This window comes from Coregonus lavaretus, assembly GCF_964263955.1.
Source record: "Coregonus lavaretus genome assembly, chromosome: 6".
Classification (NCBI taxonomy): Eukaryota; Metazoa; Chordata; class Actinopteri; order Salmoniformes; family Salmonidae; genus Coregonus; species Coregonus lavaretus.
In genome coordinates, this window is record NC_139993.1 from 47188206 (window position 1) to 47259341 (window position 71136).

Consider the following 71136-nt stretch of genomic DNA (forward strand, 5'->3'; position numbering starts at 1 on the left):
CCACTAGGAGCGCTGCATCTGGATGAGAGTTTTCCTGTTGATTTATGGCCTTATACAGCTCATTCAGTGCAATCTTAATGCCAGCATTGGTTTGTGGTGGTAAATAGACAGCTATGAAAAATATAGATGAAAACTCTCTTGGTAAATAGTGTGGTCTACAGCTTATCATAAGATACTCTACCTCAGGCGAGCAAAACCTCGAGACTTCCTTAGTATTTGATTTTGTGCACCAGCTGTTGTTTACAAATATACACAGACCGCCACCCCTTGTCTTACCGGAGTCAGCCGCTCTATCCTGCCGATGTAGCGTATAGCCCGCTAGCTGTATGTTATCCATGTCGTCGTTCAGCCACGACTCGGTGACACATAAGATATTACAGTTTTTAATGTCCCGTTGGTAGGATAACCGTAATCTTAGGTCATCCAATTTGTTCTCCAATGATTGAAGATTGGCTAATAGGATTGATGGGAGCGGCAGTTTACTCGCTCGCCGTCGGATCCTTACAAGGCACCCCGACCTACGTCCACGATATCTCCGTCTCTTCCTCATGCGAATGACGGGGATTTGGGCATTGTCGGGTGTCTGTAGGATATCCTTCGCGGCCACCTCGTTGAAGAAAAAATATTCGTCCAATACGAGGTGAGTAATCGCTGTCCTGATATCCAGAAGCTCTTTTTGGTTATAAGAGACGATGGCAGAAACCTTATGTACAAAATAAATTACAAATAACGCGGAAAAACACACATAATAGTACAATTGGTTAGAGGGCTGTAAAACGGCAGCCATCTTCTCCAGCGCCGTGGGTCAAATCTCAAGTCTGAATCGGGCCCAATGTACTCAGTGTAACAAGGGTGGTTCAGCAAAAGTGGACTAAGACAGTGTTTTGACAAGCAGGAGACCTGGGTTCACATCCACCTTCTCACATACATACCAGTGATGAAGGCTCACTTTATACATGTTACCTCTGCTATAACTTACAGTGGGGAAAAAAAGTATTTAGTCAGCCACCAATTGTGCAAGTTCTCCCACTTAAAAAGATGAGAGAGGCCTGTAATTTTCATCATAGGTACACGTCAACTATGACAGACAAAATGAGAAAAAAAAATCCAGAAAATCACATTGTAGGATTTTTTATGAATTTATTTGCAAATTATGGTGGAAAATAAGTATTTGGTCAATAACAAAAGTTTCTCAATACTTTGTTATATACCCTTTGTTGGCAATGACACAGGTCAAACGTTTTCTGTAAGTCTTCACAAGGTTTTCACACACTGTTGCTGGTATTTTGGCCCATTCTTCCATGATCTCCTCTAGAGCAGTGATGTTTTGGGGCTGTCGCTGGGCAACACGGACTTTCAACTCCCTCCAAAGATTTTCTATGGGGTTGAGATCTGGAGACTGGCTAGGCCACTCCAGGACCTTGAAATGCTTCTTACGAAGCCACTCCTTCGTTGCCCGGGCGGTGTGTTTGGGATCATTGTCATGCTGAAAGACCCAGCCACGTTTCATCTTCAATGCCCTTGCTGATGGAAGGAGGTTTTCACTCAAAATCTCACGATACATGGCCCCATTCATTCTTTCCTTTACACGGATCAGTCGTCCTGGTCCCTTTGCAGAAAAACAGCCCCAAAGCATGATGTTTCCACCCCCATGCTTCACAGTAGGTATGGTGTTCTTTGGATGCAGCTCAGCATTCTTTGTCCTCCAAACACGACGAGTTGAGTTTTTACCAAAAAGTTCTATTTTGGTTTCATCTGACCATATGACATTCTCCCAATCCTCTTCTGGATCATCCAAATGCACTCTAGCAAACTTCAGACGGGCCTGGACATGTACTGTCTTAAGCAGGGGGACACGTCTGGCACTGCAGGATTTGAGTCCCTGGCGGCGTAGTGTGTTACTGATGGTAGGCTTTGTTACTTTGGTCCCAGCTCTCTGCAGGTCATTCACTAGGTCCCCCCGTGTGGTTCTGGGATTTTTGCTCACCGTTCTTGTGATCATTTTGACCCCACGGGGTGAGATCTTGCGTGGAGCCCCAGATCGAGGGAGATTATCAGTGGTCTTGTATGTCTTCCATTTCCTAATAATTGCTCCCACAGTTGATTTCTTCAAACCAAGCTGCTTACCTATTGTAGATTCAGTCTTCCCAGCCTGGTGCAGGTCTACAATTTTGTTTCTGGTGTCCTTTGACAGCTCTTTGGTCTTGGCCATAGTGGAGTTTGGAGTGTGACTGTTTGAGGTTGTGGACAGGTGTCTTTTATACTGATAACAAGTTCAAACAGGTGCCATTAATACAGGTAATGAGTGGAGGACAGAGGAGCCTCTTAAAGAAGAAGTTACAGGTCTGTGAGAGTCATAAATCTTGCTTGTTTGTAGGTGACCAAATACTTATTTTCCACCATAATTTGCAAATAAATTCATTAAAAATCCTACAATGTGATTTTCTGGAGAAAAAAAATCTAAATTTGTCTGTCATAGTTGACGTGTACCTATGATGAAAATTACAGGCCTCTCTCATCTTTTTAAATGGGAGAACTTGCACAATTGGTGGCTGACTAAATACTTTTTTTCCCCACTGTACATAGCCATAAACATTTTGATTTTAACATTATTTGTAATCTCACAACGTTGCCTGGCAACTGCAGGCTATAATTAGTGCCAAAGTCTACCCTAGGAAAAGTGTTCAATTCCCACTCTTCTTTAAAATGTTAATCAAAATATTGACTGAAAATTCTATGAATATTTCTAATCTATCAATATTTATGCTATAAACCATTTGCAATTTAAAAACATGTGATTATATCAGAGACACAGTCTGCCAGACTTTTACATGCACTGAAACACCAAAAAGTGTTTTCACAACCCTCTCTTAAAAACACAATTATTCAGATTGAAGAACCACTTTCGGTGTTTCAGAGTACTTCCATTCTGTTTTGAAATACATTCAGTGTATAATAACACTTACATTTGGTTTACGTTCAAACACCCTCCAAACACTAGATGTCCGTTTAGGTGCACTACTTTTCATGGTTTTACATTTACATTACATTTGACTTTTTAGTCATTTAGCAGACGCTCTTATCCAGAGCGACTTACAGTTAGTGAATACATGTTTTATTTTATTTTTATGCTGGCCCCCCGTGGGAATCAAACCCACAACATGCTCTACCAATTGCGCTACATCCCTGCCGGCCATTCCCTCCCCTACCCTGGACCAATTGTGCGCCGCCAATGATGGTGGTTTGAGTCTTTCTATTTTAACAGTGTACTAGCTACTGGAAAGTGACAGACCAGAGATTTTAATCTTCACTTTTGCATAGTGATTTAATCTTTAATTGGTGTCGGGTGCCTCAGTAGATCATTAGGGAAAAATGTGCCTCACCAAGCCTATTTTCATCAGAGGCATTACAGTAGTATGATCTCTTCTGGATGTTGGGGTCACAGTAGGCTAGAGAAACCTAATGCATATGCATGCCATATGTAAAGCTAAACCACAACTCATCAATGCTATCCACATTAGCTCTATTTCATAAACATCTCAGGTGACTAATACAAAAATGCGTTGGATGATACTCTAACCTTCGTGTGTGTGTGTTCACTGTTTCACTTCAGTTATATTGTAACTGACGCACTTGTGGGAACAATATCTGATACACACAATGTATTCAGCGCCATGGGGAAATACACCTCAAATATCAAATGAATGAATAAATATGAGAAGATCCCTTACAAGAGGGTTATTGCTAGAGCTGTAATTGGTCACATTGATGATATAGTTGTATAAAGGGAATACAGATTTGCATTTATAAGTGATGAGGAAGAGGATGGAGATATTGAGGAAGTAGAATAAAAGGTAGTTATAGAAAATTAAGGAAAAATATAATTAGGATTTATTTATTTATTTATTTTCAACCAATGACTCTTCAAGAAGATCTACCTTCCCCACTGGCATCTAGAAGCACTCAAAACAAAATATAATTCTGCAATCATTCAGCACTCAAGCGCAGAAGTCATAACTATAGAATGTGAATCAAAATGATAGCAATGGCCCACCTGAGTGTATTACACTGTAACACTTTGGATGTGTCTTTAGATTACTAGAAGATCCATCCAAAACATTTCTCCTCTTTTTGGGTCCAGCTGTTCCATTATCTTTTGCCATATTAACCTGAGACCGACCCTTAGCTCAGAGCCGTGGGAGAGGAGTGCAGTAATGAACCAGTACTATTTCCTGTCAGTGCTTACACTTGACTCATCCACACCCTTCTGCACTTCCTACGCTAATCTGTAACTGTCTCTCTCTAACTCACACTCCCTCCTCCTTGCTTGATTACTGTAAGATGGGTCCATCCATGGACGTCATTGTGATTTTCATTTTCCTGATTAGTATTACTACCAAATAGCAGCTCATGAAATGCGAAACACGATGGCTGTATCTGAAGACAGTACTAGCCGTCAAATCCTTGCTTCCTCTGTCCTTGTTTCCTCCAATTCCTCACCTCCTTTTCAAAGCTAATTGGAGAAGGGGTTCCGGGGGAGGAGCCTTTGATCCTCTTGTCCAATGCGCTTTGAGAGAAGGTGAGGAATTGGAAGATAATATAATAATAATAATAATATGCCATTTAGCAGACGCTTTTATCCAAAGCGACTTACAGTCATGCGTGCATACATTTGTGTGTATGGGTGGTCCCGGGGATCGAACCCACTACCTTGGCGTTACAAGCGCCGTGCTCTACCAGCTGAGCTACAGAGGACCACAAGATCAGCAATTATGGAGGAAGCAAGGATTTGACGACTAGATGCAGCTTTTGTGACTCATTAATACTCAGGGAGATCTCACTTCTCAAGAGTCTTAACTACATTCCCCAATAAACATACAGTACCACTCAGCGGCACAAATTGGGTACGATGAGCATAGCCTTCTTTACACTGTATGTGGTCGTGATATGAACAGTTTTTGTTTCCTTCCAAATCTGACTGCTAAAACTTCCTGTTCTTCCCTGAAACAGATTTTTCCATTCTCAAATCATTTCCCCTGCCCTATTGTTTACAAACTGCACAGAATAATATCCCACAGACAGGATAAAAGTGATTAACCTTATCAATATGGCAAGTCACTGACAATATTACATTTCTTGGGGAAATCAATGATTAGAAAACAGCTGTACACAGCTCATATACCAGCGTCCTGTGAGTATCTACAATTATCCTCTGTTTTTCCATCTTTAGTGAGCTGTGGAAAAGCCCCACCTTTGGAACCATAAATACTGATGTGCAACAATGATAATTTAGCGCTCATTGTCTCTCTGAGAGGAGAAGGCTGTTATTAAGATCCATTTGTCTGGTGAGGAATCTCAATAGAGCGAAGCGAAGACCGGTTGATACTATCATAGAGTATGACTGAATATTGTCACTATAATAACATATCCACACTAGTTCATGCAATATAAATAAAATCACTCATTCTAGTTCTGTGGTTCATCCTTTACCCACTGATCTCATTTGACTAGTTAATCCTACTAACAAGAGGGTATACTATACCCTAAATATTATTTATCATTTGTGACTCCATGATAGAGAAATCCATGGGCTTGAAATCATTGTTAATGGTCAGACTAATATCCTTTACCTTGGTCTCACATTACATAATGGGTAATTATAGAGTAATTACATTATTATAATAATAATGGTCAACAGAGCAGCAAAAGTAGCACACATGTTTTTCAACCCTCAGTCAGGTCAAAAACTGACCACACTAATGTGATTCTGAAGCTACAACATTGAACGGAGGGTTTTGGACCACAAACAAACCCTTACAGAACATTTTGGTTGAGAAGCAACAGTTTCTATATAAATGAGGAGAGGAGTTAAAAGTCCTCTATTATATCTGCCAGAGCACACTTCAGAGTGTGGAGTGGAGATGAATATAATTAACAAAATCTTAAATCACCCGCTAAGGCTACAGGCACCAATGGTAATTACACCTGCATTCATATTTTGTACATCTATTATTCCAGTTTTAATACTAAATATTAATTATTTAGCACTATGGCCTATTTATTGCCTTACCTCCATAACTTACTACATTTGCACACACTGTATATAGATTTTCTATTGTGTTATTGACTGTACGTTTTGTTTATCCGATATGTAACTCTGTGTTGTTGTTGTTTTTATCGCACTGCTTTGCTTTATCTTGGCCAGGTCGCAGTTGTAAATGAGAACTTGTTCTCAACTGGCTTACCTGGTTAAATAAAGGTGAAATAAAATAAATAAAAAATAAATAACTTCCTTGTGCAAGATGCCGAGTTACATGGTTAAATATAACACAATCTCACACACCACCTATTATCACAACCGTTGAACTCTACTCATCCAGGACCTCTATATCAGGCGGTGTGAAAGGAAGGCACGGAAAATCGTTAAAGACTCCAGCCACCCAAGCCATAGACTCAGCTTCCACACTGCAAGCAGTACCAATGCATCAAGTATGACACCAACAGGCTCCTGAACAGCTTCTATCCCCAAGCCATACAACTGCTAAATAGCTAACTAAATAGCTAACAAAATGGCTAGATGGACTATCTGAGTTGATCCATGTATTTTATTTAATTCTCTATGCACACTCACAGGTCCCTACACACTCACACTGACACTCCACAACACACACACACAAACTCATTCCATCATTTGCTCACACACACATAATATGCACATACATTTATACTGACTCTACACACACGCATGCACACCAACTCACATACAATCGTCATATACGCTGCTGCTACTCTGTTTATCATATATCCTAATGCCAAGTCACCTTACCCCTATACAGTACATACATATCTACCTCTATCACGCCAGTATCCCTGCACATTGTAAATATGGTACTAGAAATTACTGACCCTGTATATATACCGAACAAAAATATAAACACAACATGCAACAATTTCAACGATTTTACTGAGTTACAGTTCATATAAGGAAATCTGTCAATTGAAATAAATAAATTAGGCCCTAATCTTCGGATTTCACATGACTGGGCAGGGGCGCAGCCATGGGTGGGCCTGGGAGGGCATAGGCCCACCCACTAGGGAGCCAGGCTCACCAACTGGGGAGCCAGGCCCAGCCAATCAGAAGGAGTTTTTTCCCACAAAAGGGCTTTATTACAGACAGAAATACTCCTCAGTTTCATCAGCTGTCCGGGTGGCTGGTCTCAGACGATCCCGCAGGTGAAGAGGCCGGATGTGGAGGTCCTGGGATGGCGTGGTTACACGTGGTCTGCGGTTGTGAGTCCGATTGGACATACTGCCAAATTCTCTAAAACGACGTTGGAGGTGGCTTATGGTAGAGAAATTAACATTCAATTCTCTGGCACAGCTCTGGTGGACATTCCTGCAGTCAGCATGCCAATTGCACGATCCCTCAAAACATGAGACATCTGTGGCATTGTGTTGTGTGACAAAACTGTGCATTTTAGAGTTGCCTTTTATTGTCCCCAGCACAAGGTTCACCTGTGTAATGATCATGCTGTTTAATCAGCTTCTTGACACCTGTCAGGGGAATGGATTATCTTGGCAAAGAAAATCTCACTAACAGGATGTAAACACATTTGTGCACAAAATTTGAGATAAATAAGCTTTTAGTGCATATGGAACTTTTCTGGGATCTTTTATTTCAGCTCATTTTATATTTATGTTCAGAATAGTATGCTTACTTACTTTCTCGTGTTCTTCTTATTTCTTATTTTAATTTCTTGTTTGTTTTTGTTCTACCTTATGTTATTTTTTGTATTACATTGTTATTGATTACTGCATTGTTGGGTTTAGAGCTTGCAAGAAAGGCATTTCACTGTACTTGTGCATGTGACATTAAAACTTAACTTGAAACTTGAAAGAGACCACTGCTTAGTAAAACTGCCACAGCTTTTGAGCATACTGTACTTCAGTTGGGAAGAGCACCAGTATGTTTTTGTTTAAGTGCAATTTGCTAATGACGACGAGGATTATCCATATAAGATGAGGTTACGAAGTTGGGTATGCAGTCAACAATCCAGTTCCCTGTTGAGATTGTGTGAGCCCTGGTGAGCCATGTCCATGAGTGCTTGGACATAGGGCTCCGTATTACAGGGGGGGCAGATGACACCTCTCTGCCACACTGGTTTAGATGACATGTGGAGAGGAAGGTCACAACAACAACACAGCAGTAATACACACTTCAACGGTGCAGGGGATACCAACACAAGGTCAATAATATTGGAGGACCCTTGAAAGAAAATAGGGTGCAGGATACTGATACATTTCCTACACAGAAAGTGCATGTTTCAACAACTTTCACATACCAAATGAATATTTCGCTTTATTTGCTCTTCTTTTAGGTCTGCAGTATAGTAGCCAAGAGGACTCATATTATTCAGTATTATTAATTATAATCACTAAGATAATTTGGTTTACTACCCTCTATGTTATTCATGGCAATAGAACAAGACATGGATGAAACACAGATATGACTCTTTGAACATGCTTAAACAGAGCCACACAAAATGTTAACCTGATAGCAGCTCATCATAAAATGCTTATTTAGAGACCTTTCTGATTCTTAAACAAAGATAGAAAGGCTGTCAATGCTTTCATCAAAAGTGTGAATGTTAATGTAGACCCAGATGCAATCAGTCTCCCTCGACGCTGCAGTTCCGGTGTGAAAAGCCCTTTTGTTTGCAGGTCACATCTGCACGTTATTTGCTGTGCATGTCGTAAGGGTCTCCCTCAGCACCGTAGTAGGCTACACTCCTGACAGGTTAATTTACAAGAGACACCTCTTGCCCCCAGAGGCGTGGTGGTCGAGCCCACAAGATGGGAAAAGTGGAGTGACCGGGCAGGACACATGTCCTAAGTTGCATTCACACTTTGCCAAAGGGCTAGCTGGTCTTATGCAGTGATTGCAATCAAAGCCACCTGAGATTGTTTTTGTGTCAATACTTCTATCGACAGAATGTCTACGTGGGCACTGACATCTTCCTTTGACATTCTCAAAATATATAAATATGTGGACAGTGAGATCAAGCACAAAAATAGCAGGACCAGCGTGTGAATCATGACCACAGGCAAGCAGAGCTTGTGGCATAAAATAAATGTGTGTTTGTAAAAGCTAATGGCTGTGGATGTGTGTGGGCTGTCAGAACCACAGGATACACATTAAACATGTTGGGCTAAAACAGGCTCCTTTTCCTCCAATGCACTGAACCAAACACACGCGTCAGCATGTCACATTGAACTAGTCAGGACTATTGTGAGACGTTTTCAGGGAGAAGTCAATATACAGTGTCACCACCAAATGAAGAGTTTCATTCCAAAAAGCTATATATCAATTTTCTGAAATTTTGGTAAATTATAATTTTATTGTTTAAAGAACTTATGAAAGAGATTGGTGTGTTTTGTCACCATCTAAATCATGGAATGGGTTCAATGACTGTCACAATCGTTGAGAGACGGGTCAGACCAAGGTGCAGCGTGGTATGCGAACATATTTATTAAACTCAATAAACATAAACAAAACAAGAAACAACGTAACGTGAAGTCCTCAGGCTATACACATACAAGACTAAACACGGAACAAGATCCCACAACTAAGGTAGGCAAACAGGCTACTTAAGTATGATCCCCAATCAGAGACAACGAGCAACAGCTGTCTCTGATTGGGAATCACACCCGGCCAAACATAGAAATACAATACCTAGAACATAAACATAGAATTTCTAGCATAGATTCTCACGCCCTGACCAAACCAACTAAAGACGACCGGCCTCTCAAGGCCCCGACCCTGGAGAGGGGCTGACGTCTGGGTCTGGAATGGAGCCGCTGACCGGAGCTGAACTGGACCCCGGTGGAGCGGACTGCTCTGGCTCCGGAGTGGAACCGCTGAGCGGAGCTGGACTGGGCACCGGTGGAGCGGACTGCTCTGGCTCCGGAGTGGCGCCGCTGACCGGAGCTGGACTGGGCACCGGTGGAGCGGACTGCTCTGGCTCCGGAGTGGAACCGCTGACCGGAGCTGGACTGGGAACACGCACCACTGGTCTGGTGCGAGGATCAGGCACGGATCGTGCCGGACTGGAGACACGCACCACTTGTTTGGTGCGAGGAGCTGGCACGGGCCATACCGGACTGGATACGCGCACCACTGGTTTGGTGCGGGCAGCAGGTACGGGGCGTACCGGGCTGGCGACAGGCACCACTGGTTTGGTGCGAGGAGCTACGCACGGGCCGTACCGGACTGGATACGCGCACCGGAGGTCTGGAGCGTAGAGCTGGCACAACCCGTCCTGGCTGGATGCCCACTTCCGCACAGTACGTGTGTGGCGTTAGCACAGGACGCACTGGGCTGTGCACGCGCACTGGCGACACAGTGCGTAGCTCCGCATAACACGGAGCCTGCACGGTCACACGCTTCCTAGCGTGAGTACAGGGAGTTGGCTCTGCTCTGAACCCTGGCTCCGCCAACCACCCCATGTGCCCCCCCAAAAAAATATATTGGGGCTGCTTCTCGGGCTTTCTTCGTGACCGCGTCCTCTTGGGTCGGCGTTTCTCCTCTCCTGCCTGGGCTTCCTCCTTCGCCCAGGGTCCTCTATCGGCTACTCTCTCCTTCTCCACCCTCATCCCTTTCAGGGCCTCCATATGCTTGGCCAGATCCTCTCTTATCTCCCCCCAAGTCCATGATCTCTGCTCCACTACCTGTGTCCAGGGTGTCTGCTGCTCCTGGGCACGCTGCTTGGTCCGTGTTTGGTGGGATCTTCTGTCACGATCGTTGAGAGACGGGTCAGACCAAGGTGCAGCGTGGTATGCGAACATGTTTATTAAACTCAATAAACATAAACAAAACAAGACACACCGTAACGTGAAGTCCTCAGGCTATACACATACAAGACTAAACACGGAACAAGATCCCACAACTAAGGTAGGCAAACAGGCTACTTAAGTATGATCCCCAATCAGAGACAACGAGCGACAGCTGTCTCTGAACGGGAATCACACCCGGCCAAACATAGAAATACAATACCTAGAACATAAACATAGAATTTCTAGCATAGATTCTCACGCCCTGACCAAACCAACTAAAGACGACCGGCCTCTCAAGGCCAGGGCGTGACAATGACAGACATGTATTTGTTTGAAATCTATCAGTTGAGGGTTTCATTTCAGAGAGACAAATTGTCATGTTTTGTTACAAAACACTATATACAGTGAGGGAAAAAAGTATTTGAAAAACGCATGTCAAAAATGTTATAAATTGATTTGCATTTTAATGAGGGAAATACATATTTGACCCCTCTGCAAAACATGACTTAGTACTTGGTGGCAAAACCCTTGTTGGCAATCACAGAGGTCAGACGTTTCTTGTAGTTGGCCACCAGGTTTGCACACATCTCAGGAGGGATTTTGCCCCACTCCTCTTTGCAGATCTTCTCCAAGTCATTCAGGTTTCGAGGCTGACGTTTGGCAACTCGAACCTTCAGCTCCCTCCACAGATTTTCTATGGGATTAAGGTCTGCTTCTTCTTGAGCCACTCCTTTGTTGCCTTGGCCGTGTGTTTTGGGTCATTGTCATGCTGGAATACCCATCCACGACCCATTTTCAATGCCCTGGCTGAGGGAAGGAGGTTCTCACCCAAGATTTGATGGTGCATGGCCCCGTCCATCGTCCCTTTGATGCAGTGAAGTTGTCCTGTCCCCTTAGCAGAAAAACACCCCCAAAGCATAATGTTTCCACCTCCATGTTTGACGGTGGGGATGGTGTTCTTGGGGTCATAGGCAGCATTCCTCCTCCTCCAAACACGGCGAGTTGAGTTGATGCCAAAGAGCTCAATTTTGGTCTCATCTGACCACAACACTTTCACCCAGTTCTCCTCTGAATCATTCAGATGTTCATTGGCAAACTTCAGACGGGCCTGTATATGTGCTTTCTTGAGCAGGGGGACCTTGCGGGCGCTGCAGGATTTCAGTCCTTCACGGCATAGTGTGTTACCAATTGTTTTCTTGGTGACTATGGTCCCAGCTGCCTTGAGATCATTGACAAGATCCTCCCGTGTAGTTCTGGGCTGATTCCTCACCATTCTCATGATCATTGCAACTCCACGAGGTGAGATCTTGCATGGAGCCCCTGGCCAAGGGAGATTGACAGTTCTTTTGTGTTTCTTCCATTTGCGAATAATCGCACCAACTGTTGTCACCTTCTCACCAAGCTGCTTGGCGATGGTCTTGTAGCCCATTCCAGCCTTGTGTAGGTCTACAATCTTGTCCCTGACATCCTTGGAGAGCTCTTTGGTCTTGGCCATGGTGGAGAGTTTGGAATCTGATTGATTGCTTCTGTGGACAGGTGTCTTTTATACAGGTAACAAACTGAGATTAGGAGCACTCCCTTTAAGAGTGTGCTCCTAATCTCAGCTCGTTACCTGTATAAAAGACACCTGGGAGCCAGAAATCTTTCTGATTGAGAGGGGGTCAAATACTTATTTCCCTCATTAAAATGCAAACATTTTTTACATGCGTTTTTCTGGATTTTTTTGTTGTTATTCTGTCTCTCACTGTTCAAATAAACCGACCATTAAAATTATAGACTGATCATTTCTTTGTCAGTGGGCAAACGTACAAAATCAGCAGGGGATCAAATACTTTTTTCCCTCACTGTAGTATTTTCCAACAAAACCCATTCTAAATCTATGAATTAAAAATCTGAGAACACTAATATTTTACACACACATTAAGGTACACATAAGCAATAATTTCTGATGAAAAAACACAAATGTGAAAAATTGGTGGATACAGCGTTTTGGAACAAAACCCTATACATATTTTGGAACAAAACACTATACATATTCTAATGGTACACTCAGGCATACAGTTATTTAAGACGGGGGTTTCCAACTTTTCTTGCCCAGGGACCCCCGCCCAAGCAAACCAGCGACCCACGGACAACCATCATATGTTAGCAAAAATAATGATCATGTCATCATGTGAATGATAATGGCAAGTAGAAGTAATCAACATTTTAAAATGAATAGATTTGGCAGACAGTTATTATTTTGACCACCCCACAGTTCATTGTAAGAGGAAGTGTAAACTGTAACCTAGTCTATTTGCTAGAACGGTATCTTGGCCGCATAGAGAAAATGTTGCTGTTGTAAAGCTAATTTTCGCCAATTCTACAAATTTTTTCCATTGAGCTGGGAGAAAATGTTGCAGTTTTGAAGCTAATTTGCAGCAATTCTAGACCATTTGGCATTGAGCTGAGAGACAATTTAGCCATTTTAAAGCAGATTTCCTGCAATTCTATGCATTTTGCCATGGCTAATGCTGTGTTCCTCTGATCAAACATTATAACAAAATCAATGGGCATGTGCCCTGAATGCCTGTTTTTTGGAATTTTCGATTCTCCCTGAATAGCTTTAAATTGATTGTTAGTTCTCAAAGATGGTATTATTTACAAATATATATATAGTTCAATATCTTTCTGCATGCTTTCTATCTGGTTTTGGTTGTTTAAATTGACACTGAAAACCTTTTTCTATCCCAAAAATTACCACTTTCTATACAGAAGAAAACCTGTAATTACACTAAACAAAAATATAAACACAACATGTAAAGTGTTGGTCCCATGTTTCATGAGCTGAAATAAAAAAATCAAAGAAATGTTCTATACGCACAAAAAGCTTATTTCTCTCAAATGTTGTGCACAAATTTGTTTACATCCCTGTTAGTGAGCATTTCTTCTTTGCCAAGATAATCCAGCCACATGACAGGTGTGGCATATCAAGAAGCTGATTAAACAGCATGATCATTACACCTTGTGCTGGGGACAATAAAATGCCACTCTAAAATGTGCAGTTTTGGCACACAACACAATGCCACAGATGTCTCAAGTTTTGAGGGAGCGTGCAATTAGCATGCTGACTGCAGGAATGTCCACCAGAGCTGTTGCCAGATAATTGAATGTTAATTTCTCTACCATAAGCCGCCTCCAACATTGTTTTTGAGAATTTGGCAGTACGTCCAACCGACCTCACAATCACAGACCACGTGTATGGCGTCGTGTGGATGAGAGGTTTGCTGATGTCAACGTTGTAAACAGAGTGCCCCATGGTGGCGGTGGGGTTATGGTATGGGCAGGCATAAGCTACGGACAACGAACACAATTGCATTGTATCAATGGCAATTTGAATCCACAGAGATACCATGACAAGATCCTGAGGCCCATTGTGAGGCCAATTTTTTTTAAGGTATCTGTGACCAACAGCACAGGAGGTTGGTGACACCTTAATTGGGGAGAACGGGCTAGTGGTAATGGCTGGAGCGGAATAAGTGGAATGGTATCAAATATATGTGTTTGATGCCATTCCATTTGCTCCGTTCCAGCCATTATTATGAGCCGTCCTCCCCTCAGCAGCCTCCACTGATTCCCAGTAATGTGAAATCCATAGATTAGGGCCTAATTTATTTATTTCAATTGACTGATTTCCTTATATGAACTGTAATCTTTGAAATTGTTGCATGTTGCATTTCTATTTTTGTTTAGTATAGCACCAATGACTGTAATTTCCTCCATATTAAAGAGATAGTTGGAGATTTTGAAAATGAAGCCTTTTATCTACTTCCCCAGAGTCGGATGAACCGGAACAGCTAGCTTGCTAATTTTCAGATTATATATATTTTTATATCACAGACCCCTGCAGTACCTCTGAAAACCCCTGATTTAAGACACTCATATTGAGCTGCTCATTTTACGCATGCACAATTCCTTTATGCAATTACTGCCATTTCTTTGACTTTTATAGGGAGATTTATTTGGACAATAAATTATTGTGTACCAGTATTATATTTAATGAGTCACATGATAATGTACATAGGCTACTATATAAACACTGCTCTACTTCACTTCTCTAAAGACAAAATGTAATCTCACACTAAACGTTGTGGGATGTGAGAAGCTCAGTACATCTCAGTGCACTCCTATGATCAGATATCCAACGCTGCCAACTCCAACATCCAGTTATCTCAAACAGCCATGCTTGGCCCGTAGTTTCCCATAATGCCATCGGAAGAATCCCGGAACATATTCCAGTCTGTGCTAGCAAAACAGTCCTTTAGCTTAGCATCTGCTTCATCTGACCACTTTTTTATTGACCGAGTCACTGGTTCTTCCTGCTTTAGTTTTTGCTTGTAAGCAGGAATCAGGAGGATATAATTATGGTCAGATTTGCAAAAAGGAAGGCGAGGGAGAGCTTTGTACGGGTCTCTGTGTGTGGAGTCAAGGTGGTCTAGAGTTTTTTTTCCATCTGGTTGCACATTTAACATGCTGGTAGAAATGAGGTAAAACAGATTTAAGTTTCCCTGCATTAAAGTCCCCGGCCACTAGGAGCACCGCCTCTGGATGAGCGTTTTCCTGTTTGCTTATGGCCGTATACAGCTCATTGAGTGCGGTCTTAGTGCCAGCATCGGTTTGTGGTGGTAAATAGACAGCTACGAATAATATAGATGAAAACTCTCTTGGTAGATAGTGTGGTCTACAGCTTATCATGATATACTCTACCTCAGATGAGCAAAACCTCGAGACTTCCTTAGATATCATGTACCAGTTGTTGTTTACAAATATACATAGTCCGCCACCCCTCGTCTTACCAGAGGCTGCTGTTCTATCCTGCCGATACAGTGTATAACCCCCCAGCTGTATGTTATTCATGTCGTCGTTCAGCCACGACTCGGTGAAACATAAGATATTACAGTTTTTAATGTCCCGTTGGTAGGATTTACGTACTTGTAGTTCGTCCACTTTATTATCCAGCGATTGTACGTTGGCTAATAGTACCGATGGCAAAGGCAGATTAGCCACTCGTCGCCGGCTCCTTTCCAGGCACCCCGATCTCCTTCCGTGATTTCTCCGTCTCTTTCTCCTGCGAAAAAAGAGGGCCCTGTCGGGTGTCCGGAGCAAATCCCTCTCATCCGACTCATTAAAGAAAAATAATTCATCCAGAAGTGTTATGACGAGTTTCTCTGGTATCGAGCACTTCAGGATGTAAGAGAATATGGGACACAGATGGATAGTTGATTCAGTCATTATTAAATGGTTACTGTACTAGATTCGTGTGACAGGTGGTACGGACGTAGCCCCTTGTCATCCGAATGACTTCCATAGAAAATCTCTCAGTTTATATAATGCTCTCCGAGCTACTTCTGTCCATCATCTGCCAACCATCATTGAGTGTCACTTATCTCCTACAATAGCATCCCCATACATGGTATCGTGTGGCACCCTAGGCAGGCCATTCCATCACGTACACCTTCTAAGATTAGCCCAAGTGGCCCCCAATCTATCTTGGCACGCATACCTTCTGTCCCTCACCAGTGACCTCTATAACTCATGGCGTGTCCTTGTCCTCTCTCCCACATGCAGCTCAGGAGTTTACAAACATTCATAATCTTGTATCAAACAGTCGTCATATCAATCCACCCTTTTCATTATTTTGATGTTGTAAGTGAAATGCCACAGATATAACATTACTTGAACCAAACAAACCAAACATACAAATAAATTCCTAACCTCTTGACATCATTCCAGAAAATACATTGATTCATGACAATTTGTAAGTTACATGTCGACCACAATATCGACTGAGGTAGTCTTGTTTCCACATTTTCAATTCTGTCTTTCTCTACTATATTTTCCATAGTTTTAGTTAATTTCCCATAACCTTCCTATTCTGATGGCAAGTATGTACAACATGCATCTCCCCCTATAATAGCATACATTCCCCCTTTATCTACTGTAATAGCATCCAATGCTATGCGATTATCAATTGCATAGTGTCCCATGAGTGACATTTCACACCCAATTGCTTGAAAATCCAAGACTGTCAATAGGTACAATGTTCAACTCTGTTCAACCCTGACTCTGCTCTGATAATATGCCTGAGGAGAGATACACAGGATAACACTCTGGTTTCAGTCCCTGTTAAATCAGTACAGCCTTGGACTATTTAGGATTGAGGAATTCAACCAAAGGTCAGATCAGATGAAAATAGCATAAACATTCCCATGTCACAAATACCAAAACCCCATGATTGGAACCAATTAAGTTATTGCCTATCAACAGAGATATGTACCACTCCAAACATCCATATCAATACCTTTCAATACTTCAAATGTATATAGTGACTAATATGTGAATACGGTAACTTAATAATCAACATATTCATGATTTCAGTCACAATCCTCACATTAACTTACATGTTTCAAACAGTAAGATTCAAAAGTTTCTATTCGAAATACATCATATAAGTGTATCCTAAGACATTACAATAATGTGTCGCTGTTTTAACGACAATATCTATATAAGACAGTTATCTCGCAATTGTACAATCAATACCCTTCATACTGAAAATAGTTTAAACATCTTTAGTTACTAATATATACTAATGATTTACTATAATCACTCAGTCATCTTATAAATTATAACCAAAACCAAATAACTTTACTCAACCAAATTTAGAATGACAATTCTTAGTGATTCACATTGGTCCTATCACTCAAAGTTAAAACCCTCAACTTTAGCACCCATTACTGTCAGAATGTACACCCATATTAACATACAGTATAAATATCCATAATTCTATTATGACCTTCCTCATCCTAAGAATAACTACAGATCATCATCTCAATGCATTCCTAGTACTATTAATTTAGCAGTGTATATACCTTCTACCCAAATTAGCAAATTTTGATAAATCCAAATGTATTATTACCACAGCTAACCAACCCCTTCCTTCCCCGGCACTTAAATCTTCTGGCGTCTCTTCCTTATGTTCTTCAGACATCTTCATATTTCAAAATGACTTGCCCATGATAATGTCCCAACTTCAATGTCTCATCCGAGTCACCACCATCCCTTCAACCTCATTGTGTGTTGTCCATTTGCCAACCAGTATACCAACAACATGAGAAATGTTGTATTCGAACCGATCCTTCTCCATTCTCACTCAATGGTGGACTCCTGTCCCACTACCTCAATATAAAAACATGAGAGAAAATCAGTTGACAGCTTCGATTGGCTGTTGTACGCCGGTTGCAGGTAGAAGTGGTACTGTACAGGAACGTCTTCAATGCATCTGATGTTCATCTTCAGCCGGTTCAGAGGTTGTTTCTTTTTGTAGATTCACACCATTCTAGGCCAAATTATCCCTGCTATGCATCAAGACACCATCCGTACTTACCTCAATAGAAGACAGAACACAACATTTTAATTGAGTTCATTCCCAATCCAAGAAATCCATATAAGCATTGATTATACGACAAATTATTATGTTTTACCAATCATTCTGAATACCAATGTCTAATATACTCCCCAATTTATGTTAGGTAAACCCTCCAAATACAGAGAAGTGAATGGTGTGACAGTCAGGTGAGTCTTGAAATTCTGGAAGATCTTGAAGTTCTTGGAGGTCTGTCCCTCCGCCGAGGGAATCAGCCAGAACACGTAGCTCATCAGTAGCATTCCCCTTTCCATCGTCTCCCATCACCTGATCCTTGTGTGCTCCAGCATCCTCAGCTCCCTCATCTCTAGGTCGTTGGTTTCCTCGTAGTACTCAGTTGCAGTGGTTTACATGATACCAGGTCGATCTCCCCTCTATCTATACATCCGTTGGTGTAGACTGGGTGACGATGTATGGTCCTTTTAGATCTGACCCTTCTTCCTTCAGTAGGGTCTAGGATCATGCAGAGTCCTTCTCCACTTATCAACATCGCTCTGTGGAGTGTGTCCTTCTGGCAGCGTACCAATAGGGAAGTTGAGAGTCCCTGCTGCAAAGACACACAGACATAGACACAAAAGAAACAATGCTCCGCAGTGGCGGTGCCATCTTCCTCCTCTGGGTTGGAACACTCTTACAGTGGGACACATAGATGCAGGTATCTCTCTCTGCTACTTTCCCCTCCATCGAGGTAGCCAGCAACACCTAGTACTGACCTCCCCACCTGGATTTTGTCCATCTCTGACTTCTTTGATCCTTTACCGCCAGTCTCCAGGGCACAGACAATGCCCAGATTCTCCTGTTAGGTTTGGCATAGAAGCCTTCACTCTTGGGAAGAAAGTCTTAGCAACATTGTTAGGTGTGACACCGTATGCTACTATACCCTGTCTTCTTATCAGTCAGAAGAAGCCTTAATATTAGGAAGTGCAATTTTTTTGCATCTTACCATAGGTCACTAGTTTCATAGACAGGCCTCCTCTACATACTGCCTTATACCACAAATACACTTTCACCTAAAAAATTTAGTCTAACCCATAACACATCAATTACTACTGCTCATATTCTTAATATAATTTGCATATTTACCAAAAAACCTAATTCGAGCTGTACTTCCCCCCTTTGGACACATGACTCACATCGTGATTCATGTGTTCAAAAACAATTATTTGTTAACTCAAAATAATAAATGACATTAAAATGACAACATCTGATAATACCTTAACCTAATTGTATCCCATAAAGTAATTCAAGTAATATCAACATTGACTAGCACCAGGTGTTCCTCATTCCGGACTAGCTCTCTCACTCTTACCTTATTATGGTCCGAATCACATATATGACTATTGCCAAATTATAAACTTCTTCATAATTATCAGTATTATAAACTATCTCAACTCGGTATAACACATTACCTTAAATTACTCATCCCATGCCTCTTGGCTTTACAGTATGGGTGATCAATTCACACTAGAAAGTCAGGACAGAGTTCAGAGGTCATTCAAACCCTTCAAAGAAGTGTTCCATTCTATAGTATAAACTAATCATTAACAACAGTTCATCAATATTTTTATCCTTGTCCTCTCTCCCACATGCAGCTCAGGAGTTTACAAACATTCATAATCTTGTATCAAACAGTCGTCATATCAAGAAGTACACTTCTACCTCTGGGACTATAAGCTTGTTATCTCCTATTTCATACTAGTCTCTGTCTCTCTATTTAACCAAGCAAACAGACGTAAACATCTCCTTCTGGGTCAACATGTGAGAACTGCAAATAATTCGATCACAGTCGGGGGCTATAAGGATACACATCTATGTTTTGGTTAGGACATGTTCAATTAACCTTTAAACCAATTACTGTGGAAGAGCAAAAAGACAGGCTAATAGCAGCATTACAGCAAATTACAAAGTTATCCCAAATATATTTTTTTACTAAATGAATACATTAAACCACCTTGGTTATTGTGAATATTGATAATGGGAACCGATGATACAATGACAGAGACAACACACAAATGTGTATTTGTAGAAACCAGAACAAAACATAATTGTGGAGCAGCAACCTCTTTGGACTGCCTCGCTATATTACACAATCTCTATAATCTGACCAACCCACACAACTGATTGAATATGGAGATGTCTCTGAGGGACATGTACAGTATGTGGATGGGGTTTACAGATCCTCCCAAAACTAAAGATGATGTAGCGCACCCACTTGATTTGGTATAATGATGCTCATCTAGTGTATCCAGGGCACTGAGACAAAATCATGTGTTTTTGAGATATTTCAGTATTCTTATCCAGCTATTTGAAATTATATAGATAATTAATAAGTCAATTGTTATTATAAATAATTGGCTATAAGTGACATAAAGCTGTGAGTAGGGAAACAGATTAATGTTGCCACCTGGTGTTCTTTGATTGAAATTGGGACCTGGTGTGAGTCTCATCAGAGGTGTAGGCAGAGAGGAGAAAGTGTTGTGTTGTGTCACGTAGTCCCGTAGTAAGGTGTAGCTCAGTTGGTAGAGCATGGCGCTTGCAACGCCAGGGTTGTGGGTTCGATTCCCACGGGGGGCCAGTATGAAAATGTATGCACTCACTAACTGTAAGTCGCTCTGGATAAGAGTGTCTGCTAAATGATGTAAAATGTAAAATGTGTCATGTCCACAGGGACTATAATAATAATAATTGGTCATTTAGCAGACGCTCTTATCCAGAGCGACTTACAGGAGCAATTAGGGTTAAGTGCCTTGCTCAAGGGCACATCGACATATTTTTCACCTAGTCGGCTCGGGGATTAGAACCAGCGACCTTTCGCTTACTGGCACAACGCCCTTAACCACTAAGCTACCTGCCACCCGCTAGGCTGTAAAAGTGAGAAGTGGTGGCCATTTGGTCCTGAAAAGGTCATTCTAACATTTCAGCAGAAATCAAACAAGCTAGCACCTTGTCCATGCCAGTCAGCAATATAGAGTCAGGAACAGTCACACTAGCACACCAGTGCGAGTATATGTGCCGAATACCTTAAGATTTTACAGGTGTCAAACTTATGGGCATGTGGCAGCAGTGTGTAGGAGGAATATTCCAAGGTGTGAGAAGTGTGCAGAAGGGCATGAGACAAAGGAGTGGGGAAAGTGGTGGTGTGTGCTAATTGTAGGGGTAGCCATGGGGCTGGGGATCAAACATGTCCAGTGCGAGAGAAGCAGGTTGAGGTATCCAGGGTAAGAGTAGAGAAGAAGTTGTCATATGCAGAGGCAGTGAAGAAAGTAGAGGAAGATCGGTCAAGGGGGAGGGATCCTGAGAGAAATGGTATGAGTAGTAGAGATGTACCAGTACAGAGGGATAAACCAATAAGTGATATATGGTTCAGCAAGATTGGATTTTTAGCGTTTATAGCAATGGTTTTTAATTGTACTACAGGGATGGAATGCAAATCGAAGAAAATTGAGGTGTTTGTGGCAGCTGCAGAGAGATATTTGGGTGTGCGAAACTTGACAGTAGAAGAGTTACAGGGAGTGTTAAGTGGTGATGTCCCATCAACTCAGGTTGAGGGCATGAGGTAGGAGTGAGTGTATTTAAACAGTGGAGAAGGGTGGGGTTAATTATTAGTTGTAGTGTTGAAGGTGTGAGTGTAGTGTTAATGGTAGGATATTTCTTTGCTTTGGTTTATTTAATTTTTCAAGGAAAGATAAAGGAGTTGAACTCCAGTCTAGTAGGTGGCGGTAATGCAACAAATTAGATGCCAACCGCCGTTAAACCTCATTGAAGAAGAAGAAGAACACACTAGCACACAACCACAGTCAGTAAAGACACACACACATTTTGTGCTTTAATTGAGTGACATCAGGGATACAGGTTTGAAGTTGTGCCACTTTAATGTGATACCTCACTAATAACTTGGAAAAGTAGACAATTCCCACTTATTTACATAAATTAATTACAGTAGGCCTCAATTCTCAAAATTATTAGATATTCTGGGGATTGAGTCTCACCTTGATGTCTGTAAACTACATAGGCCTGTGTGTTTAACCTACAGAAAACGTACAGCCTACACACTAAAAATAAAAATAAATCTACACACTAAACATGTTGACATGTATTCAAAAACTAGCTACGTTTCTTCACGAAGGATGGAAGTCTTCACCAAGGACCAGACTGAAAGAGGCAGGCTGTGTTGTTGTTACTCGTCATCAGTAGTGCGTCACGTGACTGGTCCAGCCCATCCCGGAAAAAGGAAACAGCAGGGCAGTGGGCGAAAAATATTGTTTACCATTTTCCTTTAACAGCGATTGAAAAAATAACATATTTAAATGGAAATAAACAGTGATTAAGTGCAGAGTATCCTCTAGTGCATTAGATTCTCTATTCACATCCCATTTGAGGTAAGTGTGTTCTGTGTAAGACAAGACACCAAGCTAGCCAGCTAACGTTAGCCTAGCAGTTAGCCAGCCTTTGCAGCTGTTCATACATTTCTAGACAGCTAGCTATCTGTCTGAAGGGCACTGTCCTTACTTTACAGAACGACATGTATAGGTAACAACATTGCACTTGTGTACAAAAGCTGTCAGGTCTCGCATCGTGATGTGGTGCATGTTTAGTATGTGGTGACACGCCCAGAACCATGTTAGCTAGGATACTAGCTATAGTACAGTAAATGCTAGCTAACCTTTGTTGCTTTACTTGACTGCACAATTGATCAGCAATACTGTGATGTCAACAGTGTAGACGTTCTTGTTAATATATATTTTAGGAAGGTCGTACAATGTTATGGTACACATCTTGAATATGGTACTTAGCTAGTTGTACTTGTAAATGATAGTGGCGAAGTGGTCTAAGGCGTGAGTGTAGTGTTAGATCGTAGCCGGCCGCGACAGGGAGACCCATGGGGCGGCGCACAATTGGCCCAGCGTCGTCCAGGTTAGGGGAGGGAATGGCCAGCAGGGATGTATCTCATAAGGCCCAGCGTCTGCTAAATGACTAAAATTTAAAAAATGTAGTGTCATAGGCTGTGCCTGGGAGGAATACAATGGTGTGTGTTTTCCTGCAGTAAAAATGAATTATGTTTAGTTGCTTTCACATAAAGGTTATGATTGCAGTAATGGTGTGTTCAAGACAATTGGGAACTCAGGGGGAAAAAACAAGGTCAAATCATGACAGCTCTAGAAAGAGGCCCGAGTTCCCGACTTGAAATTCCATTTTTTTCCCCCAAGTTCCCAGTTGCCTTGAATGCACTGAAGTTGGAAGTCTGAGATTTCCCAGTTCCCGGCTGTTTTGAAAGCAGCGTAAGTCTGTCTGATATGTATTTTACAGTCACCACAATGACAGCCATCAAGCACGCCCTGCAGAGGGACATCTTTACGCCCAACGATGAGCGTCTCCTCAGCATTGTCAACGTCTGCAAGGCGGGGAAGAAGAAGAAGAACTGCTTCCTGTGTGCCACAGGTGGAGCATAAATGCCGTTAAAGTCTAACATAAATCAACTAATTTCACCATATCAGTGTGAAATAATGTACACATTCAAAACATGAAAACCACTGTCGGAGATTTATCATCAGAATCAGATGTCTCTGAACAGTGATTTCACTGAAAATACTAGTTATAAATGGATCCACAGATCACTCACACCCTTTTATTATAAATGTTTGTACCCCAGTCACCACAGAGAGGCCGGTGCAGGTGAGGGTGGTGAAGGTGAAGAAGTCAGACAAAGGGGATTTCTACAAGCGACAGATGGCCTGGGAACTGAGGGATCTGGCTGAAGTGGATGCAAAAGATGCCAGCAAGGTCAGGGAAAGACATTCATTTTTCTCATCTTCCTCTCACTGCCTGAATGTAATTTCTCATAACTTTGTCTTTCTCTCCTCCTCCTCTTCCACGCCCTGTGGCCATTCTTCTTTCCCTTCCTTTCTTCCTTTGCTTTGTCCTCCTCCTGCTAATTTGGTTGATATTCACATTTGACATCTCTACTGTTCTGGTCATTCAGGAGAACCCAGAGTTTGACCTCCATTTTGAGAAGGTGTATCGATGGGTGGCCAGCAGCACAGCTGAGAAGAATTCCTTCATCTCCTGCATCTGGAAGCTGAACCAGCGTTACCTGCGGAAGAAGGTGGAGTTTGTGAATGTCAGTTCCCAGCTGCTGGAAGGTATGACAGCTCTCTAACAATGGGAGAGGATCAAAAGCATGTGTGTTTTCAAGTGACCCTCACTGTCCCCTGTGCCTTGCATCTATGATACTCTTCTTTCTTGCCTGTTCCCAATCTCCTGAACTCAACCTGAAGTGTCTATGTAACCTGTGAGTTGACCTTAGTGTGGCTTAACACGTCTTTATTCTTACTCTTCTCAAACTCTCACTGGCCAGAGCTTCCTAAAACGGAAGGTTGGTAGCAGTTAACTTCTTTTCCCATTTCCTCGCCATTGTGATTTCACTGTGATGAATAACCATTCTCATAGTGGACTCACACATCTTTGAAAGCTGTTGGTATTGTTTGCCTTCTTTGGCTAATGAGTGAGTGGCTGTTGAATGGGTGCTACTGTATGAATAATAATAGTCTGTTCTGCTTTTTGTTTAGTTTGTTGTATCATATAGTGTTTTTATAATATAGTTGTACAAATAGAAGGGTGATGTTTGTTTGTTTGTGTTCATGTGTGTGTACTGTACTGTATGCGATGTGCACATTGTTAAACCATCCTCTGCGTCCCTGGTTTAGAGTCAGTCCCCAGTGGTGAGAGCCAGAGTGTCGCAGGGGGTGACGAGGATGCTCTGGATGACTACCAGGAGTTGAATGCCCGTGAGGAGCAAGACATCGAGGGCATGATGGAGGTGTGCGAGTACGCCATCTCTAACGCTGAGGCCTTCGCTGAGAAACTCTCCAGGGAGCTACAGGTTCTGGATGGGGTGAGTAGACAGAGCCATGGAGCCTTGGGTCTTCTTGATACAGGGCTACAACATAGACTTGAGTTGCCTGACATATACTGACTACACTGACCACTGTCCTATGGTTGATCTATGGTTGAGCACATTAGTGTGGTTTGCCATAGAGAATGATGGAGGCCTCTAGTGGCCAAAAGGCTGTCTTAGTATGGTCAGCGCCATTGAGGGCTTCCACTATGTGTCCGCCATTTTAAAGTAGTCATAGTAGTCAACTGGGTGGGGATTCCTATTGGTTGTAGCCACAATGGCGCTGCCCATGCTGTCACAGACGCTAAAATGGCACAGATATAAAGATGAGTCCTCTATTTATCTCTATGGGTTTGGTTCATTGTGATTGGTTGAATAGTGTGGTTACATTGACAACCTCCCATAATCCCCCCAATCCCAGGCCAACATCCAGTCCATCATGGCATCTGAGAAGCAGGTGAACATCCTGATGCAGCTGCTGGATGAGGCTCTGTCGGAGGTGGACACCATCGAGGGCAAGCTGAGCAGCTATGAGGAGATGCTGCAGAGCGTCAAGGAGCAGATGGACCAGATCTCCCAGAGCAACCGCCTCATCCAGATCAGCAACACCAACAACGGCAAGCTTCTGGACGAGATCCAGTTCCTGGTGGTGAGGATGGAGTTGAGGATGGGGTTCATGTTTCAGTTGGTTTGGTTTGGTTTAATAAGATGATGTTGAATGATGAATGCCTGTCCCTCAGAACTACATGGACCTGTCGAAGGGACACATCAGGGCCCTGCAGGAAGGAGACCTCTCCTCCTCCAAAGGCATTGAGGCCTGTATCAACGCCTCTGAGGCTCTACTGCAGTGCATGAACGTGGCACTCAGACCAGGTCATGAGAAACTGATGGCTGTGAAGCAGCAGCAGCACCTGTTCACTGAGCTCAGAGATACCTTCGCCCGGCGCCTCACCAACCACCTCAACAACGTGTTCGTCCACCAGGTAATCCACATACCACGGTAACACTTTGCTAGTCCACAAGGTAATCTGAACATGGTCTCAAGATTTTTATTCAGATTTAAATTCAAAACACAGAGACCTGAACAGCATTTATGACTAGATGCCAGGCATAACAGAGCACTGTATACAGTGGCTTGCGAAAGTATTCACCCCCCTTGGCATTTTTCCTATTTTGTTGCCTTACAACCTGGAATTAAAATGGATTTTTTGGGGGTTTGTATAATTTGATTTACACAACATGCCTACCACTTTGAAGATGAAAAAATATTTTTTATTGTGAAACAAACAAGAACTAAGACTAAAATACAGAAAAGTTGAGCGTGCATAACTATTCAACCCCCCCCCCCCCCCCCCCCCAAAGTCAGTACTTTGTAGAGCCACCTTTTGCAGCAATTACAGCTGCAGGTCTCTTGGGGTATGTCTCAATAAGCTTGGCACATCTAGCCACTGGGATTTTTGCCCATTCTTCAAGGCAAAACTGCTCCAGCTCCTTCAAGTTGGATGGGTTCCGCTGGTGTACAGCAATCTTTAAGTCATACCATAGATTCTCAATTGGATTGAGGTCTCGGCTTTGACTAGGCCATTCCAAGACATTTAAATGTTTCCCCTTAAACCACTCAAGTGTTGCTTTAGCAGTATGCTTAGGGTAATTGTCCTACTGGAAGGTGAACCTCTGTCCCAGTCTCAAATCTCTGGAAGGCTGAAACAGGTTTCCCTCAAGAATTTCCCTGTATTTAGTGCCATCCATCATTCCTTCAATTCTGACCAGTTTCCCAGTCCCTGCCGATGGAAAAACATCCCCACAGCATGATGCTGCCTCCATCATGCTTCACTGTGCGGATGGTGTTCTCGGGGTGATGAGAGGTGTTATGTTTGCGCCAGACATAGCGTTTTCCTTTCCAAAAAGCTCAATTTTAGTCTCATCTGACCAGAGAACCTTCTTCCATATGTTTGGGAAGTCTCCCACATGCCTTTTGGCGAACACCAAACGTGTTTGCTTCTTTTGTTCTTTAAGCAATGGCATTTTTCTGGCCACTCTTCCGTAAAGCCCAGCTCTGTGGAGTGTACGGCTTAAAGTGGTCCTATGGACAGATACTCCAATCTCCGCTGTGGAGCTTTGCAGCTCCTTCAGGGTTATCTTTGGTCTCTTTGTTGCCCCTCTGATTAAATTACAGGTTGTAATGCAACAAAATAGGAAAAACGCCAAGGGGATGAATACTTTTGCAAGGCACTGTATGTGTTTCTTGTTACAGTATTTTAGTCTTTCCTCTTTTTGGCAGGCAGCTCTTTCCGTCCTCCTCATCCACTTCCTGGTTAAGCTCTGTCTCCTCTGATCCTGTCTCTTCCTGTCTCTGTCCTGTATTCTTCCTGTACTGCTCTGGTCCTCCTGTTCTTCACTCTGTGCCTCTGCCTCACTCTAAACCACCCCATTTTGATCGCTCTGCTCTCTGTCCCTGTACTTCTGTAGTTCAACCACTTCAGTCACTTCAAAATGACCATCCCTCAGTTCTATAGGTCCTCCTGTATGTCGCTTCCAGTGAGTAGTACCCTCACAGCAACCCCCTTGACCCCTCCACTCTAACCTATGAACTTTCCTACTTATCTATACACCCGTGTTTTCTTGTGAAAACGCATTACTGACCGCATGGGTCGTGCTGCTCATGACTACATTGCTAACCCTCCTCTCTTTCATCTCAATGGGTCTAAAAGCCTCAGACCTTCCTCCACCACCTCCTTCATTGAAGGGCTTGGTTCTTCTTGCACTGTGCTTCCTGTGCCAGAGTGCTGTGCTGGGGTGCCATGTCATTATACCTCTGCCTGTCTGCTCTACCTGCATGCTTGGTAGCAGCACCAGTAGCAAGTAAATAGACTGAGAATGGTAGAATATGAGGAAACCCACTGATAGCTCAGTTGGTAGAGCATGGCGCTTGCAACGCCAGGGTTGTGGGTTCGTTTCCCACGGGGGGCCAGTATGAAAAATGTATGCACTCACTAACTGTAAGTCGCTCTGGATAAGAGCATCTGCTAAATGACTAAAATGTTTTTTTTAAAATGTAAATATGGGACTTTTTGCAACAAATGAAACGTGTGATTGTCAATTAAGTTATTTGATTTGGAATATTAAGGTCTGGGATATGGACTGAAGAGTATTTTAAATGGTTAATCTTCTACTAACACCTGTTTTAATGGTGTATTAGGCATACATATGTCCAGATCCCCATGAATGCAGGGGATGTCCCTAAAGGGACCAAGGGGGTCAAAGTCAGTCTTTCTTTGCCTGTGTGTGAAACGGAGAGTTTGTGTTTCTCTATATGTCAAACCCTTGTTAATTCCCTGTGCTGCCTGTTTCCAGGGCCATGACCAAAGCGCCACACTGTCCCAGCACATGGCAGAGCTGACCCTGCCTAAACACAACCCCCTACACAGGGACCTGCTGCGTTACGCCAAGCTCATGGAGTGGCTCAAGAACACCCAGAGAGAGAAGTACGAGGGCCTGTCCAGGGTGAGTGGCTTTGTCGTGAAACATCATCATCATTACCACTATCTGTTATCATCATTACCACTATCTGTTATCATCATTACCACTATCTGTTATCATCATTACCACTATCTGTTATCATCATTACCACTATCTGTTATTATCGTTACCACTATCTGTTATCATCGTTACCAGTATCTGTTATCATTGTTACCACTATCTGTTATCATCATTATGATGATCACCACCACTATTACATCTCTATTTATATCATCACCAGCAGCACAACGATAACGTCTTACTGCATTTCATGACAATTAAACAAATGTTAATTTGAATTTTCTCTCCATTTTCAGACCTATGTTGATTACATGACCAGATTATATGAACGAGAAATCAAAGATTTCTTTGAGGTGGCGAAGATCAAAATGGCGGGCACAACCAAGGAGGGGAAGGGAAATAAGTTTGGTAAGACCTCTTGAGTGTTTTTAAAAATGTGTGTGTGATTGTTTGTCTTTTCTTTTCTCTGTGTAGCCTTGTAGTTTGCTGTGTGGTTTGTTTTAAGGTGTCCTTTAGCCAATTAGTTGTTTTTCCCTTGGGTTGTTGCGTATGGTTTGTATTTGTGGTGTGTGTGTGTGTAATTGTGTTCAATATTTGAGTTTATGTTAATCTGTACTGTTTGTAACACCACCAGCTTTTTCTGCATGGTTCATTCCAGCAAACATGTACTTACCTGGCCATACTGCCTCCTGTTTCATAGCCTTTCACTGCCTAGGAAATGCCCCTGTGTGATGTCATTGTCCTGCTCAGTGTTGCTAGCTGGTGTTTTGCTCAATGTTATTTCCCTATTTGGCTGCTTACTGTATGAAGCCATCACATAAACCAGAGCCTGATATTATCCCTACTACTCATTCTGACTGCAGAGTATGACACTAATTGAGTGTTTTAAGACTAACTGGAGATCCTAAACATTACAAGAAGAATGAAAACACTCATTTAAGTTTTCCTGTAAAGTAAACTGATATACAGTACCAGTCAAAAGTTTGGACACACGTACTCATTCAAGGGTTTTTCTTTATTTGTACTATTTTCTACATTGTAGAATAATAGTGAAGACATCAAAACTATGAAATAACACATATGGAATCATGTAGTAACCAAAGAAGTGTTAAACAAATCAAAAGAGATGTTATATTTGAGATTCTTCAAAGTAGTCACCCTTTGCCTTGTTGACAGCTTTGCACACTCTTGGCATTCTCTCAACCAGCTTCATGAGGTAGTCACCTGGAATGCATTTCAATTAACAGGTGTGCCTTATTAAAAGTTAATTTGTAGAATTTATTTCCTTCTTAATGCGTTTGAGCCAATCAGTTGTGTTGTGACAAGGTAGTGGTGTAAAAATAAAGAAAAACCCTGGAATGAGTAGGTTTGTCCAAACTTTTGACTGGTACTGTATATTAAAGTAAGGGCTCGAGTCAATCCCTAGCGCGGAAGATCTGCGTTGTAGTGCAGTTGAAATGTACATGTAATTTCTGTTTGAGCCGACATGCGTTTACCGTGAATGCAGTCTCCACGAACTCGGAAACATTGCCTTTAAATGTAAATTGCGCAATAACGCTAATGTTTTGCGATATGAATTGAATTGAGCCCTCAATATATTTATATTTCAATGCTCTGAAAAACAACCTTTTTGTTTAGAGAGCTTTGGTTTGGCAGGATTATAAGGCTCTGTTTTCTGTTAAAGTTAAGAATTTCAGTCTTAACCTTTCCCTCTAGAGAACAAACTGAGCAAAACATTTGTTTTCCAAAAGGTTGTCAGCCTCTGTAGCGCATGTCAGTCTGTTACCTTTGACCTCTTAACGTGCCCCCATGCTGCATGTCATGAGCCTAACATGTCTCTGTCTCTGATGCCTGCCATTCTAACCGTCCGTCAGCCACGCTTCCGCGGAAAGAGAGTGCTCTCAAACAGGAAACGGAAAGTAAGTATCCCATTTGGGTCACGCAGTCGCACACCTGTAACTTGCCCCCCCCCCCCCCCCCCCCCCCCCCCCCACACCCCTACCCACCTGCTCCCCACTACTATGTCCCTGATACTGCAGCACAGCCAGGACCCCCTTCCCCTCGCTCAGAACCCTCCTCCTCTACTGACTTCCTCAGTACACCCAACCTGCCATTTATAGACCCTTTTACTGGCCGCTTGTTAAAGAGCACCTAAACTAACATCAATCAGACATAAAATCAATAAGCATGTACATTCTTTATGTATGGCATAGGATAATACTCATTCACAATACAAAAGGATACATTGAGGTCAACATATCCAGCAAGTTTCTCTGATAATGAATGTCCAACATCCATAATAAGATTAATTTGAACTCTTACAAATGGTCATTACTACCGAGCACACCTTTCAATGTTTCATATGTTCTTCTCTCTCAATTGTCTTCAGCTGTTCATGTTATGTGTAATTACTGCTAAACTAACATGTTTTAAAGATGCATATTCACATGCGCTTTGTGGCACACTTTTTCAGAAGCCACAAAGTTATTTATTTTCAATAGCACAGTTGCTCTGCTTTGAAAATAAGTCCCTGTGAATGCAGCTTTGGTCTCAGGGGCTATGGATAGGGCAGTGTTCTACAGACTAGTATTTAGCCTGTGGTTTGAACATGTTTTCAACTGTTTCCCCTCTGGTGCCCCAGGCCTGCATGGCAGCTCTGGGAAGCTTACAGGCTCCACCTCCAGTCTGAATAAGCTGGCAGTGCAGGGCTCCAGCAGTAGGCGCTCCCAGTCCTCCTCTCTGCTGGACATGGGCAACATGTCTGCCTCAGACCTGGATGTGGCCGACAGGACCAAGTTTGACAAGGTGATAGTCACTGAGAGGACCATAGCCACCATACACTACCCCCTTTATCGTGCAGATACTACCTGTGGGTTTTTGTTGATCTCTTTTTCATTTTAGATTCGTAGTTTGTTTTGTGTGTTTATTTATATTGATCAATTGATTTAGGTGTCTCTCTTTTTGTAGATCTTTGAGCAGGTTCTTATTGAGCTGGAGCCTCTCTGTCTAGCAGAACAAGACTTCATCAGCAAGTTCTTCAAGCTACAGCAGCACCCCACCCTGGCTCAGGTAAAGTACATGCTAATCTGACTGGCTGAGTGTTTGCAAGTGAGATTATGAATAACTTTTGATTAACCACTGTTTTTTCTATCAGGGAGAAGTGGAGGAGTCGGATGGGGGGGTGCCCTCCAGACAGCCCCCTCCAGGGGAACACAGACACTTCATATCATCGACTGAGTGAGTAGCTAGCTTCTCATTTCTTACTGAGATTTACTGTATGCTCTTAACGTCCATCAATAGTACTAGGGGCACTAAACATGCAACGAATATTACAAGTCCATATGTCATCTTTCATGGTCCACCTCTCGCCTATCCTCCTCTTCACTTTTACCATATTCTCTTTCTTTCTGTCTTATCACCTGTCTGGGCCTCCTCAGGAAGGACATGGTGCGGTTGATGATGAACAAGATCTTCCAGAGCATTGAGATGGAACTTAACAGCCTCATCGCCCTGGGAGACAAGATTGACAGCTTCCACTCCCTGTACATGTTGGTGAAGATGAGTCACCACGTGTGGACGGCCGAGAATGTGGACCCCGCCTCCTACCTCAGCACCACCCTCGGCAACGTGCTGGTCACCGTCAAAAGGAACTTTGACAAGTGCATTGTGAGTATAGCTCACGTCAACATTTTTCTAGGGATCTGTGTATCTAGTACTGTTAAAGACTGTTGGCTGTGTGTGTGAACCAGTTATTTTTCTGTCTCAGTCTGGTCAGATTAGACAGATGGAGGAGGTGAAGATCTCTAAGAAGAGCAAGGTGGGCATCCTGCCCTTTGTCACTGGGTTTGAGGAGTTCGCTGAGCTGGCTGAAACCATCTTCCGTAATGCAGAGCGCAGAGGAGATCTGGACAAGGCGTATGTCAAGCTCATCAGAGCTGTCTTCATGAATGGTGGGTCTAATGATTTGGTGGACACGTTAAATAAAGTCATGTGGATGGCTTCTAATCTGTATGATGGTTGGGAAGCAGTGCTCTGATTGGTGTTGGTCTTGCTGTGGGGTGTTTCCAGTGGAGAAAGTGGCCATTGAGAGTCAGAAGACACCCCGTGACGTGGTGATGATGGAGAACTTCCACCACATCTTCTCCACACTGTCCCACCTTAAGATCTCCTGCCTGGAGACAGAGAGACGAGAGGCAAAACACAAGTACACAGACCACCTGCAGTCCTACGTCATCAACTCCCTGGGACAGCCCCTAGAGAAACTCAATGTGAGAGAGAGGGTTTATACTTGGCAATGTTAGTGTCGTGAGGGAGTGGGCCAAGGGTGTAGACACTGAATTGAATTAGTTTCATGTTTGTATGTAATCTATACATTGTATGATACATATAACTCATTAGAACTGTCAGATATTTCAGACATACTCTAAACATATGCGAAACATATAGAATGAAACATTGCACACAGCTAATCAGGTATGCCCGTCTATGCTTTGCAGCACTTCTTTGAGGGAGTGGAGGCACGTGTGGCCCAGGGCGTACGTGAGGATGAGGTGAGCTACCAGCTGGCGTTCAACAAACAGGAGCTGCGTAAAGTGATCAAGGAGTACCCCGGCAAGGAGGTAAAGAAGGGACTGGACAACCTGTACAAGAAGGTGGACAAGCATATGTGTGAGGAGGAGAGCCTGTTACAGGTGAGAGACAGACAGTCTAGCAGTTTATCATAACAAATATTTTGTACACTTTAACAGCTGGTAATGTAAATTCGTTGTAATGGTTTATCAATTGTGGCGCAGTGGTCTAAGGCGCTGCATCGCAGTGCTAGCTGTGCCACTAGAGATCCTGGTTCGAAACCAGGCTCTGTCGTAGCCGGCCGCGACTGGGAGACCCATGGGGCGGCGCACAATTGGCCCAGCGTCGTCTAGGATAGGGGAGGGAATGGCCGGCAGGGGATGTAGCTCAGTTGGTAGAGCATGGCGTTTGCAACGCCAGGGTTGTGGGTTCGATTCCCACGGGGGTATGAAAAATAATAATAATGTATGCACTCACTAACTGTAAGTCGCTCTGGATAAGAGCGTCTGCTAAATGACTAATGTAAATGTAAGTTCTCTTTGTACAATAATTGGATGAATTCCCCATTTCCTCCACTAGGTGGTGTGGCATTCCATGCAGGATGAGTTCATTCGTCAGTACAAGCACTTTGAAGGCTTGATTGGCCGTTGCTACCCTGGGTCTGGAATTACCATGGAGTTTACCATTGGAGACATGTTGGAGTACTTCTCAAGCATTGCTCAATCACATTAATTGCAAGAATACATGTGTGTATATATACTGAACAAAAATATAAACGCAACATGCAACAATTTCAAAGATTTTACTGAGTTACAGTTCATATAAGGAAATCAGTCAATTTAAAACATTAATTAGGCCCTAATCTATGGATTCCACATGACTGAGAATACAAATATGCATCTGTTGGTCACAGATACCTTTAAAAAATATATATCTGTTGGTCACAGATACCTTTAAAAAATATATATAGGGGTTTGGATCAGAAAACCAGTCAGTATCTGGTGTGACAACCATGTGGCTCATGCAGCGCGACACATCTCCTTCGCATAGAGTTGATCAGGATGTTGATTGTGGCCTGTGGAATGTTGTCCAACTCCTCTTCAATGGCTGTGCGAAGTTGCTGGAACATGCTGTCGTACACGTTGATCCAGAGCATCCCAAACATGCTCAATGGGTGACATGTCTGGTGAGTATGCAGGCCATGGAAGAACTGGGACATTTTCAGCTTCCAGGAATTGTGTACAGAGGGGTGACATGGGGCTATGCATTATCATGCTGAAACATGAGGTGATGGCAGCGGATGAATGGCACGACAATGGGCCTCAGGATCTTGTCACGGTATCTCTGTGCATTGAAATTGTCATCGATAGAATGCAATTGTGTTCGTTGTCCGTAGCTGATGCCTACCCATACCGTAACCCCACCGCCACCATGGGGCACTCTGTTCACAACGTTGACATCAGCAAACCGCTTACCCACACCGCTGCCATCTGCCCGGTACAGTTGAAACTGGGATTCATCTGTGAAGAGCACACTTTTCCAGCGTGCCAATGACCATCGAAGGTGAGCATTTGCCCACTGAAGTCGGTTACGACCCCAAACTATAGTCAGGTTAAGGACAACGAGCACGCAGATGGTCCCGCAGGTGAAGAAGCCAGATATGGAGGTCCTGGGCTGGTGTGGTGCGGTTGGAAGTACTGCAAAATTCTCTAAAACGATGTTGGAGGCAGCTTATGGTAGAGAAATAAACATTCAATTCTCTGGCAACAGCTCTGGTGGACATTCCTGCAGTCAGCATGCCAATTGCACACTCCCTCAAAACTTTAGACATATGTGGCATTGTGTTGTGTGACAAAACTGCAAATTTTAGAGTGGCCTTTTATTGTCCCCCAGCACAAGGTGCACCTGTGTAATCATGCTGTTTAATCAGCTTCTTGATATGCCACACCTGTCAATTGGATGGATTATCTTGGCAAAGGAGAAATGCTTACTAACGGGGATGTAAACAAATTTGTGCACAACATTTTAGAGAAATACGCTTTTTGCGCATATGGAACATTTCTGGGATCTTTTATTTCAGCTCATGAAACATGGGAATAACACTTTACATGTTGCATTTATATTTTTGTTCAGAATAACATTACACATGCTCTCTATTGCTTCATAGTGCCTCACACAAAATAAACATTATTTACTGGAATCAATCCGCCGTTGCTGTGTGTGGCCAATATGAAGTAGACTGAATGAAATTGATTGAACTGCACTTGAAATTGTCTGGAAGGGAATTAATGAATGAACAGTTTTCAAAAAGTTGTGTGTGCGTGCGTCAGGTAGCCAAACGGTTAAGAGCATTGGGCCAGTAACCGAAAGGTTGCTGGTTCAAATCCTCGAGCCAACTAGGAGAAAAATATGCCGACCTGCCCTTGAGCAAGGCACTTTAATTGCTCCTGCAAGTCGCTCTGGATAAGTGTCTGCTAAATGACTAAAGTGTGTGTGTGTGTGTGTGTGTGTGTTCATATTTGCACAGAGATCACATAATGTTACTGATTTCTTATTTAAATTGTAATTGTGTGACTTTTTCTTTGTTATAACACTAATCACCTGTACACAATAAACTCTTCAAAATTAAGAGGTTAAAATGTTGGTTTGTATGGCACTACTCAAAAAATCTTAAGCCTTCTGTGATCACTGATGTCTTTAACTTTGTAGAGAGTCACAGAATATCAGTCATCTACTGGAATCTTCATCCCAAATTAAGCATTGGGAATCTTTTTGTTCTGATAAACCATGTGTGACTTTTCAACAGAATGCCATATTGCCAAATATATATATATTTTTTTATGTCCCATTTTGCTTGGATGTTTTTTTTACTTTTATTTTATAGTTGATGATACTACTACAGCCTATGAATAATACAAACAGTCACAGTTGTCCTCGTTTGTTAAAAATGTATTGAACTCGTTGCATACCTGCCAACTTTTCAAAAAACCTTGGAGTGAGATTTTGTCCTGGGTCCGCCTGGGTCCTGCAGTCGGTGAAAAGCAATTGCACTGCCTGCGTCTCAGAACTGCGGCCGCCTTGATCTCATGAGGTTATCGTTGCCCACGTGTGCATGACGTCAGAGAAAGTCGGGATCAAGTCGGACACAAATCTAACCAGCATGCATTGGGCGGTGATCGCCGGTGATCGATTCTGCACAGACCTGGCTCATCTCAAATGAGCCTCTTGTCTATGATCTGTCGGCATGGTTATACTGGCCTGTGGCCTTCTTGGAGGCCTTGATGATATCGGAGGGGGGCTCCCATTTGAAGCAGGGCTCCAGATTGGCCATCTTTATGGTCATTATTGAGGACCGGGTGCCATCCAATGCTAGGCTGTGTCTTCTCTTGGTTTTGTTCAGTCCCACAACTGAAAACACCCTCTCAGCATCTGCGTTTGCATGGGGCAACACCAGGACAAGCTTGGCGACGGCAGCAAGCCTCTCGAATTCTTTGGCTCCTGTCACCTATGGAAAATGCACCAAAACACAATGGAAAAACATACCTTGATTTTTGATTGATTCATACTGTAAGTATACTGTAGGTTGATCCATTAGCAAAGTTCAGATAAAAACATGCATAATTTGCAACATGCATGACACATATATGCATGCAACAATTTTAAGCAACAGATGTAGCCAAGCCACCCCTGCCAAAAGGAAAGACAAAAAATGAAAAAATGTTTACCTTATGCTTCCGGGTTGCCATTTCAGCCCAGAAGCTTTCCATTTCAGTTTCGTCCTGCAGGGATATCATTGGCATGGTCTGATCATTTAGAAACTCCTCACCCAGAAGGTCATGCTCCTCTGGCCCATGGTATGGGAGGAGATGGGGAAACCTATTTATGAAAGTAGAGTTACAAGTTGTTACGTTTTAGGTATATAGTCATCAACCAGCAGCAGTTCATACACATCTTTGAGGAGAAGCCACATAAGAATATATAATGTGCAGTTTAGGAGTGAACACACCTCATCATAAAACACAGGGTATTTTAGCTAAGATGATAGACAATAATTAGAGAGAAAAACTAACCTTTCAACAGAGTCACTTTCAGCCCTCTGCCGTACATCTACAAATTGTGCGTGCTTGATCAGTGGCTCTTCCAGTGGCAGCTTCTTAAGTGCATAGTCCACAGCACTTGTCAGGAAACACAACACAGCTTCATGGAATGAATCCACCTGCTGTGGTGTGATGTCACCCTCGTCGAGTAATTTGTTAAGTTTAGCCCTGGTTGTGAACCCAATGTTCAACTTTCTTCCTGTCACAGATACAGCATATCGGTATAAGGTACAAGGCTAAATATCACATATCACAGTGTTTGATCATAATAATAGTAAAATACTAACCTGGTAAATGGTTTGCCTTTTCTTTAAAGGCAATTTCACAAGGCTCCTCATGGCACTGCAGAGCTGCTGGAACCATAAACTTGGAACATAGCTTGCGTACGAATTTCACCATCTATAACAGACATTTACAAAAATAGTAGGTGAAACCTGTTTTAGAGGATCCCTGCAGATATCAGCAAGAAACACAGAATGGAAAAAAACAGCAAAATCCAATCCCACCTCATCATGTAACAAAAATATTGATGACTGCTCTCTCTGAAGCAGCAAGTTGAAAGAAGTGAAAGTTGGTACGGTGGCTTGGAAGAACAGCAGGTACACTTCTGTCATGGGGTCAGTGAATGTCTGCACAAGTCTCTTGAACCTGGCCTGATTTTAATCTTGAATCAATCAATAAATAACACAAAACAAGAGGTTGTCGTTAATACAAGTATGTGACTAACAATCCATGTAGTTGCTGCATAATGAAATTGAAAATGTATGACCATACTAGCAGATTTGTAGTAGCTGGCCAGAGGTTCATACAGCCTCAGGATCCTGGTCACACAACGTTCAAGGCTTAGCCAACGGACCGAGATATGCAGGAGGACCTCCATGTACTCCGCTTCATGGAGCTCACAAAACTCTGTTTTAGACATTAAATCCATATCATATATTTTCTACAGCTCAGCATTTCAGTATTACACTTAATAGTATCAAACATGCATACCTGTCAGGTATCCTTTCCGATTTGTGCTACCCTTGAACCAGTAACCGATGTCCACTACCATATCCTCCAAATCAAAACCGGACACCTGCAATGCATAAATCAATCATAACACATTCAGTCAATGCACGTAATTAGGATACAAATAAAAAGTTACATGTAAAGATAAATCAGGCCTTAACTCACTTTAAAAAATCCCACTCCTGCAGCTTTGGCGGTGTTATGTGCCACATGACAAGGACAACCATGAATATAGGTGTTGGGATGCTTCTGGAGCACCCTAGAGGCAATGTAATTACGTGGTCCAATGTTCACAGCTGCATTGTCAACTGAGAGACCAATGCAGTTCTCCCAAGGGATGCCATGCTCCTCTATGGTGGAGTTAATTTTGGTGAAGATCTCACTTGCTGTCCCACACCTCGTCCCACTTGTTGTGCACATATTTAAGAACTGGTGGACAACTTTGCTGTCCATGAAGACCCGGACAGTAAGCGGGTTCATCTTTTCCACTCCTATAATGACAAGTTAGAATCATACAGATGTTCATGTTATTAGATGTTTAAAAATACACAAAGCACATGTTTTGCAGAGGAGAAAAATCTCAAATAGTTTGTGAAATACCAGTGTCATTCGACCCATCTGTAACAATGGTATACAGGGCTTTTTTCATCTCCTTCACAAGCTCCTGTGTGAAATATGGTGCGAGTGCTTCATTGGTAATGCAGGATGACTTAGTCCTGGCACACCTGTACTGGCACAACATTCTTTTAGGAGAGGCCCCAGGTGGTCCGCAAAGGCTAGGGGGACGTTGTGAACTACCAACCCAGCTGTCATTTTGACCTCAGCCCTTCTTGTCTGTAAGAAATTAAAAATTATTAATCCTCCCAAAAGACCATCGTTTATTTAAAATAGACGCCTGCGATAATAGGGCACAGGTAAAAAACACATTCAGCAACTAAACTGGACTGTACTACACTGAAATACAAACCACAAATTAGTCAAAACTATCAACCATGACTTTACCGTGATCAACTAGAACACAAAACTCTTGACTAAACCTTTACAGAATCATTACACATATCATACCTTAACCTCTTGTGCAGACATACCCCCAACAGATGGAACGGCCATTGCATATTGGGATATTGTGGCTGTGGACTGGAGAGCTCGTTGCTTATCTTGGTGGCCTTTGCTTTTTATATGGCGCACTACATCTGTCACACCCTGGTGGCAACATGAGTTTTCAATACGGCAGACTGCACACCAGTAGTGCGTGTTGAGGCTCCCTCTGGTAATAAATGGCCATGAAGAGGTCCACTCATTTTTGAAAATGGATCTTGCTGCTCCTGCCAGAGCACGACTCTTCTGGCCCTGCTGTTGGATTGGGGGGGGTCTCTTCTGTCTGTCCCTCTGTGTCTTCTTCCATCTGCCCTGTTGGTTGTTCTATTTGTCCTGTCTGTTGCTCCTCTGCATGTGCATCAATCTGTCCTGTCTGTTGCTCCTCTGCTTGTTTGTCAGTCTGTCCTGTCTCCTGCTCTCTCTGTCCTTTGTGTTGCTCCTCTGTCTGTTGTCCTGTCGTTTCTATCAATCGTTCTGGCTGTTCTGTCAGTGTGTTTGTCTGTCTTTTCTCACTAGGCTGGTTCTTTAAATAAAATAAAAGGTTTCGCTTTTGTCCTGGCAAAGGTCTCTTATGGGACATCTTTGAAACCTTAAACAATTCAAATGGTCATGGTGGTTTAATAACTCTACTCTCAGTTACAAAAACATACCTACTTCTATTGCACACATTTCCTGTATTTATGTTATATTCTTTGGAATACATCTTACCCGTTCGAAATCAGCTGAGTTTACATTCACCACACTAAATCATGTTCACACGCACAAACAAATAATTTATTTCAAGATTTAAAGTTTAAGAGAGTGAGTACTCAATTGGATGACATTTCATTGTTACATACCTAGTCTCAGCTCAGCTTCTTATCAGACTTCTTGAGGTAGTAACCGTTTCTTCTCCTGTTGTCTTTCGCGGCAATGGTATCTCTTCTTCTGTCACTAACTTCGGGGTGCAGCGCATATGGTTCAGTGGCGCTCATCAGAGCCATCTACCGTAGGGGAGTTTGAAAAAAGGAACGAACGAGTCTTGGCCGATTTTTTTTGCGTGAGAAATTGGATGTGTGGCGTGAGTGCGTGTGAAAACTGGCAAAAACGTGTGTCACACGGCGAAAGCGTGAGAGTTGGCAGCTCTGGTCATGTCAAGAATCACAGGCTGACTAGCTAACCGTACCGTGGATTTGTGAGTACAGTATAACTTACTCATTAAAATTTACTGGCAAGAATATATAGCTATTATTATGTTATATAGCTAGACTGTGTCAGTGAAATCCTGTTTGCCCTGTTGCCTCAACTTTACCTGGCCTGAACAAGCTAATTTGTCTGGCCACACTACAGTAGCCAGCTCCAGCTTGACAGGATGTAGCTACTTTCTCTGGTCCAATAGTAGGCCATTTCATTGACAGTCAATGCGTTAACAGCCCATCTTGGGCTAGTCCAATAGTATTGGGTGTTTTATTGCTGGCTAGCTATCTAGTCAATAAACAATAGTCAGCTAACAAACTAGTTATAACCACAAATGGATAGCTATAGTAAAAATAAAGAAAAACCTTGAATGAGTACCTACTCATTCAAGGGTTTTCAAATTATTATTATTTGTTTTACTATTTTCTACATTGTAGAATAATAAATCAAATCAAATCAAATCAAATTTTATTGGTCACATGCGCCGAATACAACAGGTGCAGACATTACAGTGAAATGCTTACTTACAGCCCTTAACCAACAGTGCATTTATTTTAAACAAAAAAAGTAAGAATAAAACAACAACAAAAAAAGTGTTGAGAAAAAAAGAGCAGAAGTAAAATAAAGTGACAGTAGGGAGGCTATATATACAGTAAAATAAAGTGACAGTAGGGAGGCTATATATACAGGGGGGTACCGTTGCAGAGTCAATGTGCGGGGGCACCGGCTAGTTGAGGTAGTTGAGGTAATATGTACATGTGGGTAGAGTTAAAGTGACTATGCATAAATACTTAACAGAGTAGCAGCAGCGTAAAAAGGATGGGGTGGGGGGGCAGTGCAAATAGTCCGGGTAGCCATGATTAGCTGTTCAGGAGTCTTATGGCTTGGGGGTAGAAGCTGTTGAGAAGTCTTTTGGACCTAGACTTGGCACTCCGGTACCGCTTGCCGTGCGGTAGCAGAGAGAACAGTCTATGACTAGGGTGGCTGGAGTCTTTGACAATTTTGAGGGCCTTCCTCTGACACCGCCTGGTATAGAGGTCCTGGATGGCAGGGAGCTTTGCCCCAGTGATGTACTGGGCCGTACGCACTACCCTCTGTAGTGCCTTGCGGTCAGAGGCCAAGCAGTTGCCATACCAGGCGGTGATGCAACCAGTCAGGATGCTCTCGATGGTGCAGCTGTAGAATTTTTTGAGGATCTGAGGACCCATAATAGTGAAGACATCAAAACTATGTGTCACCAGCATAGCACCCCCACACCATAACACTTCCTCCTCCATGCTTTACGGTGGGAAATACACATGCGGAGATCATCCGCTCACCCACACCGCATCTCACCAAGACATGGCGGTTGGAACCAAAAATCTCTAATTTGGACTCCAGACCAAAGGACAAATTTCCACCGGTCTAATGTTCATTGCTCGTGTTTCTTGGCCCAAGCAAGTCTCTTCTTCCTATTGATGTCCTTTAGTAGTGGTTTCTTTGCAGCAATTCGACCATGAAGGCCTGATTCACACAGTCTCCTCTGAACAGTTGATGTTGAGATGTGTCTGTTACTTGAACTCTATGAAGCCTTTATTTGGGCTGCAATTTCTGAGGCTGGTAACTCTAATGAACTTATCCTCTGCAGCAGAGGTAACTCTGGGTCTTCCATTCCTGTGGCGGTCCTCATGAGAGCCAGTTTCATATACACTACCAGTCAAAAGTTTGAACACACCTACTCATTCAAGGGTTATTCTTTATTTTTACTATTTTCTACATTGTAGAATAATAGTGAAGACATCAAAACTATGTGTCACCAGCATAGCACCCCCACACCATAACACCTCCTCCTCCATGCTTTACGGTGGGAAATACACATGCAGAGATCATCCGCTCACCCACACCGCATCTCACCAAGACATGGCGGTTGGAACCAAAAATCTCTAATTTGGACTCCAGACCAAAGGACAAATTTCCACCGGTCTAATGTTCATTGCTCGTGTTTCTTGGCCCAAGCAAGTCTCTTCTTCCTATTGATGTCCTTTAGTAGTGGTTTCTTTGCAGCAATTCGACCATGAAGGCCTGATTCACACAGTCTCCTCTGAACAGTTGATGTTGAGATGTGTCTGTTACTTGAACTCTATGAAGCCTTTATTTGGGCTGCAATTTCTGAGGCTGGTAACTCTAATGAACTTATCCTCTGCAGCAGAGGTCCTCATGAGAGCCAGTTTCATATACACTACCAGTCAAAAGTTTGAACACACCTACTCATTCGAGGGTTATTCTTTATTTTTACTATTTTTTACATTGTACAATAATAGTGAAGACATCAAAGCTATGAAATAATACATATGGAATCATGTAGTAACCCAAAAAGTGTTAAAAAATATAGAAGCCACATAAGAATATCTAATGTGGCTTCTCCTCAAAGATGTGTATGAACTGCTGCTGGTTGATGACTATATACCTAAAACGTAACAACTTGTAACTCTACTTTCATAAATAGGTTTCCCCATCTCCTCCCATACCATGGGCCAGAGGAGCATGACCTTCTGGGTGAGGAGTTTCTAAATTATCAGACCATGCCAATGATATCCCTGCAGGACGAAACTGAAATGGAAAGCTTCTGGGCTGAAATGGCAACCCGGAAGCATAAGGTAAACATTTTTTCATATAAAATATATTTTATATTTGAGATTCTTCAAAGTAGCCACCCTTTGCCTTGATGACAGCTTTGCACACTCTTGGCATTCTATCAACCAGATTCATGAGGTAGTCACCTGGAATGCATTTCAATTAACAGGTGTGCCTTCTTCAAAGTTAATTTGTGGAATTTCTTTCCTTCTTAATGTGTTTGAGCCAATCAGTTGTGTTGTGACAAGGTGGGGGGGTATACAGAATATGGCACTATTTGGTCAAAGACCAAGTCCATATTATGTCAAGAATAGCTCAAATATGCAAAGAGAAACAACAGTCCATCATTACTTTAAGACATGAAGATTAGTCAATACGGAACATTTATTCAAGTGCAGTCACAAAAACCATCATGCGCAATGATGAAACTGGCTCTCATGAGGACCGCCACAGGAATGGAAGACCCAGAGTTACCTCTGCTGCAGAGGATAAGTTCATTAGAGTTACCAGCCTCAGAAATTGCAGCCCAAATAAATGCTTCACAGAGTTCAAGTAACAGACACATCTCAACATCAACTGTTCAGAGGAGACTGTGTGAATCAGGCCTTCATGGTCGAATTGCTGCAAAGAAACCACTACTAAAGGACACCAATAATAAGAAGAGACCTGCTTGGGCCAAGAAACACGAGCAATGGACAATAGACCGGTGGAAATGTGTCCTTTGGTCTGGAGTCCAAATGAGGGATTTTTGGTTCCAACCGCCGTGTCTTTGTGAGACGCGGTGTGGGTGAACAGATGATCTCCGCATGTGTATTTCCCACCGTAAAGCATGGAGGAGGAGGTGTGGGAGTGTTTTGCTGGTGACACTGTCTGTGATTTATTTAGAATACAAGGCACACTTAACCAGCATGGCTACCACAGCATTCTGCAGTGATACGCCATCCCATCTGGTTTGGGCTTAGTTGGACTTTCATTTGTTTTTCAACAGGACAATGAGCCAACACACCTCCAGGCTGTGTAAGGGCTATTTTACCAAGAAGGAGAGCGATGGAGTGCTGCATCAGATGACCTGGCCTCCACAATCCCCCGACCTCCACCCAATTGAGATGGTTTGGGATGAGTCAGACCGCAGTGTGAAGGAAAAGCAGCCAACAAGTGCTCAGCATATGTGGGAACTCCTTCAAGACTGTTGGAAAAGCATTCCAGGTGAAGCTGGTTGAGAGAATGCCAAGAGTGTGCAAAGCTGTCATCAAGGCAATGTCACGATCGAGGTAAGGAGTAGACCAAGGCGCAGCGTGATGAACAAACATACTTTAATTAGTTAAAGTTTAAACATGAATACAAAACAAGAAACGACTCGTGACGTCCACGGTATCAATGACCGAACACGGAACAAAAACCCACAAACACAAAGGGAAAACAGACAGTTTAAATATGGCTCCCAATCAGAGACAACCAGCCAACAGCTGACACTCGTTGCCTCTGATTGGGAGTCACTCAGGCAAACATAGAATTAAACACAACAGAATTACCAACATAGAAATACACACATAGAATGAACACACCCTGGCTCAACATAATGAGTCCCAGAGCCAGGGTGTGACAGTACCCCCCCCTAAAGGCGCGGACTGCGACCGCGCCTCAACTAAACAAAACAGGGGAGGGCTGGGCGGGCATACCTCCTCGGCGGCGGTTCTGGCTCCGGCCTTGACCACCACCCTCCAATACACCCCCCATAGCGCCCCTGGTCCAGTCTGTCCCCGCCGGCTGGAGCCGAACTGGACTTAGCAGGAGCGGTTAGCTTCAGCTCCATAGTGGAGCAGTTGACCGGTACCTTACCAGGCACCGGTGACCCAGGCACGGGTTGTGCTGGACTGACGACGCGCACCCCTGGCTTGGTGCGTGGAGGAGGAACGGGCCTTACCAGGCTGACGACGCGCACCCCTGGCTTGGTGTGTGGAGGAGGGACGGGCCTTACCAGGCTGACGACTCACACCCCTGGCTTGGTGCGTGGAGGAGGGACGGGCCTTACCAGGCTGACGACTCGCACCCCTGGCTTGGTGCGAGTGGCAGGAACAGGCCGGGCCGGGCTGCCGACGCGCACCGTAGACTTGGTGCGAGTGGCAGGAACAGGCCGGGCCGGGCTGGCGACGCGCACCGTATACTTGGTGCGAGTGGCAGGAACAGGCCGGGCCGGGCTGGCGACGCGCACCGTATACTTGGTGCGAGTGGCAGGAACAGGCCGGGCCGGGCTGGCGACGCGCACCGTAGACTTGGTGCGAGTGGCAGGAACAGGCCGGGCCGGGCTGGCGACGCGCACCGTAGACTTGGTGCGAGTGGCAGGAACAGGCCGGGCCGGGCTGGCGACGCGCACCGTATACTTGGTGCGAGTGGCAGGAACAGGCCGGGCCGGGCTGGCGACGCGCACCGTAGACTTGGTGCGTGGAGCAGGGACAGGCCGGACTGGGCTGGCGACGCGCACCGTAGACTTGGTGCGTGGAGCAGGGACAGGCCGGACTGGGCTGGCGACGCGCACCGTAGACTTGGTGCGAGTGGCAGGAACAGGCCGGGCCGGGCTGGCGACGCGCACCGTATACTTGGTGCGAGTGGCAGGAACAGGCCGGGCCGGGCTGGCGACGCGCACCGTAGACTTGGTGCGTGGAGCAGGGACAGGCCGGACCGGGCTGGCGACGCACACCGTAGGCTTGGTGCGTGGAGCAGGGACAGGCCGGGCTGGGCTGTCGACGCACACCGTAGGCTTGGTGCGTGGAGCAGGGACTGGCCGGACTGGGCTGGCGACGCACACCGTAGGCTTGGTGCGTGGAGCAGGGACAGGCCGAACCGGGCTGTGGAGACGGATAGGAGCCCTGGAGTGAAGAGCGGCCACAACCCGTCCTGGCTGAATGCCTACCCTCACACACTCTGTGTGAGGCATCCGCACAGGACGTACAGGGCGGTGTATCCGTAACCTGGTGGCCTCCAGAATCCGCCCCTCTTTTGCCTCCGTCAGCCCCGTCGTCCATGCCGTGTGCCCCCCCCTAAAAATGTTCTGGGGTTGCCTCTCGACCGTCCGACGACGACCCTGATCACGCCGTTGGTCCTCTCTACGGCGCCTCTCCACCGTCTCACTCCATGGCCGGCGATCCATCCCGGCCAGGATTTCCCCCCAAGTCCAGGACCCTTTACCGTCCAATATCTCCTCCCATGTCCAGGCTGCCTGCTCCTGGACACGCTGCTCCTCTTTCGCCAGGGCCTTTCCCGGCGCTTCCTCCCATGTCCAGCCCAAGGGCTGCCCCTGGACACGCTGCTTGGTCGTTGCATGGTGGGTTTTTCTGTCACGATCGAGGTAAGGAGTAAACCAAGGTGCAGCGTGATGAACAAACATACTTTAATTAGTTAAAGTTTAAACATGAATACAAAACAAGAAACGACTCGTGACGTCCACGGTATCAATGACCGAACACGGAACAAAAACCCACAAACACAAAGGGAAAACAGACAGTTTAAATATGGCTCCCAATCAGAGACAACCAGCCAACAGCTGACACTCGTTGCCTCTGATTGGGAGTCACTCAGGCAAACATAGAATTAAACACAACAGAATTACCAACATAGAAATACACACATAGAATGAACACACCCTGGCTCAACATAATGAGTCCCAGAGCCAGGGTGTGACAGGCAAAGGGTGGCTATTTGAAGAATCTCAAATAAAAAATATATTTTGATTTGTTTAACACTTTTTTTGCTTACTACATGATTCCATATGTGTTATTTCATAGTTTTGATGTCTTCACTATTATTCTACAATGTAGACAATAGTAAAAATAAAGAAAAACCCTTGAATGAGTAGGTGTGTCCAAACTTTTGACTGGTACTGTATATATATATATATATATATATATATATATACAGTGGGGAGAACAAGTATTTGATACCCTGCCGATTTTGCAGGTTTTCCTACTTACAAAGCATGTAGAGGTCTGTAATTTTTATCATAGGTACACTTCAACTGTGAGAGACGGAATCTAAAATCTTATTTTCCACCATAATTTGCAAATAAATTCATAAAAAATCCTACAATGTGATTTTCTGGATTTTCTTTTCTCATTTTGTCTGTCATAGTTGACGTGTACCTATGATGAAAATTACAGGCCTCTCTCATCTTTTTAAGTGGGAGAACTTGCACAATTGGTGGCTGACTAAATACTTTTTTCCCCCACTGTATATATAGTTACGAAGCTTTGTTATGTTATGTTTTGTAGACTGCTGCAGCAATGCACACCAACGCAGAGAGGAAGTTTATCAACCTTCGGAAACGTCTGGATATTTCATAGTTTTGATGTCTTCACTATTATCTACAATGTAGAAAGTAGTAAAAATTAAGAAAAACCCTGGAATGAGTAGGGGTGTCCAAACTTTTGACTGGTACTCTACATAAACTCATGGTACTACTGTATAAGTCTTATGTTTATTATATGCGTTAGCTTGTATGGTAAAGGATGTATTTTTATGTGCTGTTTAGGGGGACAGTGTGGATTTAGAGCTCTCCTGGACAGTGAAGGAGAGAGATGAGCTCCAGGCTGTACTGCTGGGCTTTGAAAGACACATGGAGGACATCCAGATCAGTGTGAAGGCCCTGACTGCTGAGAGAGACCAGCTCAGTGCACAATGCAAACAGCTGAGAGAGACCAGTCAGTGCACTGTAAATCAAACCAAAGAGACCACCTCTGTGTAGTAGCAAATATAATTGTGATTAAGCTGAACTGTAGAAGGATGAACTTGTCAAACAGCATGAGATTTAAGTCTGTGACGCCAGCTTAGTTTGCAGTTTCATTAAATAATATATAACTCAATCGAGGTGTATCAGTAATTGGAAGTAGCTATCATCAAGTCTTTGACATTGGTTGTGTGTGTAGGTTCAGAAAGAGAGGATCAGAGCTGTTCACTGAGGTCCTGAGGCTGAAGAAAGAGAGGGAGGAGGCTGATACTGACCTACAAAGGATCACCTCAGCGAGAGAGACACTCCGAGAGAGACTAAAGATTGCCCAGACCTGCGTTCTGACAGACAGAGAGGAAGAGGAGAGGAACATCCTGAACCTGGAAAACACCAAGACTGTGAGACTGATCAACTTCTCACCAAATCAAAGCAAAATGATCCTGTTACAGTTGACTATATTACTTTTTGTAGATATTACACCTTACAAAGATGTTACCACCACTGCTATCAATCAAGTCTGCCATTATTACCATTCCTCCTGTAGAGGAAGAGCTGAAGGTTCGGTCCACTGCCCTGGTCCAGACTGCAGAGGAGAGGGCCCAGCAGAGAGCTGAGTCCAGTGCACTACGGTACTGTCTGTCTGTCTGTCTTTGTCTGGTAATGGTGTGATGTCATTATGTGCTGTTCATATTTATTTGTTGTGATGAAATTGTCTAATTCTCTGTCTGTGCAGGCTGTTGCAGGAGCAGATGGAACAGTCCCTGTTTGACATTCAACACAGGCTCTCTGTGAAGACCAACGAGGTCCATGCTGCCCACCAGCAGATAGAGAAACTGGAGGAGAAAATAGGTGTGTTTTGGTGGATGAAACGGTTAGTTAGACTTTCTTATCAAACTCTGCTCTTGGTTTATTCAGTGATAAAATGTAATTGTTTTCTTCACCAGTTGAGTTAAGTCGCCATGGCTCTACCCAGAGGGACGAGGTGACTGTGCTTCAGAAGACTATCTCTGCTCGGCACTAGAGACCACTGACAGACCTACATATGTGAGCGTGAGTACAGTTATTAGATCAGTCAAACAGGGAATAAGCACTGTTCGGTCTCTCATTCTGCAGGAAAATACTCTGGAAGAAGTAAGGCTTACTGTTACAGACATGGATAACTCTCTAAAGTAAGTGTAACCTTTTTGAGTGTGTGAGGGAGAATTATCTGTTCGTGAGAGTCATGTCTACCAAATATGTGTGTGTGTGGAGAGTGAATCAGTGATATTGTGTTGTACCTGCAGCCAGCTGAAGGGGGCACTGAGCAGCCGTGAGAGGGAGATAGCCAGTCTACGCAGACAACTGGGCTCTTCCCAGGAGGAGCTGTCTGGAGTGGGGAGAGAAAGGGAGATCGTCATGAGAGAGAACAGGAGACTACAGGATGACCTAGCCACTATGACCAGGGAGAACCAGGTACAGAGCTAAGTTTGATATGCAAGAGCTTTTATGAACATAACAAACCAGACTGGTTTCTTTTCTGTCACCCACAATTGACATATTTAACTTGGGGGCACACTCACCCTCTATTCTTTATTTAATTGGGATGCAAACATGTCATACATACTCTGTATTGTTGGGTTTCATTTGCACATGTTTTGTGTCCAGGTTGTGCATACTGAGATGGAGGAGGCCTTGCATGAGAAAGATGAGAGTTCACTCCTATATCTCAGAAGTGGCAAGGATAGAGAATATGATGATTGCAAAGGTAAGAGGCGGAGCATTCTGCTGTACTTGATAATGCCTGTTTCCAGTGTGTAGCCAAATACACATCATCCAGATAACATGGAGATATTCCAAAGTAAAGATGCTATAGATTCCTTCCAATAGTTTTTTTTAACTGACTGATTAAATAATGTTGGCCCCCAGGAGCAGGAGAACGGGGAGATGCTGGAGCAGTCCGAGGACCGGGAGCTGAAGCTGCAGCATGCAGAGGGCCTCAACAACTCCATCCGCCTGGAGCTGCTCTCCTCAGACACGGAGAGACGACACCTCATGGAGACTGTGGGACATCAGGAGAGATCCAGGAGGTGAGACTGTTGGGCCAATGTGAGTGGAGAAAAATAATGTAGGAAAAGAGTCCAATGGGGAGAGTTTGAGTTTGTCTGTCCTTTCTCACCTCTAACCAACATCCTACTATACTGAATTAACTTGCATTGTTGCAATTGGTGATAAAGGAAGCCTGTTCTGTCCCCACCCTACAGCACATGAGTGCCCTGCAGGTGTACGAGGTCCAGGTGTCGTCCCTGGCCCGGGGCATGTCCAGGCTGGAGGAGGCGCTGCAGGAGGCCCGGGGGGAGAAGACTGTCCTCCTCTCTGACCTGGCCTCTGTCAGGGAGCTCTGTGTCAAACTGGACTCCAGCAAAGACCTCAGCACCCACCAGTTTACCTCTAAGAGCATGGAGCTGGAGAGGGTGAGCAAACCCTCTGACTGCATCCCAATCCACCACCCTTTTCACTTCCCGTCATGGATTTAGCAATGGTGGAAACTTACACCACACACACAGTGCATGTACCAGTAAGTTGTGATACAGACCTTGCTAATTGCAGGAACCCTAGCTATAACAAAATGTGCCCTGTCTGTGCTATAGTGTTGACTATGCCCTTCATCATGTCTATGTGTTGGTGCTGCTCTCTCAGGTGACCGAAGAGCTGGAGGACGTGCGCTGTGAGGCGGAGCTACTGAAGAAGCAGCTGGCCAGTGAGAGACTGAATGTCCGTAACCTAGAGACACTTCTCTCCTCCAATCGGCAGAAAGAGTTCCACACCCATCTGAGCGCCAGTGAGAGGGAGTCAGAGTTCTGAGGGACAGACTGGCCCTCGCTGACAGCAAAACGTGAGAGATAGGGTCCTAAAGGCTCCTCAGGTCAACTACTGTACTTCTCCACAGACCCACTTATTACATCAGACCCATAACATCTCAATTACACACAATCTTGAGTCTTACTGATTTAATAAAGATAAGTAACAGTGTGTGTGTGCAGGGAAGGACATGCCAGAGAGGTTTCTCAGCTCAGAGGGAAAGTCTCTCAGCTGCAGACAGAGATGGACATGCTGAAGAGACAGCTGACCACTGAGCGCTTTGAGTGATGAGCTGAATGACTCTACATTTTCCGTGCTAATCAGGCACCTAGCCTCTAAACATTCAATAGTCAATAAACTAAATGAATACATTTCAGTGTAATTGATAAGGCTGTGGGCCGCTATCTCTCCCTTATGCCCTTGCTGTCTCTCTCCTCAGGAAGAGGGCCGTGCAGGAGATGCGCAGACAAGGTGTCTTTCTCTTTCCTCCGGAGCGCCTCCCCCCCGAGCAGATCTGAGTCCCCGCCCCTCCTCACTAGAACATTCCATCCTGCAAACTCCAGAGCGCTCCACCGACAGGTCACCAGAGACGTGAGTCACACTCACATTACTACGTACATGCACACACACACACTGCACTCGCAGCAATACTCTACCATCTATAAAACAAAAATACTTTACAGATCCCATTGATTGGGCTCCTGAGTGGCGCAGCGGTCTAAGGCTATAAAAATAAAATAAAAAATAAATACATTGTATTCAAGCCTGTAATTAATTTGACTTCTCCATTCCTGTTTTCCACAGAAGTGTGAGCTTTAAGAAGTAGAGTGACACAGGACAGACAGGGAAATGAAGGAGCTGAAGTGAATGAATGAGAAGCCTGTAAGAGTATCAGTTTGGACGCACCACACAAACTATTCACGTAACTCGTGTCCAACAAAAATGCTTGTAATGGTCTAAAATGTCAGCTTCCTCCTCCTTCCCTATGAAAGATGCACTAAACTCAGATCAAAGGTGAAATCATGCTGTCTTCTCACCAAATATCATTCCAATGTCAATAGTTTGAAGAATTTGATTGTCTGTATTGTGTTTTTCTATGAGAAATCTACTTATTGAGCTACTAATAGTATTATCTCATTAAACTATACCTGTACATTTTCAGCTTTTTCTTGGGTTAGGACATCCATTAGACAGGGGCTGAGATACTTTTACCAAATGCATTTATAAGAATCTGGGCTTGGTTAGAACTTGGTTATTAGACCACTGATAGGAGAATAGTTCAGCTTAGTTCAGCTTTGTGTTCAGTGTTCTGTGGTATTTTTGTACATGTTTAATGTTACATAGTATTCCTATGATGCCTAAATTAATAACTTATTCCTTCAAATAAAAGTTTATACAAAATTAACGGCACTTATCTGTACCTAACATCAGAGACAAAACACAACAGTCTTTAAATTACCCATAAGAAATGCCCATAGGAGTGTGGAGGAAAATTGATTAACAAAAGATCGATAAAAATGTATAATTGAGGCTTTAATACTTTTTTGACAGTTGGGTCAATGTTTTGTTGAAGCCCAGATGGAGTCCACAGTTATCAGAGCAATTGGACGGTATCAGTTAAGTGGAATGCATACAAATTATTTGCTTCTAAAATACAATTCCTTTCCAGTTTTAGTGGTTTTCTGCATATTATAGTCCCCTGTAGCTCAGTTGGTAGAGCATGGCGCTTGCAACGCCAGGGTTGTGAGTTCGTTTCCCACGGGGGGCCAGTATGAAAAATCTATGCACTCACTAACTGTAAGTCGCTCTGGATAAGAGCGTCTGCTAAATGACTAAAATGTCAAATGTATTCCAACTATTTCCCAATTCTGTAACTAATGTAAGAAGTAACATATCATAATACTGCTTGTTCCCTAGGAATAAAAAGACATTGCAAATGTGTAACAAGATACTGTATAAAAATATTTTCCAGTTATACAATACAATATTGCAGTTAATGTCTGCAGTATTCAGTGGTTGTGTTGGGGAGGGGGTAAGTAAACAGGGAAAAGTCTAGAATGTACTTGGGCAGGAGTTCCCTGAGTAGCTTCTGTGGCAGACTGCACAGGTAATAGTGCAGCGTCTCCGTGGTGACAGGCTTGTACCACGTCTGTCTCTCAGGGAAGTGGACGTGTAGAGGTGCACCAATACGCTGTAGCGCATAGTCGGCATCACTCTCCAGATGCTCATAGGAGCCAATGAAGTCATAGGACACGGCACATGGCTGGCACAGGTTGTAGATGGGCATCCAGTGCTCGTTCATGCGCTCCACATCCTCGTCCAGCAGATAGCGCACAAACTCTGAAAACGTCACGTCATCCCCGGCCACTGCTGTATCCTTGGCATGGCCCTTTCTGTAGCGCCTGATGATCTCAGCACCGTACTTCTCTTGGTAGGCCTTGATCTCCCCAAACTTGTTCCTGTAGGCAGAGAGCAGGCGCTCCATGGGCTCCCGCACAAACATGAACTTGAAGTAGTGTTTCAGCCTGTATCGGATCTCCTCCGGCTTCAGGGAGGACAGGAAAAGCAGGTCACTCTTGTGGTCCATCTTGATGCTGACATCCACATTCTCCAGAGCCCCACTCAGGACCTTCAGGACCCTCTTCCAGTTGGAGCAGGCCACCTTGGGGACATAGCAGTAGAGGAAGCGGTGCTTGTCGTTTACCAGGATGTGCTGCAGCAGGGTTTTCCTCTGCAGGGGGCTCAGGGACCACACATTGTGGGGCATGTTCTTCTGACCACATATGGTCTGGATGGTGCGGTTACGGATCTCCTGGAGAATCTGATTGGGGAGATGTAAAAAATTAGACATATAACTATTATTATGTAAGAGTTACACAAAATAATAATGCATGCATAATACAATATCACTCACGTCAATATAATACCTACACAACATGTTACGATATGCATTCCATCAAAGAGTGGACAACTAACAAAATGTAAACAATGTAATCATGACATTTTCACATGCAAATAGCACTTAATTTCTATGATATAGCCCAGGGATGGGCAACTTTGATGGGGTGGGACCCACAAAAAATCTGAACTCACGAGAGGCCGCAGTGACTCACGGGTCTGCGTACCCACATCCATACCCACACATGCAGTCAGCCCGCAATAGCCCAATTCTACACATCTTGCCATGGGGCGAAGAGAAAATGTTGCAGGTTTAAAGCGAAGTTTGCTGCAATTCTACGCATTTTGCCATAGTGTACAGAAAATGTTGCGATTTTACAGGTAATTTCCTGCAATTCTACTTATTTTGCCATAGGGTGGAGAGAAATGTTTGCCATTTTGAATATGATATCTGAGTGAGAGTGACTAACAAAATCAATGGGGGGAGGTAATTTGACCATGATTACTACAAGTTTAGATAGCTGGCTAGACCAATTTACCAATCTAAAAATGTGTTTGCCGACATGGGCTAATTGAGTGACAGACATAACAAGAGAAACTGCTGATGCACAACCAAATTAAGAAATTGCACCTTTGTATTCTACTATAGATACACAGCAAGGCGTGGCTTAACGTGACCATGCCCCCGAGTAGGGTACAGCAGTTACTCTCATGTAATTAGCCTAACTTGTGGCGGCATCCTAAGTTAGCATCCTAAGCAAACTGAAACTTTTTTCTCCTTTCAATAAATGTTTTCAGGAGCCTCACGTGTCGTTAACATACTTGAATGTCACAACAACAAATGTATATATATATATATATATATATTTTAGGGGGTATATCAGCTTTAATATTGCAGATAGATTGTAACTTCCATCAATGTAATTGTCTGCATCACTTCCAAACAACAAATTATTTTCATGATACTTATTCTGCCACTAATTTGTTACTCGACCTGCTGACATTGACAGTAAAGCTGTCGCATCATACTTACGTCACTGTTTGTTTACGCTTAGCTTTCTTTCCGGTTAGCTGACTGGCTAGCGAGGGAAGTTAATCTAGATCTAACTAGCTATTCTTAGATATGTCGCGTAACTACTTCCAGTCTTTGTCATGCTCTTGAACGGTCAAGGGCTATTTAGAAAAGTTGTTTATTTTTGGCTTGCCTATAATATGTCCTTTCAACTTGCCGGAGACCAGCTGCGGAGAAAACCCTACCAAATGGGCCAAAGTAGCCTCCTATGGCGATAGCTAATTATATACACCTACTTGGTGGAATCTCCAGGATTGCATAAATATCCAAATGCAGAAGAATATTATAGCTGTTATTTGGATGGATATAGCTCATTAGTCCTTAATACAAGCTAAATAGCTAGATTTATGCAATACACATTGCTAGTTAGATACAAACAAGTGTTAGCGACTACCGGTGTTGAAGTGCATCGCGGCGTAATAGCCTGAAACCATGAGGTTCGTCTAACTTGGTACTTGGGCAGTTGATGAAACTTCATTTGGTGGTCTTTTTCTCCTATTTTTCAAACAAAACGGTACGCCACAGCTTTTCGGCATTTTAAAAGCAAGGTTAGCTAGTTAAGAAAGTCCGTTGGAATCGTCTCTTTGGGTGATAATCGTGATGTGCATTCCATGTGACGGTCTGTTCTGCTAACATTTTTACGTTTAGAATGAGTGTTTTTAGGTATGATGTAGTTTGTTGATTAAGACGACATGAAGAATGTTAAAAAATGACCAACCAAGCATATCCAAAATATTTATATAACGATACAAAAACATAGTAGTAACGGAAGTACCCTTCGGGTGTCTCGCCGTACGTATCTATTCTAACTCCCCCCTCCAGTGGGCTAGTCCTGCTGGAAATCTTAGTGGTTTTAAAAGTCTTCCGTTGACCTGGGATTCTGCGTCCACAGCTGGATCAAGATGTCGGGCTTGTCTGAGGTAGTCTGACCTCTTGCTGTTTCCCCGAACTGGAGGTGTCTCAATACTATTCAGCATTCCTTTCTCTATCATGAGCAGAAGGCCCCCAGACGCCACGATGACAGCAAACGTCAGCACGGATGGCAAGACAGCAGATCTGCGCAAAGAGCCCGAGTTCACTGTTTGTCTGAAGTTTATCACGGACCCGCTCCTGGCCCATCCTGAGCTTTTAATTCCGAAATCCTGCTTTCGCGGAGGCATCATCGGTCTCTGAATGATATCTGTTGGGTAGCTGACAGGTATATGTTATTGTTTTTTGTATGAGGAGAAAAAAAGTTTGTAAACTACCACGTACCATAACTTCTGACTGCAGACGGCTGCTACTACCAAAACGACTGCAAAAAGACGAAACCGTCAATCAGAGGGGATTGTGGGAGTTGTAGTTGTGGACTAAATATCGTCCTGCTGGGGGAGACTCGGTTGTATTTCTTTGATTCCTCGCTTCCTCTCTCACATTTACATTTTGGTCATTTAGCTCTGATCCAGTGTAGGCCGTCATTGTAAATAAGAATTTGTTCTTAACTGACTTGCCTAGTTAAATAAAGGTAAAATAAAAACAGAGTGACTTACTGGCTCAATTAGGGGTAAGCTCCTTGCTCAAGGTCACATCGACCGTTTTTTTCCTCTCACCTAGTTGGCTAGGGTATTCAAACCAGTGACAGTGTTTCCCCTATATTCATCTGAATTGTTGCCACAGTTGCAAAAAATGATGTATTTTTTAATATATATTTCTGCCGGGATGCTCTTTCAAATAGGCATTGGCTCAATGGCTGTAAGTCTATGGGAACAGCTAGCATGTCATTGCACTAACGCTAGAAGCAATGCCCCCCCCCCCCCCCACCCTTGCCACCATTGCTGAAATAGATCCTAGGGAAAACACTGAGTGACCTTTCAGGCTCAACTCTCTTTACCACTAGATTGGTCCACACACACCAACACAGTCGTGAAGACGGCACGACAAATCTTCTTTCCCCTCAGGAGGCTGAAAAGATTTGGCATGGGCCCTCAGATCCTAAAAATTTCTACAGCTGCACCATTGAGAGCATCTTGACTGGCTGCATCACCGCTTGGTATGGCAACTGCTTGGCATCCGACCGCAAGGCGCTACAGAGGGTAGTGCATACGGCCTAGTACATCACTGGGGCCGAGCTCTCTGCCATCCAGGACCTCTATACCAGGCGGTGTCAGAGGAAGGCCCTAAAAATTGTCAGACTCCAGCCACCCAAGTCATAGATTGTTCTCTCTGCTACCGCACGGAAAACGGTACCGATGCACCAAGTCTGGAACAAACAGGACCCTGAACAGCTTCTACTCCCAAGCCATAAGTCTGCTAAATAGTTAGCCCGGGTAGCTATTGGTTAACTATTTAACTACCTGCATTGACCCCTTTTTGCACTAACTCTTTTGACTCAACACATATGCTGCTGTTACTGTTTATTATCTATCCTGTTGCCTAGTCACTTTATCCCTAAATATACAGTATGTACATATCTACCTCAATTACCTCGTACCCCTGCACATGGATTCGGTACTGGTACCCCATGTATATAGCCAAGTTATTGTTACTCATTTTGCATTTATTCCTCATGTTATTTTTTCCTCTGCATTGTTGGGAAGGGCCCATAAGAAAGCATTTCACTGTTAGTCTACACCTGTTGTTTACAAAGCATGTGACGAATACCATTTTATTTAATTTAGATTAGATGAGTTTATTAGTCACATGCACAGCGTCGCAGATGTAATTGCAGGGTACAGTGAAATTCTTATGTGCCGAGCTCCAACAGTGCAGGTCAAAAAAAGAGAAGTGAATGAGAAAATAATAATAACATAAACATTTACAACTGTAGCAATGATACATGTCCATTGGGGGGTGGGGGCAGGGTAAGTGTCCGTTGGGGAGGGGTGTAGAATGTCCATAGAGGGAGCAGCAGGGGGGAAAGTGAGAAGTCAATGAGACAATAATAAAAGTTATAATAATATACACATTTACAACTGTAACAATGTCCATTGGGGGGGTGGGGGCAGGGTAAATGTTTGTTGAGGGGGTAGGAAGTCCGGGGGACGGGAGGGAGACGGGGGGAGGTGAGGAGAGAGGACCTGAGGAATCAAGGAAAATCAATTGATATTCTCCCTGGGTCTGGGAGCAGACAGAGGAGGGAAGGACTTGTATATATAAATCATTGATCCTATACCGACTCCTACTGGAAGACCAGCCTACCTACAATTGCAAGGAGCTGTTTCAGTTTCTGACTGCATTAATTTATGAATGCCTTTCCAGCAGCATTTTTGCACATTGATCTGATAAAAGGTTGCCAAAATGTTTTGTCATCTATAATTTAAAAAAATCATGACTTTAAGCCTAGGACTATTAGGGTGGTGTTAAATAATTGGAATGGTCCCCAACTATGGAGACCTTTATGCTTTAGGAACGATTGAAGCACCCACTCCTATTGCAAGTAAAAATGGTAATTCATCTGGTTCCTTTTGCCAGGGTTGGCTCAAGATGCACACAGTACAAAGAAGTCAGTCTTTTGGCCAGTCTTGCTCAAAGAACAATAACGGTGTGAATACGTTATGCCTCATAAATTAATTGAGAGAGAGCGCGCATTCTTCACATATCATTTTTGCCCAATATTTTGAGATCCATTGCACTGCGGCTGACGGAAGTGAGATTTTGATTAGAGCAATACTAATGATCAAAGACAGAAATATGATAGGCCACTTCACTGTGACAGACTGTGAAGACTGTCAATGACAAACAAGCACCTCCACTCCGAATAAAACACTGGGCCTTTCCAGACATTAAGCCTATATCAGATCAATAGCCAAAGCTATTTGTGTGAATATATGCTATATATAGGCAACCATTAAAGACAAACTGATGAGTGACATCATAGCGGAGATCGGTAGTGGACGTTGGGTGATTTTTGTGCACAGCCTCCACCAGCCACACCCTCCCGCCTCACGTGCGTGCAGCTGTGCAGGACTCAGTTTCTGTGCCGCCGTCTGTGCGCTTTGCCGTGCGCGCGTGTCTGTGCGAGCACCCGCAGCATCAGCAACACAAAGAGGGTCGAAGAGCTGTGGATAGGAGATACAAGGCGCAGTGGGCAACTTCAAGGCCGATTTGCGGGCAAACAAGATCACTTATAAGGTGTTGGGAGCTTGTCCTTTATTCTTGCATATTTTCTTAGTCATAAATGGTGTCTTTATTTTCAGTAGGCTGCTGACCTTGTCACAGCCTTTCATTTTCATTGACCTGCTGACGATTGCTCCATCCTTCAGAGATGTGTGTGTGCGCTGGAAAAGGACAGTGTCGTTTCATTTGATTATAAATGCGTGATTCTATTTGGCATAGCTCGAATTGGGGAGATAATTGGCTATTTGGCATTTTCATTATATTATTTTTAATGATTGTAAATGGAACACGTTCACCCTACAGCTTTGGTTTATGTTGGCTACTGTCTCAATTTACAGTAGGCATATTTGTGATAAAATATGAAATAAACGATAGATGGTTTGTTCTCCATATACTTACATCCGCCTTTTTATAGCACTGTATAACCAAGATTGCAGCGCCTCCGTTATATTATAAACCCTTATTATGTTCTATCCCTGCATCTCTTTGTAGGCTACCTGTGCTGTGCCAAATCCTATTGTGTCATGGACCAGAGAGATGGCATTATGTATTTCACGCAATATTGTTTCGACCCGTGTCCCCAGATATCAGATGGAATGTCTAAAAACAGAAATCATTGTCTCAAACGTTGTAACACGGAAGGTGCGTAACAGCGGATTTGTAGAGTTTCAGCCAATGGTTTGGCCTCGTTTTCTTCAATGCAGCATTTACCGTTATAAATTTGATCTTAATATAGAGACCATGAATAATTGAATTTATCCAGAAATTGACATTCAGAGTTGTTACCTGCAGTAAAGATACTGTATGTCAGTTGGGTGATGCCCGAGTTGTGTCTATTTCAGTTATGGTTGTCTTTTTTGAGTATCTCATTAGCTTACTCATTGCAGAGTGAGCAATAAGAAGATCCAGTAAAGCCCCATGCCTTTATGTGCGATGTAGCCTGTACAAAAACATAATTTTAAATGGCCAGCCATGTTTATCTCTCCAAGCCAGGGAGGGGAGCATTGTTGACATTAGGCCTTAGAGAGTTTAATATCTCATAGCACATACAGTGAGGGAAAAAAGTATTTGATCCCCTGCTGATTTTGTACGTTTACCCACTGACAAAGACATGATAAGTCTAAGGTTTATTTCAACAGTGAGAGACAGAATAACACAAAAAAAATCCAGAAAAACGCATGTCAAAAATGTTATAAATTGATTTGCATTTTAATGAGGGAAATAAGTATTTGACCCCTCTGCAAAACATGACTTAGTACTTGGTGGCAAAACCCTTGTTGGCAATCACAGAAGTCAGACGTTTCTTGTAGTTGGCCACCAGGTTTGCACACATCTCAGGAGGGATTTTGCCCCACTCCTCTTTGCAGATCTTCTCCAAGTCATTAAGGTTTCGAGGCTGACGTTTGGCAACTCAAACCTTCAGCTCCCTCCACAGATTTTCTATGGGATTAAGGTCTGGAGACTGGCTGGGCCACTCCAAGACCTTAATGTGCTTCTTCTTGAGCCACTCCTTTGTTGCCTTGGCCGTGTGTTTTGGGTCATTGTCATGCTGGAATACCCATCCACGACCCATTTTCAATGCCCTGGCTGAGGGAAGGAGGTTCTCACCCAAGATTTGACGGTACATGGCCCCGTCCATCGTCCATTTGATGCAGTGAAGTTGTCCTGTCCCCTTAGCAGAAAAACACCCCCAAAGCATAATGTTTACACCTCCATGTTTGACAGTGGGGATGGTGTTCTTGGTCATAGGCAGCATTCCTCCTCCTCCAAACACGGCGAGTTGAGTTGATGCCAAAGAGCTCGATTTTGGTCTCATCTGACCACAACACTTTCACCCAGTTCTCCTCTGAATCATTCAGATGTTCATTGGCAAACTTCAGACAGGCAAGTATATGTGCTTTCTTGAGCAGGGGGACCTTGCGGGCGCTGCATTGTTTCAGTCCTTCACGGCGTAGTGTGTTACCAATTGTTTTCTTGGTGACTATGGTCCCAGCTGCCTTGAGATCATTGACAAGATCCTCCCGTGTAGTTCTGGGCTGATTCCTTACCGTTCTCATGATCATTGCAACTCCACGAGGTGAGATCTTGCATGGAGCCCCAGGCCAAGGGAGATTGACAGTTCTTTTGTGTTTCTTCCATTTGCGAATAATCGCACCAACTGTTGTCACCTTCTCACCAAGCTGCTTGGCGATGGTCTTGTAGCCCATTCCAGCCTTGTGTAGGTCTACAATCTTGTCCCTGACATACTTGGAGAGCTCTTTGGTCTTAGCCATGGTGGAGAGTTTGGAATCTGATTGATTGATTGCTTCTGTGGACAGGTGTCTTTTATACAGGTAACAAGCCCGTTACCTGTATAAAAGACACCTGGGAGCCAGAAATCTTTCTGATTGAGAGGGGGTCAAATACTTATTTCCCTCATTAAAATGCAAATCAATTTATAGAATTTTTGACATGCGTTTTTCTGGATTTTGTTGTTGTTATTCTGTCTCTCACTGTTCAAATAAACCTACCATTAAAATTATAGACTGATAATTTCTTTGTCAGTGGGCAAACGTACAAAATCAGCAGGGGATCAAATACTTTTTTCCCTCACTGTACATCTAACCCTAAATGAGCTTTGAGTGCCTATGTCCATGTCTTAAATGAGACCAAAGTGCGTTTGGCGAGAATAATTATATCCCTGCTCAAAGTCTATGTATGTGTAGATAGATGAGTGGATGGATGGTTGGGTAGGTGATAAATGAACACATGGACAGATGGATGCTTCTCCCCTACCATAGTACTGAATGTTTGGAGTCATCCAAATGAGTTGCTGCATTTTGTAGCCCTGTAGTCTGTACTGTATCCTTTGCAGTGGGGACTAGAGAAACAATGTACCAAAGCTTCACTCTCACTGTCAATAATTCATGGGGCAGGGGATGTTTTTATTTGAGAAAGAACATAAGGTACTGTGTTGGTATTTGGTACAGTAACTACCTTGCCAAGGTGTAAGGTCCTCAGCTTCTGACCAAAGTGCTTTTTGTTTCTCAGATTGCACAGTCAAGTCGTATCTTGCTAGACAGAAACATAATTCGTCAAAGACATACAGTATTGGTATGTTGTTTGTTTATACATTTGGGTCTGTAACCCTTGGCATCTATGGTGATGCAGGCTACATGTAGCAAATAGTGTTATTGATATACTGTAAGAAAATACAAATGAAAATGTGCTCGGTATATATTTAAAATAGCAGCATATTGAGAGTATGAGAGAAAACGATGTCTCTGTGGCACACAGTGTAATTACATCACTTGATTCCTTCCCAGGTCTGTCCTAATTGTTATATGGCCCTCTGTGCTGTAAGTATGATATGAAGTTTTCACAGATTTGGTTCAACCTAAAATAGCAGTCATAGAAAGCATCCTAGAGGGAATTCTCTGAATAAATGGAATGAATTGACTTGCATCCTGTTTTCGCAGCGTTGCCTACAAACTACTCTATGGAGTTTTTTAATTTTTTATATACATTCAGTACTGGCTCCCTCTTCCAAAAATGGATCTGAGCCATTCCTATGATAGATTTTTTTTTTTCCCACTCAAGTTTAATCCATGAGCCTCTTACAATGGCATCTGATCCAATCACACTATTCAAACACTGCAAAATTCATGTAGTACCACAGAGTTCAATCCATCAGGACATTCCTGAATTGGAATTGGAACAGCTTATCATAAAGAATAATCTGACAGGCCAATCATACTGGAGGAATTCCAATCAATACACGTTTACATTCAAATTAAAAGCCACACTTATGGTCCCTGAATGAATTTATGCCTTACGATATAAGAGAAAAGGCTGCTACTGTATGACTGAGAATCATCACTGCAGGCTGTTGATCTTGGCCTGTAAACCTCCCCGCTCATGTAATGTTGAATGATTTAGACTTATTCTCCTCTCATTCCCCCTGTGTGTTTTGTGGGAGTTTCTATGAATAAAGCCAGTCAGAGAGCAGTGAGTCTATGATGTGTTATGCTGCTGTAATGTAGCCAGCCTCCAGGCTGGTAAAGCCCCATCATTACTATATCCCTATGAGGCTGTAGTGTGATACAACTGCCAATGCCCTCTGAAGGGCTTTATAGGAGACTTATACAGGCCTATTAGGCTGTAACACAACACCGTTCCAACCCCATTATGCTGCTGGACAAGACCCTTATAACTGTGAAATAATTATGGATGACTAGTAGTCTGGTAGCTAAATAAGATTATTTTTTATCTGATGATACTGTAAATGATCTCAGATTACAATAAAACATATTACTTGATGGAACTCGTATAGCTTTACCCTATGATGACATTTGGCGTTAAATCTAGTAAAGTCTCGTCAATCTATGATCATCCTATGACATCTCTTTAGATCTAATGAGTTCTAACCCTCTCAGAATGTTATAATCCTATGAAATTGATCATGTTACTGTTAGAACCCTTTGACAACATCATGATTCCACCAGCATATTCTTGGTGAAGGAGTCCACAAAGGCTCTGAATTCCTCAAGACTGCAGGACGGGTCTCTTGACATTAAAGAAGTTCTATGAGAGACTGCTATAACATTATGAGACCCACTGTAGCATACCAACTATAATGGGCACCGTTACAGTTACACACATATTTACAGTTCATTCACAATGATCAGCTGTGTGCTCATCAGCCAGTTGAAATGATGAATGCCACTTTGTTCTCCTCCTGCACTGGCTGATCTGGCTTAGAAACAAAGTATCACTTTGTGCTTCCTCAGCAACAGACACAGCAAAACACCCGGTGTTTTGCCTATCACAGGCCAACAGACCACCCCTCCCTCTCCTCAGAGACACTTTGTCCTGCTCACTCACACATGTACAGTGCCTTCAGAAAGTATTCATACCCCTTGACTTATTCCACATTTTGTTGTGTTACAGCCTGAATTCAAAATTGATTAAATTGGGAGGTTTTCTCACCAATCTACACACAATACCCCATAATGACAAAGTGAAAACATGTTTTTAGAAATGTTAGCAAATTTATTGAAAATGAATACAGAAATATCTGAGTCAATACTTTGTAGACGCACCTTTGGCGGCGATTACAGCTTTGAGTCGTCTTGGGTATGACTGTATCAGCTTTGCACATCTGGATTTGGGGATTTTCTCCCATTCTTCCTTGCAGATATTCTCAAGCTCTGTTAAGTTAGATGTGGAGCGGCGGTGAGCAGTAATCTTCCAGTCTTTCCACAGATTTTCAATGGGATTCAAGTCTGGGCTTTGGCTGGGCCACTCAAGGACTTTCACATTCATGTTCTGAAGCCATTCCAGCATTGCTTTGGCTGTACGCTTGGGGTCATTTTCCTGTTGGAACATAAATCTTCACCCCAGTCTAAGATTGTTTGCACTCTGAAGCAGGTTCTCATCAAGGATTTGCCTGTATTTGGCTCCATTCATTGTTCCTTCTATCCTTACCAGTTTCCCAGTCCCTCCTTCTGAAAAGCATCCCCATAGCATGATGCTGCCACCACCATGCTTCACGGTAGGGATGGTGTTGGACAGGTGATGAGCTGTGCCTGGTTTTCTCCAGACATAGCGCTTTGCATTCAGGCCAAATAGTTCAATTTTTCTCATCAGACCACTGAATCTTTTGCCTTATGCTCTCAGAGTTTTTCACGTGCCTTTGTTGCAAACTCCAGGTGTGCTGTCATGTGCCTTTTTCTCAGAAGTGGCTTCCGTCTGGCCACTCTCCTATAAAGCCCAGATTGGTGAAGTGCTGTAGAGACTTGTCCTTCTGGCAGGTTCGCCCATCTCAGCCAAGGAACTCTGGAATTCTGTCAGAGTTGTAATTGGGTTCTTGGTCACCTCCCTGACTAAGGTTCTTCTTGCCCGGTTGCTCAGTTTGGTCAGATGGCCAGCTCTAGGCAGAGTCTGGGTAGTTCCATATTTTTTCAATTTCCCAATTATGGAGATCACTGTGCTCTTGGAAACGACATATATGCCTCATTCCAATTCTATCTCAGGGATCTACGGACAGTTCCTTGGACTTCGTAGTATAGTTTGTGCTCTGACGTACTGTAGACTGTGGGACCTTATATAGACAGGTGTGTTTCTTTCTAAATCATGTCCAAACAATTGAATTGGCCACAGGTGGACTCCAATCAAGTTGTAGCGACATCTCAAGGATGATCAAAGGAAATTGGATGCACCTGAGCTCAATTTGGAGTGTCCTAGCAAAGGGGTGTGAATACTTATGTAAATGAGATATTTCAATATTTCATTTTCAATACATTTGCTAACATTTCTAAAAACATGTTTTCACTTTGTCATTATGGGGTATTGTGTGTAGATGGGTGAGGGAAAAAATAAATGTAATACATTTTGAATTCAGGCTGTAACACAACAAAATGTGGAATAAGTCAAGGGGTATGAATACTTTCTGAAGGCAATGTCTACATTCACTGACAAACACAGGGAGTTGTACATGCATGCATGCATTCACAAACATATTGCAGATACCATGTGCTCATAATCACAACAAATAGCCACTGCATGCTCTTGCAGTCAAACATTTGGCAACAAAAACACACTCTCACACACAAACATACTCAAGCACTCACTGCATCTGTTCAGTGACACCTGACTCTAGGTAATACCTTAGTTCCACTGTGACACAGGAGGCGGGTGGAACGGCCACACACACACACACACACCACTCACATAGAGATATCTTTGCACACAGACGCGACAGCAGCAAGGTAAGACTGCATTCTTATACACAGAAACTGGCATTATTGATATTTAAACATCCATTCAGGGTCAAATCTAAAATTGATGCATTCACAGTACACAATGATAGAAGCACTGTTAGCTTGCTCTTGACTCGTATCAACAAATTGCAGGATCGTGTAACACTCTCAACACAAAAAGATTAAATCATATTTGAATAGAACTGCATTTTACATTTCTTCCTGGTAAGTTTATAATGTAATACTGTATTCTCCAAGTTCATAGGATGAAAATAATTTGGGAGGTATTTACCAGGTAAATTCACAGAGAACACATTTACAGCAACGACCTGGGGAATAGTTACAGGGGATGAATGAGCCAATTGGAAGCTAGGGATGATTAGGTTGCCATGATGGTCTGACAGACAGATTAGGAATTTAGCCAGAACACCGGGGTTAACCTCTACGGGATCGGTGTCCAGTATACGGGATGGTTGAGCTAATGTGCGCTAATGTGATTAGCATGACTGTTGTAAGTAACAGCAAACTTTCCAGGACATAGACATGTCTTATATGGGCAGAAAGCTTAAATTATTGTTAATCTAACTGCACTGTCCAATTTACAGTAGCTGTTACAGTGAAAGAATACCATGCTATTGTTTGAGGAGAGTGCACAACAACAAGAAAATCTATCACGGCAACTGGTTTGGTACATTCACCTCTGAAGGTAAATAATGTACTTACATTCAGTAATCTTGCTCTGACTTGTCATCCTAAGGGTCCCAGAGAAAAAATGTAGCATAGTTTTGTTTGATAAAATCCATTTTTATATTCAAATGTAGGAACTGGGTTCTACAGTTTGAACCCCTGCTGTCTCTGGCTCCACACCCACCCCGCCCGGCCATCTACAGTGGGGGAAAAAAGTATTTAGTCAGCCACCAATTGTGCAAGTTCTCCCACTTAAAAAGATGAGAGAGGCCTGTAATTTTCATCATAGGTACACGTCAACTATGACAGACAAATTGAGGAAAAAAAATCCAGAAAATCACATTGTAGGATTTTTAATGAATTTATTTGCAAATTATGGTGGAAAATAAGTATTTGGTCACCTACAAACAAGCAAGATTTCTGGCTCTCACAGACCTGTAACTTCTTCTTTAAGAGGCTCCTCTGTCCTCCACTCGTTACCTGTATTAATGGCACCTGTTTGAACTTGTTATCAGTATAAAAGACACCTGTCCACAACCTCAAACAGTCACACTCCAAACTCCACTATGGCCAAGACCAAAGAGCTGTCAAAGGACACCAGAAACAAAATTGTAGACCTGCACCAGGCTGGGAAGACTGAATCTGCAATAGGTAAGCAGCTTGGTTTGAAGAAATCAACTGTGGGAGCAATTATTAGGAAATGGAAGACATACAAGACCACTGATAATCTCCCTCGATCTGGGGCTCCACACAAGATCTCATCCCGTGGGGTCAAAATGATCACAAGAACGGTGAGCAAAAATCCCAGAACCACACGGGGGGACCTAGTGAATGACCTGCAGAGAGCTGGGACCAAAGTAACAAAGCCTACCATCAGTAACACACTACGCCGCCAGGGACTCAAATCCTGCAGTGCCAGACGTGTCCCCCTGCTTAAGCCAGTACATGTCCAGGCCCGTCTGAAGTTTGCTAGAGTGCATTTGGATGATCCAGAAGAGGATTGGGAGAATGTCATATGGTCAGATGAAACCAAAGTAGAACTTTTTGGTAAAAACTCAACTCGTCGTGTTTGGAGGACAAAGAATGCTGAGTTGCATCCAAAGAACACCATACCTACTGTGAAGCATGGGGGTGGAAACATCATGCTTTGGGGCTGTTTTTCTGCAAAGGGACCAGGACGACTGATCCGTGTAAAGGAAAGAATGAATGGGGCCATGTATCGTGAGTTTTTGAGTGAAAACCTCCTTCCATCAGCAAGGGCATTGAAGATGAAACGTGGCTGGGTCTTTCAGCATGACAATGATCCCAAACACACCGCCCGGGCAACGAAGGAGTGGCTTCGTAAGAAGCATTTCAAGGTCCTGGAGTGGCCTAGCCAGTCTCCAGATCTCAACCCCATAGAAAATCTTTGGAGGGAGTTGAAAGTCCGTGTTGCCCAGCGACAGCCCCAAAACATTACTGCTCTAGAGGAGATCTGCATGGAGGAATGGGCCAAAATACCAGCAACAGTGTGTGGAAACCTTGTGAAGACTTACAGAAAATGTTTGACCTGTGTCATTGCCAACAAAGGGTATATAACAAAGTATTGAGAAACTTTTGTTATTGACCAAATACTTATTTTCCACCATAATTTGCAAATCAATTCATAAAAAATCCTACAATGTGATTTTCTGGATTTTTTTTCTCTCATTTTGTCTGTCATAGTTGACGTGTACCTATGATGAAAATTACAGGCCTCTCTCATCTTTTTAAGTGGGAGAACTTGCACAATTGGTGGCTGACTAAATACTTTTTTTCCCCACTGTAGATGTGTGTAAGTTAGTGTATAAGCTAATGATCCATCATGTATGACATTCCTGGGAGTGTGTAAACTTACATTTTGTATTACCATATAATTTTTGTATGTTCTCTATAGTTACGTACTTGAAAATGTATCAATTGACCAATTCGGCACATTTGGGAAGAGTTGATCCAAAATAGTCCAGTATTGCAATGATTCACTGGATCAATCTGAAACTTTGCACACACAAAATCTAAATTGCGCCTAAACTGCAATATTATATTGTGGCCTTTCTCTTACATTTCATGTTTTTTTGTTTGTATTATCTTCTACCAGATCTAATGTGTTATATTCTCCTACATTCATTTCACATTTCCACAAACTTCAAAGTGTTTCCTTTCAAATAGAATCAAGAATATGCATATCCTTGCTTCAGGTCCTGAGCTAAAGGCAGTTAGATTGGGTATGTCATTTTAGGCGAAAATTGAAAAAAAGTGTACGATCCTTAAGAGGTTCCTCTACTCTTATGATAAGTGCCATGGGATCTTTAGTGACCACAGAGAATCAGAACACCCGTTTAACGTCCCATCCGAAAGACAGCACCCTACACAGGGCAACAACGGTTTGCACATGAAGCGTCAGTCTCACATCACTGTGCCATTGTGAAATGTCCAGTGAGAGAAAAAAGGCCTATTTGTTTGTTTTTGTTGTCATTGCATGGCACACGGTGGAAGCCTATTACCTCACTAGTGGTCAGTAGGGTAACTGTAACCCTGCTGGTCATGTGACTGCTGCTTTGTGTGTCTCACGCTCTGTCCCACCATCCAACCATCTCTCTTCTGCTACTCTTCACATCTAGACTTCAACTTCATGTTATTTTTTTATCCCTTCTATCTTTCTTCCTCTAGCCTATCCCTTTATCTTTTTCACCCCCACTCCTACTGTTATATTATAGCTGATGTTGTTGCTCTCGGTTTTATAGATTAAATATACTTGCATATGGTAAGTCTTGCAGTATGGTGACAGAGAGCATCATTATGCCATCATCATCATACTTCTGTGTATGTATGTGTGATATCAACTTGTATGTGTAAGCGAAGGAGTGGTGATAGTTGAGTCTTATTTGGAGTGAGGATGGACAAGCCTCTTGATCCCTTTGGTGTCTCCTTCGGTGCTGATTTGCCAAGAAGCTGTTGCCTTGGGAACCGGAGATTGCTACACTTCAGATATTTTTCATCAGAGAGAGAAGAGAGAGGGCGACAAAGAGAGGGGTAAATGTGACAATAACAACCCTGTTGTAATGTATTGTGAAGCATTGCAGACGTTATTGGCACTTTAGTCAATAACAACTGATATTCTGTAACCAAGAAGAGGCCCTGACCTGAATCTATGGATTCTATGTCCTTCTTGTCCCCCACACTGACCGTGCTACAGTGTATGTAGTACTACTGACAAGGACTTCTTCCTCATCCTCCTCATCCATACCTTCAAATACTTTAGTTGCCCTCCATATCATACCTAATCTCCATCCTACATCCCCAACTCTCAATAGAGCGCCTTAAGCAACCCTAATAACTTTAAGAACAACCCCAAAGCTGCTGTTTACCTTTCTGTTTGTATTTTATTTCCCTTTGTTTCTCCCAAAGCCACAGAGAGAGGAGGCAACAGCAGCAGTGCCGCTGACCTGGTCTGGGTTAAAGAGACAGACATTGTACAAAAGGGCAGATCGATGTTCCCTAAGGTTTTACTGCAGTGGTGCGCAGCCCTGTCGAGTTGTGCCGCTGAAATAGGTAAAGTGTTACACAGCCCCACCGCGTCCATGTGCTTCGACAACAAGCTGTTTACGCTGTCAAGCTATACAGCACTTTAGCCAACCCATTGCGCTATCATGGCACTGAGCTATGCCATTGAGCTATGGCAGTTAGCTGTTAGCTCTCCCACTGTGCTTATGGCTATAACCAGGGCTGTGTCACAGTGGAGTGATGTTGAGCTGTTGGGTGGGTACACAGTAGCAGCACTGCAATAAAGCAGTGTGGTGCTATGCCACTGCCACACTGTGTTGCAGCTGTACCCTTGTCAAAGGCATCTCTCTCTCTGCTTCTCCTGCTTCTCTCATCCCATCTGCAGCTCTGCTCAAAAGTCTGTCTACTGTGCGAACGCACGCACACACACACACATGCGCACACATGCACACACAGACACACACACATACACACGCACACTGTCTCATTGCCACGCAGACGCCTGCTCAACATATACTCTCATGTGGTCAGCTCAGCTAAAGCTATTGTACTCACACACCGCATATACACATACTGAACACACACATACTGAACACACACATACTGAACACACACACATCCTGAACACACACATACTGAACACACACATATTGTACACACAAATACTGAACACACACAGACTGAACACACACATCCTGAACACACACATATTGTACACACACATACTGTACACACACATACTGTACACACACATACTGAACACACACATCCTGAACACACACATACTGTACACATATGCAAACACACATACACGCTTCCACACCAACCACATACTGTACATATACAGTACACTAACACAGTCACTCCCTTACAACCAATAACACATTCTCTCTCACACACATCAATACACACTGTATGCTCCAACACATTCCATCTCCACACATACTTGCTGGCTCCTTGTTCTGCGCTAACTAGAGTTAGTCAGGACAAAGAGCCATTCTGGGTGAGGCATTTCTGAGAGGCTCTGTCAGGCCCTGTCACCCTCAGGAAGGATAAGCATTGAGGCAGTACAGCATGCTGCTGATCCCTCTGGGGACGGGAGAACTCTCTCTGTCTATCCCTCCCTCTCAGTGGCGGCTCCTGAAAAAATTCTCAGGGGGGGCAATTTTTCTGATGATTTAGGTGACCTACACACATTTTTAAAAAGATATGTCCAGCAACAACATGAAGACAGGGGCAGCATATAAGTCAATACCAGAAGCATTTATTG

The 71136-nt window shown here is 43.3% G+C and overlaps 2 protein-coding genes, 1 long non-coding RNA gene and 1 pseudogene across 5 annotated transcripts; 2 read left to right on the top strand and 2 right to left on the bottom strand.

Annotated features, from left to right (window-relative positions):
* The first annotated feature begins 22513 nt into the window (after positions 1 to 22513).
* On the top strand, positions 22514 to 35928 carry LOC311131583 (exocyst complex component 1-like). 2 transcript variants are annotated; one of them, XM_084164646.1, is made up of 18 exons: positions 22514 to 22674; positions 23603 to 23734; positions 23946 to 24076; positions 24276 to 24435; positions 25000 to 25187; positions 25612 to 25839; positions 25931 to 26173; positions 28545 to 28694; positions 29027 to 29138; positions 30605 to 30649; positions 31372 to 31535; positions 31698 to 31799; positions 31885 to 31967; positions 32168 to 32396; positions 32497 to 32680; positions 32799 to 32998; positions 33227 to 33421; positions 33879 to 35928. In XM_084164646.1, exons 2-18 carry the CDS (start codon positions 23611 to 23613, stop codon positions 34029 to 34031), a joined length of 2691 nt encoding a protein of 896 aa, XP_084020772.1. In that variant the 5' UTR covers positions 22514 to 22674; positions 23603 to 23610; the 3' UTR covers positions 34032 to 35928. The 2 variants fall into 2 exon arrangements, with proteins under 2 accessions (XP_084020772.1, XP_084020773.1); XM_084164647.1 differs by lacking the exon at positions 30605 to 30649.
* Positions 35929 to 37523: 1595 nt separating this feature from the next.
* LOC311131603 lies at positions 37524 to 38474 on the bottom strand. Its single transcript, XR_014613439.1, has 5 exons — positions 38390 to 38474; positions 38171 to 38305; positions 37903 to 38049; positions 37684 to 37795; positions 37524 to 37595 (listed from the first exon to the last, which is right to left on the bottom strand). It is a non-coding gene; the product is annotated as an uncharacterized lncRNA (long non-coding RNA).
* Positions 38475 to 38858: 384 nt separating this feature from the next.
* On the top strand, positions 38859 to 51678 carry LOC311131058 (centrosomal protein of 135 kDa-like; annotated as a pseudogene). Its single transcript has 14 exons — positions 38859 to 38873; positions 47820 to 47992; positions 48214 to 48412; positions 48486 to 48643; positions 48748 to 48863; positions 48959 to 49183; positions 49298 to 49466; positions 49659 to 49758; positions 49920 to 50080; positions 50255 to 50464; positions 50691 to 50886; positions 51035 to 51136; positions 51292 to 51443; positions 51657 to 51678. The product of its transcript is annotated as a centrosomal protein of 135 kDa-like (transcript).
* A 694-nt stretch (positions 51679 to 52372) lies between these two features.
* On the bottom strand, positions 52373 to 56250 carry LOC311130740 (carbohydrate sulfotransferase 14-like). The gene is made up of 2 exons (XM_084163527.1): positions 55695 to 56250; positions 52373 to 53673 (listed from the first exon to the last, which is right to left on the bottom strand). Exons 1-2 carry the CDS (start codon positions 55983 to 55985, stop codon positions 52846 to 52848), a joined length of 1119 nt encoding a protein of 372 aa, XP_084019653.1. The 5' UTR covers positions 55986 to 56250; the 3' UTR covers positions 52373 to 52845.
* Positions 56251 to 71136: the final 14886 nt, after the last annotated feature.

Excerpts from the sequence above, each read along its gene's own strand:
- LOC311131583 (XM_084164646.1), top strand. The coding sequence starts at position 23,611 with ATGACAGCCATCAAGCACGCCCTGCAGAGGGACATCTTTACGCCCAAC. Across the intron at positions 28,695-29,026 it reads AGTACGAGGGCCTGTCCAGG|ACCTATGTTGATTACATGAC; the intron begins GTGAGTGGCTTT and ends CTCCATTTTCAG. Across the intron at positions 33,422-33,878 it reads AGGAGGAGAGCCTGTTACAG|GTGGTGTGGCATTCCATGCA; the intron begins GTGAGAGACAGA and ends TTCCTCCACTAG.
- LOC311130740 (XM_084163527.1), bottom strand. The coding sequence starts at position 55,985 with ATGATGCCTCCGCGAAAGCAGGATTTCGGAATTAAAAGCTCAGGATGG. Across the intron at positions 53,674-55,694 it reads CTGTGGACGCAGAATCCCAG|ATTCTCCAGGAGATCCGTAA; the intron begins GTCAACGGAAGA and ends CTCCCCAATCAG.